General features: G+C 38.3%; 2 protein-coding genes across 4 annotated transcripts; both read left to right on the top strand.

The window, feature by feature from the left end:
* Positions 1-7,489: 7,489 nt before the first annotated feature.
* On the top strand, positions 7,490-53,427 carry LOC131694001 (1-acylglycerol-3-phosphate O-acyltransferase Pnpla3-like). 3 transcript variants are annotated; one of them, XM_058982331.1, is made up of 9 exons: positions 7,490-7,816; positions 8,529-9,071; positions 41,726-41,958; positions 43,881-44,530; positions 44,742-44,978; positions 45,605-45,710; positions 45,785-46,111; positions 46,208-46,328; positions 52,222-53,427. In XM_058982331.1, the coding sequence occupies exons 2-9, from the start codon at positions 8,900-8,902 to the stop codon at positions 52,635-52,637; spliced, it is 2,262 nt and encodes a 753-aa protein (XP_058838314.1). In that variant the 5' UTR covers positions 7,490-7,816; positions 8,529-8,899; the 3' UTR covers positions 52,638-53,427. The 3 variants fall into 3 exon arrangements, with proteins under 3 accessions (XP_058838314.1, XP_058838312.1, XP_058838313.1); XM_058982329.1 differs by lacking the exon at positions 44,742-44,978 and having other exon boundaries at positions 7,491-7,816; positions 45,605-45,722; XM_058982330.1 differs by lacking the exon at positions 44,742-44,978 and having other exon boundaries at positions 7,492-7,816.
* Positions 53,428-54,019: 592 nt separating this feature from the next.
* LOC131691907 (two pore potassium channel protein sup-9) lies at positions 54,020-55,964 on the top strand. The gene is made up of 5 exons (XM_058978652.1): positions 54,020-54,291; positions 54,348-54,537; positions 54,714-54,996; positions 55,061-55,439; positions 55,503-55,964. Exons 2-5 carry the CDS (start codon positions 54,411-54,413, stop codon positions 55,827-55,829), a joined length of 1,116 nt encoding a protein of 371 aa, XP_058834635.1. The 5' UTR covers positions 54,020-54,291; positions 54,348-54,410; the 3' UTR covers positions 55,830-55,964.
* Positions 55,965-65,150: the final 9,186 nt, after the last annotated feature.

Genomic DNA, 65,150 nt, shown 5'->3' with positions numbered 1-65,150 from the left:
GTTGGCGGTTGTTAAAGAGGTCTCGTTCATATCTCGAAAATAAAAATACCTTATTTTATGTTTCCACTGGGATGCGAATAAAGTTTTACAGAGAAAAATGCGCCTCTATTTTTAGTTAAGCGAAATTTGTGTTAGTAGTTTTATTGCTAGGCGTTTTTGTTATATTCCTAAAAAAGTAAATAACAAACAGCACCATTATTATCATCGAAATAATGCATCTCAGATATTTCTACAATTGTTTCTTTGACTTCATATGATTATCTCTTTTCGATTCGACGCAAAAAAAATTTTGTTACCTCGTAGCAAATGAGTTTGTGGTGAAGTAATGTTGTTTTTAATATTAAGATGCAGCAAAATAAACAGAGATAAGGATAAAGTGTCAAAGAACAAGTTGTATAAAATGTAGGAAGGCATCAAATGGACAATCGCAATGGTGAATTTTGATAATGAATGATTAGAAAAACCATAAAACTTCTCGAAAAACACTAATTTTAACTAACTTTTTTTTACTACTTTTTAACGTATATAATTGGGTAGCACATTTTTTGAGATTTTCAATGAAACCTTGGGAATACGGATAGAGGGTTAGTCTTTTAATCACTCACAAGTGAACTATTGAAGAAGTTTAATAATGAAGATACAAAGAAATAGGAAGAGATAGGAATCTGATGTTGAAGAACAAATTATGAATGGTTTGGAAGTCTACTTATGGATAGTGCATATTGCTATATTCCTAATTCATTATTTTGAGAAAATTAGCATGAACGTTATTTAAAATACAGGTCGGACTCGATTATCCGGGGATTTGAAAAAAATCTCACCCCGGATAATCGAATCAAACTTTTTTTTGCGTTATTTTATGAATTTAAGCTTCATTCGTAGAGAAATTGGAAATAAAATGACCAGGGCAAATTTTCCTATTATGGTAAATGTAAATTTTGGCCCTAGTCGATTTTTCAGACTTTCAGGGCGTGATTTGTATTTTCAGTTGGTTTTCATTTATTATTCATATTGGTAACGAGTTAACGATATGTATCAGTTGTTTATAGCTATTTGTACAAGAATTCTAAGATAATTTTGTGTCTTTTGCAATACAAGTCAAACTCGATTACCCAGGGATTAGATTTTCCGAGGTAACTGATTCGATTACTCGAATACCAGAAAAAATTAAGTTAGTAAGTAAACTGGGGGTCGTCTGTTTCATGGCTCCACTTTAATTTACGTGGAGTGTCACATATCACAGCTAACATGTCTAGTCATTCTAATTAGAAGAGTGCGTGTTGCGCACCCACAAAGAGATCCTTGTCCTTGTCCTTGTAGCATCATTTAGTTGACCAATACTGGATTGTCAGGTACTAACTACGCGTGTAGTCTTCGCAAACTGTCCCACTCATACTTGTCACTAGCGAAGGACTACCAGGTTCCCGGGCGCCTCAGCGAGAAGTACTGCTGGCGCCCTCTTTACATAGCCTATCATCCATCTTTGCTTGAGCTACCCTAGAATTGAAATCATCTCCAGTGATGGCCGGGTCTCTTTTCAGAATCTCGTTAACCATTTCTTGACCAACTTTTTTCTACCGCGTATAGGGTCCCAAAACTATTTTTCATTAAAACTGTTGGCGTCAAGAAACACGAAAAACCTGGTTTAAGAAAGATAGGTGCTTCTTTTGCAGCTGCTCAATATTTACCTTCCGATCTAGTCCAATTGCATAAAAAAGGTAATTGAGGGCAATCTAAATTAGAAAGTTTTAGCAGTTTTCAATATTAATATTCCCAGGCTAAGAAAATATTCCAAAATTTCATTTTCGCCATTAACAGAAACTATCCCTGGCAGCACTGCTTCAGCAGAACCCAATCAGATTAATTGTAATAACTTCTGTTCTAATGCTAATATTTATAACTTTTAGTGCTCAAATGAAGGATCTTATTCGCAGTTATTAGCCTTACTTGACGTTGTGTAAACCAAAAGTTATAGTCATATAGAAACATGGTTGTTCATCAACCAGAAGGGCACGAACGGGTTAAAGATGCTATTGGAATTCTGAGCAGGAATCACTTATTGAAGGGGATAATGGGAGAAAAGCAATATTGTTTGTGTCAAAGTCCACTGGAACTCAAAGCAGGATATTCATCAGAACATTACACCGGATTCCAATGATAATAGGACCATGATTCTATCAGTATCTGGAATAAAGCATAAACTTCAGCGGAATTCTATCTTGAGAAAGATTCCACTAGACATTTAAGAAGCTTTTCTCTAGAATCCTGCATCAATATTCAGAGAAAAAACCGTAGAAATACAGATAAATATTGATCCGAAGTTCTGAAATAGATTCCATTGGGATGTTAAGAAAACTTCGATCAGAATCTTTAAAAGTATCCAAACAGAATCCTGAGAAGCATGTCATCATTATCCCAAGAGATAGCCAGAAACCGACCGAGCAATGTAGGTAAAACGACATTTTATGTGGCCTACAGTAACCGATGTATTACGAGAAAAATGTACTTTTAGTGTAAAATTAAAAAGTTACATATTTGGCAATATTGGCATTAAAAACTTTTCTTTTTTTTTGGAATCCCAAACAAATCTTAAAAAAATATCTCGCTGATTGATTCTAGTGCAAACAGTACCAGAGATATAATCCGAAGAAAAACATTTTTTTAAACAATTTGTTGAAATTAACCGTTATGTGTCCAACAAAAAACACCTATAACAGGCCAAAGAGGGTACCAGGGTACCACAAATTAAAATGCTCATAACTATGGCTTCCTTTAACCGATTTTGACACTTTTAGATGTTTTAGATTCAGGAACTCGTCCACTTTTGGATTCTGTAACATTGAACCGGACCTGGTTCTTGGTAATCCGGATTTTCCGGAGTAATAATGCCCTAGCAAAATGAGTATCAAAACTCTTCAAATTGTCTCGGAAATCTGTTATTTATTGTTGCGGGACCCTATGGTAGTTTGAAAAATGGAATTGGAATGGAATGGCCATTCACGGCCCTACGGGAGCCTGCTTCGGAATGTCTGTTTCGGGGTGAAATCACCAAATGGTTCCAATACCACGAGATACAGCCTATTGATGCTATGCCAAGAATTTTGATACCCATATTGCTAGTATTCCATTGAAATTCACAAATAGTATCCAAGCACTGGAACATGCTTCCGGAAATCCGGATTCCCGGGAACCGGTTGGAATAACCCGATTCATTTTTACCAAGTCTAAAAGTGGATGAGTTCTTGAATCCAAAACACCCAAAAGCATCAAAATCGGTTGGAAATTACCTTAGTTATTGGCATTTCAGTTTTGGGGGTACCCGGGTATCCACGTCGGCCTGTGACATAGTAAAAAATTCAGGAGCCTCTCCTCACTCCCTTCTTACTATATCGAAAACATTATTATCCCAAAAGCTTGACTTAGTGAAGTTCTAAGATGTCACAAAGTTTCAATTTCCAGCTACGGATGAAACATCGGAATTTCATTATTTGTAACCCATGGATTACATTATGGTGTTCCCATGGAGGGACTGTTTAAACGACACAACAATTTAGGTTATTATACATTGTCTCTAAATGAACAATTTCTTCAAAACTGGTTCCAGTCCATGAAGGTCGATTCTAAGTTTTGTTTTTTAGGTTACTTTGCGCGGAATAACCCATATATAAGCTATTTTTGAGGTAGGTTAAAATTTGAGAGGAGGTTAACCCTAGACCCCCCAATTGCCCGAAAAAAATGTTCTATTGCCTGCCTGATCGAATTAGTACTATAATAAGACATTATAGTTGAAATTTGATTTTTTTCAAAACACCCGGATAATCGAATCATTTTCCCCGGCTAATCGAATCACGGATAATCGAATCCCCGGTTAATCGAATCCCCGGATAATCGAGTCCGACCTGTATGGTCATTTCATTTTGATTTTTTTCATTCAACATTCTTTTTATTCATTTTGTTTATTTGAGCTCATTTTATCTATTGTATTCATTTTTTTCTTGTATGCATTCCGATCAGTTTATTATCTCATGCGTCTTATTTTATTCACTTTTTTCATGTTATGTACTTTTACCTTTTCTTTTCGGTTCACATATTTCATTCATTGTAATAATCTGACTAATTTTGTTCAGTCATTAATTTTATTCATTTCATCCAGAACATTAATTGGACACAATTTAATTTGTTCTATTAATTCTATAACTTTTTAATATCGTTGATCTATATCGGTTTTAATCATTTCATTGTCTAAAATGATAAACTTTTTTATTCATTTTACCATTTTTTCTTTTTGTTTATTTTATTAATTCTATTCGTTTTATTGATTTTATTAACTCCCGGCTTGCCCTGCTTTTTGTGAACAACAACGTTTTCAAACAGTTATAACTTTTGGGTTAGACAAGATTTTCTGCCCCATTGAACTATTGAAAAATTTGCAGGAGATGTGTATTAAGGATCAGTATGTAAAAATTGAGTAGTTCCTAACACTGCCGTGCTAATTTACTCCAACACAAAGATTCCAGATAGATAGTCACAGATTTTGGTTCACGTGTTTCGGTGAATATCGTTTCAGACTATTTATTCTTCAGTTATCTCCAGAACTATTTATTTGCAACAAAAAAAAAACATTTAAAGATTTTACACAATTTTTCGAAGCGTTGTCTAATTGGAAAACTAAAATTGGGTCATGTTAGAAAGGCATTTAATAGTGAGGATGACGCAAATACATGGTGGAGCATGTAGAACTGTAAAGTTACCCACACCAATTCTATCTGATGCAGGTAGTTTATGATTTTCCAAGGGCTATGGCAAAAGATGAAACTTTAATAGAATTACTCCCTTTGTTCCATCCCCATAACCAACGTAAAATAAGATTATCCCAATAGAAACAAAAAAATTATGTTGATTTAGACAACGTACAGCAAAATCTGCAAGGTTTCTTGATCAGAAGATAATAACAATTCATTAAATCTATATCTACCATTGATGCTACCGAGCCCTATATATAACATTATTTGTTACAAAATTCCATTTTTTCATAATTTTATTTAATAAGCAACTCATTCAATTATGTACTAAGCAATATGAACTTTCAAAATTATGTTTTTATGAGAAGTGATCAACACTTTTCATTCAACTGGTAAATTTTACATCAATTGATGAGCGGAGAGAAGTTTATTAATGTTTTAAGGATAGCCATCAAATCATAGGAATCTAGACAAAAAAGATTCGTTACACAAGATGAAGTTGTCTATGCATAGAAAGTTACATGTCTATTAGAGTGGTTCATCATGTGCCATTTTCCAACACACAATTTTTCGAGTTTCTCCTGTTAGTTCGAGCAACCAGTCATTTAGGATCACAAAATGGACTTCAAATGCATTGTGCTCGCCATTGAGGATCATTTTTAATTTTTTCCATACAGCCACGAGCCATAGTTGTGCCCATGCATCTTGCTTTTCAATCATGCCTATCATTTTCCTTGTATGTGTCGAATGTAAAATCGAATACTCTATTGTAAATTACCGTCTTCCTATTAGGCAAAATGTAAAATTTGGGGAAGTTCCAGAATCCTCTGCAGAAGTTCCAAAACTACAGAATATATTCGAACTGCAGTTGTAATATTTTGTCTGTAAAAAGATAAAAAAAATCGCACCATTTGATAATCCGGATCATTTTGAAACATATTTGTAGGAGGAAAATTGGATTGAACCAAAATTATGCAAGAGAGCACTATATTTACCTCACTGATATTAATCGAATTTTTCCTTATTCCCAAACCTCAGAAGACAATTAACAAAAATAGATTTTATATCACTTTCTGGTGTCCTTTTACCGCCAAAACTGCATTTTCGGATCCTGGGAAACCAGCTTACAACGTTATTTAGACTGTTTCCACTAGTGGAAGAGTTTGCATTGTCCAGAGAGTAGGCTTTAGGCTTCCACTGATGTCGAAAATTCCGTACCGATTTCGGTACTTTTTCCAGACACACGCCTAAAAATCCGTACTGTCCTCCCAAATTCCGTACGAATAATTAGCTTGAGTATATGGCGTGATGACTCCTTCTGATATACCAAGATATCGGGTTCAATTTCTGATCAATCTAGGAATATCCCTTGATTGGTTAGTGGTAGGCCACTTTCAATAAAGGGGTCTGGTATGTCGATGATATAACTCAAGTGGACTCTGCACTACCACTAGGCTCAACACTTTCCACCTTAGTAGGACGTAGTGCCCGTTTTGGTCAGGCGGGAGGAGTCTTACAGAGTATTATCGGAAATAGAAGCTAATGGGTTCAATTTCCGATTCTATCAAGTACCTCCCGGAATGGAAATTTTCTTGGTTGTTTGCGGAATATATAAAATGTATCTGGTTGCGTTCATTTGATGGAAAACCATGTGTGAAAATTGAAGTCCGTTATTTTTGTGAATTGGTTTGGCCATAAGTCAAAATATTAATTACTTTTTAGATAAATCGTTCAGCTCAAATTATAAGGTGAGACCATTATCATCATAATTATCATCATCATCATCATCTTGAAAGAAATCAATGTTTTTAAAACTAAAAATCATAAAAAAAAATTATTTGTGAAATAAATATTAATGTATAAAACGGATATTGTTAAGATACTAGCAAAATTAATACGATATATTAGGGGAAGGGCATAGCATAGTTGGTAAAGCGATTGCCTTGTACACAGCTCATTTCGGTTCGATCCCCAACCCCGCACATAGGGTAGAGAAATTTTTCTGACCAGATAAAAGAGGCGAATGACCCAACAGGTTAAAACTTCTATAATGAAACAAAACAACACACAAATTACGAGATATTGAGCGAAAAAGGAACAGGATCGGTTCAATAGTTTTCCCACAATAGTGAAAAGTAATTGAATATTTTTCGTGTGAGTCCGCTTTGTCAGCCTGTATTTGCAGGGGGAAATAATCCAGGATTAATTCGCTGTAAAGAATAGAATACACTGATTAAAAATCTCGAAAACAGCGTGGAACAGTATTTAGTGATAAAGCGCAACTCGTGTCACCCGAGCGAAAATCTACGACGAGTGAGTCGCCTCATCGACTAACCTTTGACGAGCTGGACCACAACAACGATTGATTACAGTGTGGTACGATTATAATGTACAATTGTACACTAATGTGCCCACTGATATCATATTTGTATGTGGCCGACCAACCGCCCCGTTGATGGCAAAGGTGATATGTGTTATTTCCTTCGCGCCTTGTGTGTAGTTAGCAGCGTTCTCGACCGACGTCACACAGCTGATAGACTGTGTCGTTCGTCGCGCACTCTTTCTATCTCTCTCGCCTTGCTCGCCTACTTCCAGCTGGATGTCAACAAGCGGCGGTCGGTCGTCGGTCGACGGGCCGCGCACGCTTTAATCGATTGCCGCGCCTGACGATGGCCGCGATCTCGTTCACAAACAAACAGCACTTCGGCGTTGCGTTTGAAGGCAGTATAAAACGACAGCGCCTTGCAAACGCAAGCTTTCAGTTCAGTTCCAGCTGGTCAAGCGGTCACATTACACACAAGTCGTACATACGATTGATCTGGTAGTTTCTCGGGTCTCTGCTGTCGGAACAACAATAACGACTACAAAAACTGCAGCAACAAAGTTTCCTTTGGACGTACAGCCTTCTCGGTACAGGATTGTCGTTCCGCTCGTTTCCATCGTGATTGATTGGAAGAAGATTGTGCGGTTGTGTTGCTGTGAAGTACTTGACTTTCTTTGTTCATTTGACGGAAGAAATTGCGTTCAGATTATTCCTGGGTGGTGGTGTATTTTGGCGTGTTACATACTAAAAAGTGAGGATATATTTTAATTTTAGTGTGATCCAATCTGATAACTTTTAAAGTTTCAAAAGTGGCGACTTCTGTTTGATTTTTTTAGCATGGGCATAAAACTACTTAATATAAAGTCTAGGTTGTCAAACTGTTTACAGTTGTTATTAAATATAAAAAATATTACAACGCAACGTATTTCATGTCTGATGATAGAATAGAACATATGTTTTAGTGTGAAATAAAATATTATGTCTCAACTTAAAATCAACCTGAATGTTCCGATTGATTATAATCGACGTATATTTTACCTGCATTAAATTGAAATTTCAAGTAAACAGCGATACCTCAGTTATGTACCATTAGTGAGATGTTTAGTGCTGTACTATATAGTTGATCTTCAAATATCACGATCCATTAAATATTTATGCCGATCCCAGATCAGATCATACGCAGTTTTCTAATATAGTTGAAAGGAACCTACGAAAAGCTGTTTTCTAGAAGATTTTAAATAGATATAGGTTTTATGGTTCAAATGAGTGACTGGTACTAAAACGTTACCTGGTACCACATTATGCAACCAACAATATGGATTTGATCTAACGAAAAATATGTTTTTCTGGACCATTTTAGGCATTATATACCAGGATTTTAATTTTAACTCCTACGTAGTTGGTCAATTAAACAAATTCCTAATAAACTTTATCTCTCTTTCTCGTTTCGCGCCTCCCTACAGAATCATGTAAACACTTCTGGAATCCATCATCGACAGTGGGAAGAATCCGACAAACTGTTTACGGCCACTGCGGTCCGCCCGACGAAAAAAAGTGAACCAACATTGAAACAGTGTTTATTGTGCATCTAGAAACATACTGGAACTGGCATACGAAACAAAAAAACGAAAGAACCGATCTGTGTGAGTGGTGTAAGTGCAACGGAAAATTTAATCGCTATCCATTACTACCCTTTCGACCAGACAGGCAACCAGGTGGAAGGATCGAATTTGAATTACCGAGAAGTGCGCGGTTGCTCGTTTTATTGTCCTCGACAGAATCCGTGAATTGCCTAGAGTGGACTTTTCTAGCTTTTAATCATTAGTGTCCGTTTATGGCTGCTAAGATGAATCTTTCGTTCGCCGGATGCGGTTTTCTGGGAATCTATCACGTTGGAGTGGCGGTTTGCTTTAAGAAGTATGCTCCTCATTTATTGCTGCACCGGATCAGCGGGGCTTCCGCGGGAGCTTTGGCGGCATGCTGTTTGCTGTGCGATATGCCCTTAGGTAAGTGTTTTTGAATGTTTTTTCTCGCACGTATGATACTCCCAGATGTAATCATAATGCGCTCTTACGTTAGTAGGGAAAAGACGCCCTACTTTAAAATGCAGGTGTGTCCAAGGAGCATGACTTTGCATTTTTTTCACTCCTAAGACCTTCTTGTTTAGTTTTTTGCTGTGCATCTCCTGATTTCGACCTATCTTCTTGGTGATTTTCCATTCCTTTTTTTGGCATTTCCTTCGCGCCTCGTCTCCGGATATGCCAACCCGATTTTTTTTTCAAATAGCCGATATTCTACCTAGAACACGTTGCTGTCTTCTTGAACTTGTTACCTAATTACACACAACCACACGCACCTGTGCAAGCGGGTTTGAATGCGCTTTTATCTATATGCCTACCTTACCTATGCGTGAGCAGGTTCATTAGGCCGGGACGGGAGTTAATTTGCTTGTTATTACTATGTTCCTATTGGCTATTAGCGCCCTACTGCCTATAATCGCAAGTCAGTCCCATGTAGATAGGGAATCCCATAGAAAATTGAACTGACTTGCGATTACGGGCTTTTTGTTTGAATGTGAGATTTAAAGCTTGTTATTATATTGTTCTTTAGAGAAGAAATGAAAAGATAGAATCCGATTGTTGTCTAATTTATCGATTTTATGCCGAGAACTTAACGCACAATTCATGTTTTAAGTAGGCAAATAACAATATAGATTTAGGCTGCATGTATGCCGAAAATTGTTCAGCATGTTTTGGGGTGAACGAAACTGTCGTAGATTAACCGGTTCTATTTTTAAAAACATTGGCAAATATGAAGGTTATTAAACTTGGGCCTGGACAATAATCAATTTTTTTGTTGTGTTTTGCCCATCAACTGATACAAACTACGAAAGGTTACGAGTTCATTGAGCCTCCGAATTTGTGTTTACTCGGTAGATAACTATTATCTCGCCGACGAAAAAAGTGTTAGAAAAGGTTTATTGCAAATTTATTGTGTGGAAGGATTTTTTCACAAGTTTGGTTCTCGTACTTCTCAACTGATAACAACCCAACCAACAGTTTTAGCTGAGCTATAACTTAACTTGTCTGATTAGAAACTATGTAAGTTGAACAAAAAAAAATGCTATTGAAATATTTTACTGATAGAAAATTGGCTGCTGATCTGTAATTTTAGTCCATTTAAAAAATTGACTGAATTATACTACGAGCAAAACTAGTAGCAGTTGTATTTATGTTTTTATTCGTCTATTTTTATTGCACTATGTAATGACATGATACAGGGATGCTAGCTGGTACTAATAATATAACCTTTAACAATTAAGTTGCACTACAGATCTTAAGGGGAGGTTCTCACTCAAAATTTTCAAAAATTAGGTTTTTTCATGCAATTTTTGAAAGTGTTTTTGAAAAGTGTCTACTAAATTGTGTTAAATAGGTTTTTCGATCCGCGCATCAAAAAAGTTTCTACAGGCCATTCGGCTCGAGACGCGTGCCTCAGGGAGAAACCTTTTCATTGCATTACGAACCTTCCCAGAGTGCTTCGCGTTGCACTGTACATTAGAGTGGGACATGGTTATATGAAAAAAAAATAAAATTCGGCTCCGAGTAACTTTTTGGGTCCCATTTAGCTCCCAGAACAACTCTGCAAATTTTTAGCTCGATCGGTGAAACTATATTTTTGCGTCCACTGTTTAAAGTTTACATGATATTTCGCTTGGGCAAATTGCCCTTTGCAAATTAATTCTTCCAAGAGTCGCCCATTAGGAGGTTAAAAATAAATAGATGTCTGATTTTTATAGAAAATTTGCCAAGGAAACAAAGTCTAGAAGACTGCAAAACGATCTGATACTTGTGGAAAAAGTTTCTTAAGCAAAAACTGATTGATGCCCTGAAGATTGATGAAAATGTCACTTTTCATAGCATCACTGCTTTTGACGGTCTAATTATATAGATAGATAGTATAGATAAATGATTTAGACACATTAAGAGAGGATTAAAACAAAATTGCGTATAATTGGACAGCCAACAGCAGTGGTGCTAGAAAAAATAAATATTTTATCAATCGTCAATCGGTTTCTGCTTAATAACTTTTTTCTCAAACGTCAGATCGTTTCGTGGTTTTCGAGACTTTGTTTCTTTGTTAAATTTCCTATAAAAGCCACATAACGATTTATTTTTAGGAAGTAATGGGTGACTCCTGGAGGAATTATTTTGTAAAAGTTAATTTTCCCATACAAAATCCCATGTAAACTGTAAACAGTGGGCGCAAAAATATAGCTTCAGGGATCGAGCTAAGAATTTGCACAGTTGTTCTAGGATCTAAAAGTTGCTCGGAGCTGGAATTTAATTTTTGTCCCACCCAACTGTTCATGTGTACAGGTATCGAGAACGTATTTCACGGCTTGATCGGTAGAGGCATCGCAGACTTATCGTGAGTTGTGAAACAAGCACAGAAAACGGTGAAAATGAAAAAAAATGTCAAAATTGTTAAAATCAAATTTTAATTTGCCATTTTGGAATCGCCATTTTTTATTATTTTTTATTTTGATACATTTTAACTCAAATTCGTGTTTAAAAATCACAAATTTTTTTTTTCTCTCGATTTTGCCACTAATTTTGAATTTTGAAAGACTGACCTCAGATTCGTAATCAGCGATGTCCAAAACCCATAATTCCATGTAATTCTTCCAACATATTGACATTCTGTTTTGAGATAAACGCGAAAGTGTTCGCGTTTATCTCAAAACATGATTTTTCACAACTGCATGCATGAAAATAGTTCAATTTAAAGACCTGTTGACCTCTCGAACGGAAAACTTTTTCATTGGAGAAATGTCTAATAAAATCTATAAATTCTTTGTGTTTTTAGTGAAGCTTTCTAGTGGAAGAAAGTGCTAAAAATCGATCTCAAGGTTTGACATCGCACCATTAGGGACCATTCATAAATTACGTAACGCTTTTAGGGGGCGGGGGGGAGGGGGTACGACAAGTTGTGACAAGTTGTGACATAGGGGGGAGGGGGTGTTAACTAGATCGTTACGTAACATGTTTTCACCGAAGAAAAAAAAAATTCTTGGAATTTGTTACGTAACAGGGGAGGGGGGATGGAAAAATTTGTGACAATTTGTTACATAGGGGGAAGGGGGAGTCAATTTTGGGCAATTTTTGCGTTACGTAATTAATGAATGGTCCCTTACGTCAAATTTGACGTTTTCAACCCGTCCTTAGATCATTCTTTCAATAAACTTAGTTTTCATTATAGCCTTATTATCAGCTTTGTGTTTCAAATCGGTCATGAGGCAGTAGGAAGTGCGCACCTAACCTTAGAGAGAACGTCACCCCGGGCGCCATTTTGTTTTTACGTCTTGAAAATATAAGCCTTTTGGATCCTAAAACTTCTTTGTTTTTTTCGTTGGGGGGGGGGGGGGAAGAGGGGGCGTGTGACCCCGGAGGCACCAGGTGTCCAAAAGAGGGTAATCCACAATTCACACGCCCTTTCCTTATTTTTCGTTTAAGAGTTATAGTGTCTTTGGTAAAGTTGTTGCATAGCGTCTAGCGCTTTATTTGATCATTTCATATTTGTACGCAATTCAGTCGCTAGGGCGGCGCTGTTATCAGAGCATTTTGAGAATATAATCTGTGAGGTAAATTTTTACCCAAAACATGCTTTATAAACGTACAGGACCTACAAAGTTTACATTTTCAGAAGATATATTTATAATGATAGGAGCAACAACTTTCTCGAAGGCACAATTTTTCTATCTAACTTTATTAAAAAAGCATTACCTTAGCGACTGAATTTCGAACTAATATGATGTAATCAAATAAAGCGCTCGGTGCCATGCCATACAGCAACTTTTTCGAAAATACCATAACTATAACAGAAGACAATAATTGATACCACGTATGTTATGCCTAACGTCCATTATGGCTAACGTCTGTATGCCTAATGTCCATTATGCCTAGCGTACGTATGCCAAACGTCCGTATGCTCAACGTATTTGTACCTAATGGGACATTTTCAAATAAATGTTCAAAAACAGTCAATATCAAATAATTTCGAATTCTTCAACTTTGGAGGTTTATTACCATCTAAGAAAATTTGTAACATAATACAGTGCAAATCTAGTAAAAATAATTTTGTTGATTAATCCTCCTTTAGAGTATTAATGGAATCAATTCTTCAAAAAAATTTTTTTTGAGAATTCGTGTTCTTAGTAAAGTTCTTCCGAATAATATTAGAAATGATTTTTGTTGAAGACAAGCGTTTTGGGTGTCGAGATATATTATGTTATTCGCGAAAAAATATTTTAAAATCATGTTGTTGTAATACTATTGTTATCGATAACTCTTAGACTTTTTTACTTTCTGCAAAGTCGTGTAGACCAATGAACACATTTTAATCCATGGTATGCATCTGTAAAACTTACAATAAAAAGGTATATTGAAGAGTCTTAAGGGGTTACTCCACCGTAGAATTGAAAAAAATAGATTTTCTATTTATTAGTCTGAAATGTGCTTTTGGATGCTAAAAATGATATCCCAAAACGTGGAATACGAAAACAATACGTATATGTTCAAATTTTCAATTCTGCCGCAACGTCTCTTATGCACATCCCGTGTGTACTGAAAACTTTAACCGCGTTTTTCTCGGGACCACTTTTTTTGAGCTGGCCGAAAATGTAACTCGAACAAATGATTTTTGGTCGCTTTGAAATTTTCACTGTATATTCAAAATTGATTTCTTCAGCGCCGTACGCTTGATTTTAATTTTTATTGTTTAATTTTTTTTAATTAATGATTTTGTGTCGATTTTTATGACATTTCCGGCGTTTTTACACTAAAAAATGCGCCATTTCGTGTAAAATCAAAATATCGAAAAATCCTACGTACGATTGCCATTGATATAAGGAATAAGAAAAACTTTGGTTTTTGGCTCTAGGTCAAAAATTACCGGAGATAGATTTCCGGCCGTGGACCCCTTCGAAAAAACTTGCATAGGGGAAAATGCTGCACAGCCGCCATCTTAAATTTAATGAAATTTGGTATTTTTCAATATCTCGATATGCCGCATACATAGAGCTCTTATATCTTGAACAAAGTTCTTTATAATATTATTTTCAAGTACTTTGATGAAGACATCATATCTATATAATGTTTTGGAATAATTATTACGCCAATATTATTTCTAGGGTGATTAATCACCAACATTATTTTTTTCAATCGATGCAGTGTAGGATATTATAAAACTTCTTAGAAGATACTATACCCCCATGGTCGATGGTTTCGAAATTATATGATCTTGACCGTTAAACAGTTTTTGTGCATTTATTTTAGTAATCTTGACTTTACAAATGCATACGTTTAGAACGCTACCTTGTATCCAAAATCTAATTACGCCATTCAACTCACCACTCAAATGTTCACATAAAATATTTGGGGTTAATTTTGACTATAAGCGTAGAAGTATTATGGGTTTTTCGTGTGATCGGGTAACTTTGTGTTTTCTGTCATATTTATCAATTATGTATTGGGCAAAAGAAAAAAACTCGATTCTCTTCTCGAGGCCCGACATTGAATTGTTTTTCGGGAATTGCAAAGTATCTACTGAATAGATTTTGAACTAGGGTTAACGTGCCCTTATTCATCTTATTGGTCACGATGTCACACTATTTCGCTGAAAACTCGGCTTACAATTCTTGGATTGCGCTTAAATAGGTGTCAACATCTATGCTTCGGTCTTAAGAAGCGGATCAATAAAAAATCTGCCTTGAAAAAAGTGAAATACTCGCGTTAGAGCGAAGCGAAAAGTCGAGTACAACGCACCCTTATTCATCCTACCATTTGAAGTAATGCGTTGAATAGAGATAGCAGACACTGCTCTAACTAATGTGTTCAAATGGGTGGGATGAATAGGGGTGCTAAGATGAATTAGGGTGCAGTAACCCTATTATTTTTTTTATTTTGCAGCTACATATTTTGACTTTGAAATTTTAATTCAAAGGCCACAAAAAAACATTGGCGACCTTGAAACGTCATTGATTACATCTAAGTGGATTTTTAGATCGTTACGCACCTAATTTAATCAACGCGGTCCAAACTTTGTTATATTTAACTTATCAGTTTATCTGAACCTAATTACGTTTAATCATTTCGCAAAGTAGGATCTCCTACAGTAAATCAACGTGATAAAGGTCGATATCTGACTGGTCGAGATTGACTGCTTAATCGGCAGACGATAATGAATTGCACCTCCGTCGCTTTTTTGCTTCTTCGTCTGCATGACACATGAGCTTTGTTGCGCTCTACAACTTTTCAGATTACGACCTGTTTCGAATGTGTTTGGGATTTCACAATCTCGCGAGACGGGTCAACAGCTGCTTTTCTTTGTCGGTTCAGCGGCAGCGGTTTGCTGTGTAGGGAAAACAATACATTTTAAACATTCCGAACGATAAGAAGCGAGATCTGTCGTAGCAAAAAATTGTTCTGGCGATGAACTTTACTGTAAATGTGTATACAACATACTATATACCTACTATTACGAACATTCTGGCAGACATTTTGCTAGCATTAAAATGGTCTCTCCTACCATGGACAATACAATTTTTTGTACCATTTCATTACTTTTCGCGCATGATTACCAACAAATTAAAATAGCAAAAAATCCCCTATCTCCGCTGGGGCAAATTCGGATTTGACTTCACCGCTCAAGCTGATGGACGCTTATCTGGCGGAACACTCATTAATCGCACCACCTGTTGAAATGACGGCAGAGGGCAAGGTCCAGATCAAAATGAAAACACTCGTGTATCACTGTCGGCAATTAAGCTTCTGCGCGTTTTCAGCACAAAGAAAGTACTCACAGTGAACTTTGGACGGTATTCCGTGCTCCAGATAGAGGTAAATGTTTGAATCCAGACGAGTTTGGGAACATGCTCCCAATTTTTGCTGTGATTCAAATTTAATGACCGATTATTTTTTTCCTAACCCCGCCTTAAACAAGGTCATTTTAGGCCGTGCTGTGGCAATGTCAGCTGTCTGTACAGGCCTCGTCGATTCCCGTCGGTTGTTTGTCAAACAGTAGCGTTATTGACTTTCATTATCAATCCTTTTGGTTATTCTACCAGAAAGAGTGACGGTGGGTGAACGCAGGCATAGTGTCGCCGCTACCAACTTTTATGGTTTCCACCTTCAGCTGGTAGAGGACCATGACGGAATTCGAACGATAGTCTAGGACACGTGCTCGACCTTGCTTGGACTTTCTGCCGTGGACGAGGAGTGTACCTAGGGTAGAAGAGTTCTTATTCATCCTATTTGTTTGAATCAATTACAGCAGCATTTGCTCAAAAGGATGGTCTATTAAAATTGTTGCTCCACTCAAACACAATTATCCCGTATTTTTCACATCAGGTTTTGTTACCATGCTACTACTTAGTAATCAACATTGGATTTAAACGCAACCCATATTAATTATCGACCTAGTAATCAGTAGGATAGAGTGGACCCTTTTTTAACGAATTGAATGAAGGATCATCTACCCTCTATAGCAAAATTCAAATATTTAGTGATTGACCGATCGACAAAGTAAACCAATTTACATTTCGTCCCAAAGTGATCAGTTTCAGATGGCCTGAACTAGATGGGTGGGACAAAAGGACACAGTACAGCGCTACTGAAAGGTTTCTTTGTTTGTCTAATCGGCTGCCGCTTGGTCGTTTTAGATTAGTTCGGTGAGATTTCTGATAAGAATCCGTACATGGAGTGAAGTGTCATGTCAAACAACGAGTTTAACCAAGATGGGATGATTCATTCGGTTAGTTGAAGCGAGGAAATTATACACGAACCGAGTGTAAGTGAGAAATTTTCAATCAAGAAAATGTTTGACCTTACAGAATTATTCATTGACTCACAATCTGAATTTCATCATTGATTAGTCATTCGATTTTTGTGTCTGTATCTGTATGTCTGCTGATATTGAATTGGATCTGTCGAACATTGACTTTTTGAGAACACTGCCCAACAGAAAGGTTCCTCAAGTCAATGGCTCTATGAGCTCGTATCGATACTTCTGTCATGCTGTATCTGTTGAATTCTTCATTTATGGAAATATCTAAGAAAATTTCAGTAATGGAATTTATAGCATAGGATATTTTGAGAATTTGGCTTCTTCATACATCGTTCGCTTATTCTGCATTATGACGGATCGCCTTTTAGAACGAATGTGATTTGCATTCTCAAATTACATTCGTTAATACAACAATTACGACGTTTTGTCGAAAACATTTTGAGTCGTAATACTTCAAAATAACTCTAAAAGTTCGGATTATTTTCAAGTAACAAGACACGATTTGTTTAGCCAAGGTTAGTTTCCTAGAATATTCAAATAAAAGTCATTGCACGTTTTGAGGGTGTATAGGCAATGTTTATTTGGTCGAAAACCGCTCAAAATTTCGCTTGGATTGTTAACGTTTATATCGTGTGTATTTCTACACAGTACATTGGACATTTTATTAGGTAAGTTAAAAGAAGAGAGCTCGAAAAATTAATGATAACTCAAACGAACAATTGTAAAAATTGCTTCCAAATTATGTCCATATTGTGTGGGTCAAAAAGTATTTTAGTGATAGTAGCATAGTAGCAATGTTCGCCCATCTGTCAACGAAATTTGGCATCTACACTCAACAAATTCTTAAATAAATAAAAAAAAAACGTAAAATGCACGAGTTCATTTGTAGTTTTCTGTAAGGAAGTATTTTCGAGTATTGTTAATAGTTGGTTTCGTTCATTTTACGAACTGAAAAAATGGCCAATTGATTGACGAAAGTTTTCGTAATTTTACAAATTTAGTGTACATTGCATGAAAGTTATCGTGAATGGTTCTTTATTTTAATAAATGTTTGTAAACAGTACGGACGATTTCGTTGTTCGCACGAAGTCATTTTCATTCATCGAACAAAAGTTTTCGTGTTTATTTATATATTATTTTTTTCATCCGATTTTTTTATGATCGATGTTTGACAACATCATTTTTTTTATTTAAAGTGCTGAATCTGGCAAAATTGATTTTATTTCGAACTGCATGCCACTATTGAATACTAGAATGATTGTTTTTTGTGATAACTATTTTTTGTGAATAAATATTGTTGGATTGCTTTTCTTAAAAAATCGTGGAGAGCGCAGAATTCGATTGATATTACGAATCTACTTTGCTAATAGCAAGAATTTTTTGATAAAATGCGCTGAAAATTTCGTAATATTTGCGATCATTTTTAGCAGCCTTTACACGCACATTAAAATTGTCATAACTAAGTAATGACATGACGAGAATTGTATACAAATTCTCTCATTACTACCCATAGAATTTTATTACAAGTGACATAATTGTTCAGTAATGACATTGCTTATGCGTTGCAATCATTTTGTAGTGATGGACATATTAAAAAAAAAATCGATTGTGCTTTATCGATACTTTAATCCGCAAATAAGAAAATCGATTTTTCGAGAAAATAGGTAAACACATAAAATTAATTCTGTGATTGACTCGATTCAATTCAACAGACATGATTCCTCTGGTTAGATGGCGACTGGTTTGTTTTGTAAGCAGAAGTGAATGGAAGTGTGCATTTAGTGCAATCGAAATTCCTACTATACTGCTTTCTGAGTGACTTAGGTTCGAGGTAATGACACCTATCTGTAATATTGACATTGCTCCGGAAGAATATGAAACGAGTTCGGAACTTTGTGAATTGGCCCGGCAGAGAGAAAAACTTACTTATTCGTATCAAAACCAACAGCTCGTGATGGTTCTACTGAACCCAATTGAGCCAGTACTGCAGCGAATTTTGATCGCTGAGATCATGAGATCTTTCTGAAACCAGTGAAGACGGCCGAAGTTACTGAGTACATAACCGTCGTAATGATCAACAATTACCTGATGCACCACAACAAGCAAACCATTTTTTGCGCTTCATTTACGAAACAATCTTATGCGTTCAACCCGTCCTATTCCATCATCCTTCATACTTGACCAAGGTACTCAAAACACAGTATGTAACTACGACTGCAGATTACAACGCGTTAATTCTGTAATAGCAGTAAGCTTAAACGCGTACTAACTATATTTAAACCGGACTAACTTTTAAACCGGCCTAAACTATTTGGTAAGCTTGAACCAAACGATGATGTCATTTATATGGCTGCGTTCTGATCTGCGATACACGACAATGTTAAAAAACAACAAATTCATGTTAAAAAAAATGAGTGAATTAGACAACATGGAAAATTGTTTTTCATTCCGATATTTTCTTGCAGTAAAATAGCTTTTCTTTGTCATATGTCTCTTTCCATAGCGTGTGAGAACAATTTTGTCATCATGTAACCGATATGTTTCTGAACTTAGAACTTTAACTTGGTGGATAGTTTATAGTTGGCCGATGATGTACAGCTTTTTGTAGTGACATAATATTTAATGCACAAAAGAAAATAAGTTTGAAGTGGATGAACAAAAGAGATTATAACTACTAAAGGGAGCAAAGCGCTACTGTCTCCATGTATTCACGGACTGAAACATGGGGTCTCGCTCTAGCATATTACTTTGCAGGTTTAAACCCGGGCAATATGTGTCAAACTAATGGGCCTAGCATATGTAAGAGCGAGATGATAAATTTTCAGTGTTAATAGCGACATGCGACCTCTAGTAGTTATAATCTCTTTTGGTTGAACCATCGTTTGTAACTGGTGCCATGATTGTTATTTTAAACTTTTATTAAAAAATGGGTTGAAATATTTCAATTTGAATTCAAAATGAACTGTGAATATCATTCTAATTGAACACGATACCTGTCGACACGGGGGGAGAATATTTATATTCGTTTCAAGCTAATTTTCACAAGTTTGGAATAAATATCAATTATAAATAAAGGTTAGATCACACTCTGCGAAATAAAATTGTACACGTTTTTTTCAGCGAAGCTTAAATAAAAAGTAAACAAAGGTCAAACAAAAAAATACACTTTGACAGACTGATCACAAGTGTTATATTTCATATTGTTGATTGCATATTTCTGTAATGCATCAATGCAGATTGGAACGATTTTATTTGCTAACAAAATTTCTGCGATTTTATAAATAAACAGAAATGAAAGTTTTGAGCATCCTAGTAATATATTTTTGCGAACAAATATAAATCGCCGGTGCGTTCGCAATCAATCATAAAATATTTTTATTTGGATGTTTTATGTGAGTTTATTCATATAGGAAAAATGCGTATATTTAAAATCTTTTATTAAATATTTGCGTAGGGTATTTATAGAGTTACTTTGTAAGCAGTTAACATTCCGATTCAATTTGTGAACTGATAGTGAAAATAAAATCTATAAAATAGTGCATTTTACGATCTACATCCGATTGTTATTTATTTGGATCTATCCAATAAAAAAAACTATTTTTTTTCGTTATTCACTTTCTTTGATGTGAGATACGACAGATATATGGGCAATAATTCGTGATACCATGCTATTGATTTATATTAAGGAATGAAATGATCCCACTTTTTCTCACAGCGATTTGTAAAAGAAAAGAATCAAAACAATTCTTATTGCAGTTTTGATTCGAATTCGCAAAAACAACTTTGATCTGAATATGAGATAATCGATTCGATTTATCCAAATGCTCTTCGGTAACTCTTCGATGAGCAATTGGAATCAAGCGTGTAGAGAGAAGGAAAGAACAGAGAAATCAAAATACAGGTAAATATAGTTCGACGGTGCTTGTCTTTCGTACCTGTTAAAACTGGCTTATTTATTGCCATCTATATTGCGAGCAAGAAGAGCCATATTGACCCAGAAGAAAGCCGAAGAGAGGATTGAAAATGACGAAGTATGCGCAAGAGAAGCATGTCATATTTTTGTCTTTTTCCGGTAACATGATTAGGGTTCGCAGTACCGACCCTTTTTGGCGAGAACCGGTACTACGGTACTGAAGCCCTCAGTACCGGTAGTACCGGTAAAGTACCGGTACACGAATATTTAAAAAAAAAAATCGAAAAAAGCTTCAAACTGAAATTGAATGCTCAAACTGATGATCTTATTCTCAGATGATTGATTTGTGCTGATCAAAAAACATGTTTATTGTTTTTAATTGATTCGGAATGGCAAGACTCATTTCACAGAAGATAATTTTCGTATAGGGCACCTTCTTGTATTTCGAAATCTAGGCCATTTTGAAATCAATAGCTGCTAAGTGGTGCGACTTTCGTCGACTTGAACAGATGGTAAATATATGAAACCCTATTAACAACAGTAAATCAAAGCGAGAATGGCAGTAAATCCGAGCAGGTTAATTGCATTTTCTCTCTTGCTTTTCTGAAAATTGGTTTCGACCTTTATGTCGTTTGCCTACTACATCTCTAATGCATATCAAGGCTCCTTGCTTTTCTGTAAACTATGGAGTTTTGCTGAATTTTCCGATCACCAATAATTACAAATCGCCCTATTTGAAGCAGTTCACAAGTCTAAAATTGTTAGCTATTAAATCGCTGTTCGTTCTTTTATAGATAAAGGTTTAAGAGCAAACCAAATACAGACATAACTTAGATCATAGTCTTATTACGCGCCACCCAGTGAATAATGGTAACCAATCAGAATGTCGCTAATAAAACTAAACAACTTCTAGAATTATTATGATGATGGCCCCACCTCATTCCCACACAAAGGTGTTTTTTCAACGATTTATCTAGAAGGCAAATTAATATAATTAAACGTTATCTTGCAGACCTATATTTTGGATCAGATTCCCCGGCAGAATTAACATGTTTGTCATAAAAAATAGTATAGTACCGAAAATACCGGTACTGGCTTTTGTTCAGTACCGGTATTACGGTACCAAAAATGAGACGGTATTCCCGGGATTTTCGGTACCGGTATTACCGGTACCACAACCCTAAACATGATGCTGCTATTTGCATTACTGCGCTCTGATCGGTAGTACACGGTAATGTTAAAAACCGTACAATGAGGTTAATTGAAAATTCAGTGTTTATGCCATTTAATAGTCTGACGTATTTATATTTTGTTAAAATAATTTTCAACGAATTAAATCTGTCAAATGGGTTAAATCCAAATTGCTGAGATTTCAAAATCTTGGATTGCTAAAACGGTCAATTCAACGAAATTTTGCGACGTCGTGCGAAAATTGAGAAAGCTTCAAATCCCGGTTACTAAATAATAAATTTGAATTTATTACTTCCTATAGTGTGCAATCTGTCTGATAATCAATTGACAGATATAACTTAACAAATTGAATCGTACCATTGAACACTTGATGCAGACAGTGAATCTTCAGGAGGCACCTCGACAAAATGCGGTGTAAACCGTAACTCAAAATTTCCTGGACCAATCGTACTGAATTTTGCACAGTTTTTCTTCTTCACATCATTGCCCAGGTAACTACAAAAGCTTTTTGCAAAATGCTTGATATTTTTATTTTTTCAATAGCATTTCCATCGTTTTTTAGCAATAATCGGACTTTGGCTTCAAAGTGCTACGAAAAGTTCGAAAATCGACCAAGAAATAAAAGCTCCATTAGTTACGTGTGGAGTGATGTTATAAACAACTATGCAAATGTATCAACGATTGGCCCAGAAGATTTTGAGTTAAGGTGTACACCGCAAAACCAGTTTTCGACGTGACACCTAACTGAATAAACAATCTTTGCATCGAAAAAAAAATTAAGGAATCCAATTTTTTTTGCCGATAATACTTTACACAACCCCCTTAAGTTCCGACACGATTTAGGCGATTCTTCCGCATTCAACTTTTTGTGTCAATTTTCCAAGTCATTTGTCCAGTCTCAACTTTCACAACTTCTTTTAAACCCTGTGCATTTCTGTTCTATTACTAAGAATTAAACGACAATTTGTTCTACAGTGGAAATGCTCATCGTCCAAGATCTGATGGAAAATTATAAATACTGAAACAATATAAGCAAGCTTCAATATTATTTAAATAACGATCAAAATGAGAATATTTGTAGCAGATTGTTTGCCGTCATAGTGTTACTTAGGTTGTATGGCATGGCTTTATTTACAATCTTTTATTTAATCTTAGGTTGGATTCTTTCGAAAGCAGTAAAAATATAAGAAAACATCCACTTGTTTATTGTATTCTTTGTGAGAAGAGTAGAAGAAGTAGAAAAGGGTACACATTGTGATTATATATTCTTTTCTTTTCCTCTAGTTAAACTAACTAAAAAATTGTGGGTAAATTAAACAGCTTCACTCATTTTGATAGCCATAAGTAAACCAACAAACGAAAACAATTTTTATTTAATGCAGCTCTGCATCCAATTATAAAATTTCGTTCTATGGTTAGTTTCAAAATGATTCGACTTCTGCTAACCTGCAATATAACTCATCGACATGGCATTTTCAAATGAGCGTGCAGCACCTTATGGATAGGACGATAAAGAATATCAAAAAAATGACATTTAAAACTCGATTATACCTGTTTTTCGTACGGGATAAAACTTGCTTACTTGTCCTCATATGGTTTGTGTGCAACATGGGCCATAATATTGCACATAAAGGTCGAAAAGTTGATTCAAATTATTGAGATGTATGCAAAAGGAATATGGCGCCCCTTTACACTGTTTTCAGTTGGCTTCAGGATGCAGCCATTTCTGCTATTTCAGGTACTAACGTGTTAGACCGGACTAAACTCAGGCCTAAAATCAAAGATAGTACCGTGCGGCGGTACCAACTAGCTTCAAGCTTACTACTATAAGTGTACTGCTAACAGTGGATATAAATATCTCAAAGATATTGCAATATGTCTTACTTTAGAACGCATACATGGTATTGTGAAATAGATCATCTCTGTGGTGTAATGCTCTTTCACTATCATCGAGTGTAGCTCTACATCTGTGTACACTCGGGACCCCGAGTTGTCTTAACACGGCCCTAGTAAGATGTTACAGGTAAATTTAAGCAAAATGTCGAACAAATAAGGTGGGTTATTACTTTGCATACATCGAAAGAAGTATGTGTCCTGTCTCGGTAAATGAGACAAACAAATGATCGACAGATGCGTTAATTGATTCGAATTATCCTTAAGTATTTGGGAAAGCTCTGAAGCTCTATGAAAACTATCTTTGAAGAACTTGTATTTGAAGAATCATCATTTAATATTCTCAAATAAAAGCCAGGTCAATATTTTTCAGCTTTTCACTGTTCTGTTGTTATTACGCATAAATATACAAGAACATTCTTAATCAGCATTCTAGTTGTCTGTTTCTGATAGCGCCTATTGTTTTTTTTTGCCAATGCCTTTAATGACCTATGATTGCCACTTAAACAAAACATGAATAAAATACCCGATGCTACATGCACGGTTTCATGCTATGTAATTGATATACATACTTCAACCGACACTTGGTGAATTGAGTAACTCATAACACAAAATAAAACATAGCTATCAAGCGTCAGCAAAGCGTCAAAACTGATCGCAGAAATGGACACGTTTTAAAACATCCCCACAGCAACAAGAAAACGATGTTATTTGCCACCTTGGCATTTTGTCCGCTCCATCCTTGCTTCGCATTACTCGACCCGTCGCGTCGTCGGTAGGTACTAAAATCTCATTGCGGTGCGGTGCGTTACTAGAACGACTCGGCATAATATGCTTGTTGTAATAAGTAATTAAAAAATTAAAAACCCCTTGTCCCTTTCGCTGCTAACCAGTTGGGCAACGGTGGCGGCAATGTTATTCGATCAAGCACAAATGTCCACCAACAAACAGACCAAAGTTCCATGGGCATACCTGAACTGCGAATTTGGAGCTAGGTTAGTGCATGTAATTAGGTGAGACTACCGAGTTGGTTAGGGACTAATGAATAAAAATGCTCATGTTTTAGCCTACTGCGTTATCAAACGATGTAAATCAAGCGAATAAATTCAAAAAAGGCATTAGTTGTTTGTCTGTGATATACCTTCTGCTATGACCTAAAGTTAAGTGTGCCTGTTTGCATTAGCTTGCATAATGCAACAGGTTGCCGGAGAACTGCACTTTCAGCAGCTCTCTTCGTGAGCTAGTTTTTGCAAGCTTCTGCGCAGGTTGGAGTAAATATTTCTCTCAACGCAAAAACCGTCGATACATACCTATATGATATGAAAAAGGGAAAGTTGATTTTTTGTTGTTGCAAGTTACCTTGAAAAAGGGTTGGAATCACGTGTCTGTTGTACTGCAACGGGTAGCGGTGTAAAATGCCAATAGAAGTATTTCCATTCGCTTATCCGCATGACACAGACGCGAAATGCAATCGCGTAAATATGCCAGAGGAGCTTCCGCTCATTACGCCCGGATTTAACAGCGAACAACAAGCGTCATATTGGCTATTGTTGAAGACATTTTACGCCTCCTGATATATGGATGCACTCGGAGTCACGCGCATTGACACAGGGATTGGAGTAAATATAGCGATAACTGGTGGCAGTCAGTAGCAAATAGCAAGGTCAAAATCCGGCGTGCATATACGCTTACACGCAAACGGAGAAACACAACAACACATATGCGTTCCGCAAACGGGAAAAAGTGCAATCAATGCAAAATGTAAACAAAAACAAGTTAGAGATTGTGGATGCCATCGGCGAGGGGGGCTTTACCGTGAATTACAAATGGGTGAAGGAATGTGGCGTATTTTAGGAGGAAGTAAACAACAGTCTGGTTGTTTTTTTAGAGCTCATTGATTCAGTTGGCGAAGGGTCCGTTGTTTGTCTGGTTTAGAAGAGAAGTTATGACGAGTTTGAATTGGGGACCATTCATAAATTACGTAACGCAAAAATTGCCCAAAATTGACTCCCCCCTCCCCCTATGTAACAAATTGTCACAAATTTTTCCATCCCCCCCCTCCCCTGTTACGTAACAAATTCCAAGAAAATTTTTTTTTTCTTCGATGAAAACATGTTACGTAATGATCTAGTTAGCACCCCCTCCCCCCTATGTCACAACTTGTCACAACTTGTCGTACCCCCCCCCCCCCCTAAAAGCGTTACGTAATTTATGAATGGTCCCTTGTTGGGTATTTCAAGCTGCGTTTTACTGATAACCTTTTTGGTATGAATCGAGCGAAAATCTGGTTGTTATTTTGGTTAATTCTAGAATGTAAATAACGTTTCCTTTTCGCCATTGTACGAAGGCAATGTGCATGGAGTATGACACCTACTTTGTTGATTTGAGAATTGCTAGCTTCATTGAACTAAAAAAAAACTGAAGGTTAAGAGAAGCCGTGCGGAAATAACATCTTGTTTAATTGGCGATCCCATGTTTTAACTGAAACGAAAATAAACGCTGAAACAGAACATGCCTCGTAAAATCCGCTTTAAATATAGTAGAATCTAAGGAACGGATATTAACTTTAATCGTAAAAATCGGACTGAGCGCTCTTGGATGTTAGAGTCATTTACGAAAACTTTCAGTATGAAAACTGGAACAAAATATTTGGTTCTTACAAAGTAGTTTTCTTTAGCCGACTTTGAATTTTGAATTTTGAATGGAACGATATACGGAATACACCTGCGAACGAATCGTTTTTTAACCTGTTTTTATACTGGAGGTTCATCATTGCCGTCTTTTTCAGGGGAGAACTTTTCAGGTGACTGCTGTGCTGAAAGATTTTAGTCAGATTTTTGCGCTTGAAGTTTGTTTCGGATTTTTACAGAGCCATGTCCAAAATGAGGTTGATATCACTATTATCTTGCTCCAGATAAAACCCAGCTGTCTGGCATCCGGTAGCGGAAGCCACCGGATTCCTGTTCCCATATCGTAAAGAGCGACTAAAACATGACTCTTCTTAAATTTCTGCATCGTGTCAACTTTCTATGTTTCTGTACTAATTCATTAATCTAATCCTTGTCCCCTTGCCTAGGCTGATTGAATTGGTAATTCAACCAATATTACTTGTAGCAGTTGAAATAAATTTAGTGCAATTAATTTTTACTAATATAGTGCAATTTATTTATACGCGAAATATCGAAATATCAAGCTTGGTAATATTCGCGACACACAAATGCCCATGCGATGAAAAGCACGCGAACAGTAACATACAAACGCTCGAGCTTTACGCGATAATACAAATCCGCTCGTAAACGCGATCAATAGCGCATAGCTATGCGAATGATCTTGCAATTATGAAATCCATCTGACGATTGAGTCAATGTGTTGGAGCTTCCGAATTTATAAAAACGAGTTTTTAAGCGTCAACAAACAAACGCCCTTTCACCAGGACTTATAAATTCTAGGTACAGAAATATGTAACTTATATACACTAGATAGCAAGTTTCAGGGCACCATAACTGGAAACTCCAGTGGGAATGTAGAGCTCACTTTCTCATAGTGACGACCCATGAGAACATTCAAAAGCGGACGCAAATATTCAGCAACTCCACGTTTATGTAAGCGAAATACAAACGCGAAGTTTTATAGATGCTTGCATCCGCGGCATAAAAATTTCCACACTATCAAATATGTTAACCCAAAATCGCTCGGGCCCTTCACGATAATACAATACATACACCTACGCCCGCGATTTCACATACATAAAACGCTCCGGTGATCAATTTAATATGTTTGCATTAATTATCGGCTCAAGTGCGATTATTTCTATGCCGATCACGAACCGTTCACGTCCGAGAGCATCTAGTCTCGTATAAAAAAACAAAATCATATGCAGTAGAAATCTCAAGGCGGGGACGGACATAGCTTAGTCGGTAACTCAATTGCGTTGTACGCAGTTCACCCGGGCTCGATTCCAAACTTCGTACATAGGGTTGGAGATTTTTCCAAAGGAGATTTCTCTAACCCGAAAAGAGGCGGATGACCCGAAGGTTAAAACCTCTATAAAAAAGAAAATCTCAGGGCGCCATGATCGAATACACTAATGATATGGGGAAACCCACTTCCTTCCATATCTGAACAATACACACAAAATCGTGGATTGCGCTAAGATTCAAAAGCCCACGCGAATATGCAAGCACACGGTTTTACAAACGAATTTCTACAAGCAAAATTACATACATGCTACAGACACACACGCCCTCACGTTCAAACTGCTTAACATACAAACGCTCGAGCTCTGCGCGATAATACAACATTGGCCACAAACGCGAACGTGTTATTGCGATCATCCACACCAACCAACACCCGTGATCTCGCAAACATGAAATAACCCCCGTGATTAGGTGAACTTATTAATACCTAAAATTTTATAAACGTGTACTGTTATACAAAGGCGCATTCTAATCCAAATATGAATCCGTCATATCCAGAAGAGCGTCGGAGTTAGTAGCCTAGGTCCATACTTTGGGTACATGACCAGAAACTCTAGTGATATCAGTAAACTGACTCTCAGCTAGTATTTGAACTATAGATTCAAATTATGCGATTAACGGTGCTCGCACACGAAAAAAATCAAAATATTTCAACATGGTGGCTATTAATGGTGTATATTTGAGTGTTTAATTGAATGGTGTAATACGTTTTTGTGAACGAGGACTCGTTCTAAAGTTGTGAGCTTTAATAGTGAAGAAAAGTAAAATGTATGCTCGAAAACATTTTTTGCGATCACGGTCACATTATTTCGAAACTGTCAACTTTGAAGAATATTACAACGTAAAGCAGCACCTCACCTAATAAAATAATTTTAAAAAAATGCTCTTCAAGCAAATTTAGTTTGAGTCTTCAGTAAAGTTTTCGAAAATGATATTTTAAACAACTTTATTGAATGAAGCGGGCAGGCGTAATTGGTCAGTCGATTGCTTTGTACGCACCTGGGTTCGATTTCCAACCCCCGTAATTTTCTTTCTAACCTGATAAAAAACCCTAAACCTCTATAATCAAAATGAAAAAAAAAACTTTGTTGAAGACATTCTATAACTAATTTTGTTGAAGACCTGAATACTCCGTGTATTTAGAATATATTTGACTATATGTGAAAGAAAACTTTTAAAACAAGTTATCCTGATATTACTGTAATTGTTAAATCTCATCTGCTGTGTATAAACAATATAGTTCACATTGTATTCAAGGCAGCCTCTGAAGCTAACAAAATAATATAGAAATATTGAAAATTTCTTAAACATCGTTTTATACCTCGATATACTGCATTCATATAGCTTTCATATTTTCAACAAAGTTGGTTAAAATAACAATATCAACAGCTTTGTTGAAGATACTAAGTCTCTTACTAATTTTTTGAAGTTAAGTCTCCATAATTACTTCTAGGAGATTTAATCGCCAAAATTATTACATCAAAAGATGCGCTTTTTATGTTGGAAAGCTTCTTCGAGGTCGGCTTCCACAAGGGGGATAGAAATTACTACTTTTCAATACTTTTTTTCTGTATTGCAAATTAATCACAACTAGGCGAATGAGGCTCTGGGTTTTAGTCAATATATAAACAACAACAACGCACCCCTCAACCCCCTCTTGCAGGTTGATGGGATTGACGGTATTGTAAACATCATCAAGCCACAATAGAGTTATCTAAATATAAGAACCTTCGCTCTGTTTAGTTTCTATCTGCACCAAGTTCTACTACTAGAGGTTAACTAGTTCTCATGTTAATAATCCACCAATCACTATGACTACTCAGGATTTGATTTATATAAGAAGCCCGCTTCAAAATGTTGATTACAATACGCCTCGATAGTGGTGTATCGAGGAGGCCGGGAGGGTTGATATGAGCCATTTTTCTGTTCTATACCTTTCCTCTATTTACCCGCTCATAAACAATAATCAACCAACAACAAATAGATTATTGAGAAAGGATGTGCTATGTGAAGAGTTTGAAATACTAATGTATATCTTTGATGTGATGATCATAACTTCAGTTGTATCTTGTACCTGTCTAATCTATTACGTCTCTCATATATTGTCTTTTATTTCTTCCTTTCGAGTCCTATACTGCCATTCTACACCCGCCTTCAGCTAGGTCAGCAAAGATGGTGATAGTGAACGTCTTAATACTCACACATTCTCAAACGGGTCTCAAGCGGGAACCTACAAAAATGCCCTCGCGCACGCGATTACGAATCGGTCACATCCGGAAGTCTATCCTTGATCCTAGGAGCCTAGGTCCATGCCTTCAGCTGGACCAATTAAGAAAATACTGGGAACGCTATCGATATAAGGGATCCCACTCTCTGTCAGAATTCCAACCGCGCGCCAAAAATTTAATATCAGACTCACGGTTCGCTCGACCATTCAAGAACACACGCAAATATGTTACAAAATCACGTCAACGTACAAGCGTTAGAGCCCCTCGCGATTTTCCAAGCAACCTAGGCCCACAAACTCGCAAACATGAATCGGGATCGTCCGGAAGTCTCTATCCTCGGTACCAACAGTCTAGGTCCATGTTAATTAATAAAAAAAATTGAAAAATTAATAAAAAATAACTCCCATATCCACTAGACAAAACGTTCCATGGCGACATGACCGGGAACTCTATTGATATGGGGTAACTCACTCCCTGTCAGAATGTGATCCGTGCACCGAAAACTAAATATCAGAATGACGGTCCGCGAATATATGAATGGCCGCAGGGTTTCAAAATCGAATTTATACCCGCAAGTTTCAAAATCGAATTTATACACGCATAGTCACATACACGCGAGCATACGCGACAAACACGTCAACATACGAACGCTTAAGCCCTTCGCGATCATCTACGCACATTTATGCCCGCGATCGAACAAACTTGATTCAGATTCGCGTTCCGCGCGATCATTCTAGAATACACGCGCATGTGCGAAAGGCACACGGTTATAAAATAGAATTTATGCACGCGAAGTTACGAAGTTTCAAAATCGAATTTATACACGCATAGTCACATACACGCGAGCATACGCGACAAACACGTCAACATACGAACGCTTAAGCCCTTCGCGATCATCTACGCACATTTATGCCTGCGATCGCACAAACTTGATAACACTCCGGTAATTATGTGAACGTTTTAGTACTTACGAAGTTACAAACGCGGTCTCAATCGCGAATCCGCAAACGCGCTCGATCATGAATCGGTCACGTCCGGAAATCTTTAGCCTTCATTCTAGCAACTTAGATCCATACATTCAGTTGGACCAATTAAAAAATAAAGCTCATATCCACTAGACCACACGTTCTACGGCGACATGACTGGGAACTCTAGTGATATGGAAGAATCCACTTTCTTCTGAAATCTGAACCGTACACGAAAAATTAAGTTTCAGATTCACGATCCGCGCGATCATTCTAGAGTACACGCGCATGTGCGAAAGGCACACGGTTATAAAATAGAATTTATACACGCGAAGTTACATACACGTTAGCACACGCGACATACAAATCCACACGTGATCGAGCACGTTAACGTACAAATGTTCGAGTCCTTCGCGATGATACACGCGATCGCGAGTCCCTACGCCCGCGCATACCCGCACAAAGCAGTGTTTTAGTGGGCGCCACCTGCCTGTCTCGTCTGCAAAGTGTAGTATGTGATTCTGACGGGGAGCCCTACCGAGAACCTAGCTCTACAGAGTTGTCCTACTGGAAACTCTCGAAAAAAAAACAACAATGGCTGGCTATGCCACTACACCAACATTCTCACCGCAAAAAAACACCATTTGAACTACCGAGAAGTAGTTCCTACATGTGTTCTTTGTAATGGATTCCACTTCTTCTTCCTTTGATTGTTTTAATGACCACTCTGGCTGCACAGTCTTGTAGCCTTACCTCGATTTAGTCATTGTCCGTATATGTGGGGATCATGATTATAGCGTTGTCACTCATAACCACGTGTTTTAAGTTATCATGCAAAATTAATTATTTCGCTTAGGTCAACTTGTTGAACATTATCAGTAACTGAGTAAAACTCTCTAAAGATGACTTCCGAAATTTTAAGCTCCATTTTAAATTAAGCATGTTACGAATTATCGGTCCTTTGCGAAAAGAGTGGAAGCCACGGTATTTGACCGGAGTACCATTTCTTGCTTCTGGATTCACTCATATCGACAAATCACTACGGCAAGAATCTAAAGTAAGATTTTCTTTTGTTCTTCAGACAAGCCACACAATAAAACAAGTAATTGTTTTTGTCGTTCGCTTCGCGATGGCTTGTGTTTGGTGGTGAAAAATATTCTTCTTCAACATTTTCTCATCCATTTGTTCACACTAAATGGGATAAAAATTCACCAAATTACAAGTTTTTTAAAATTTATTTTTGAAAAGTTTCGCTGAGAGAGGTTTTGGGCCCCAAGCACCCTCTTCCGGCTATGTGTTTGGTATAGCGTATAGAAGTATAGAAGTCTTCTCAAATAAATCATTTATCTTTCTTTTTGTTAATAAAAATCGTTCATAAATATAATTGTTACTGTTACTGAAAATCAATGTATATAAAAGTCAATTTTTGTACGTATGTGATTTATTGACTCCCAAACGGCTTAAACGATTGCCGTAATTTATACGTAGTAGACATTTGTTATGGAGCGTGTTTGTGTGATATTGGTTGGGGATTATCTGCCCGTCAGATGGCGCTTCGGAACAAATTGTGTTTTACTCCTATTTCGTTGAAAGTCGCAGCAACGCGCGACTGTTATTAGCTAGTCTTATATAAATATAACGATGCTTTTTAGAATGTATGCGTTTTTAATTTGAGGCCGCTAAAATTAACTTAAACGCTTATCCAAAAGAAGCACGATTGTAAGACTACCTCTAGATTTGTAAATCACTACAGAATACATTTCTATCATTGTAGGTACTTACAAATTTATTCAATGTAACATTTTCGCCCCTTTGGGATTTTCGAATCGCAAATTGATTAATTTTCGATCAATCCAGTCTTATCAGAAAATGAAATCTCCATTCCATAAACTCGCTACTATCGGCACTAATTATACTTCGCTGATGCTAAAGCTCCCGGACATGTCGTACCATGATCCCTACCGTTCGCCAACATCGTACTGCAGTGTTGTTACGTTCGTGTGGAACCTTGGCTCACCGAAACAAACACTTGGTCGAGCCCATTCGTCGTTTCGTTATCAGCACCTCCATACGCATTCTAGAGATAAACTGTGATAATGAGCGCGTCAAACAGTTTGAAGGCCATCAGGAATTAACTCAAAATACCCCCTATCGTTTTATGGATGCGTGTAGAAAACCAAAGTGTGAATGAACACACCACTCCTGACGCAATAACGACGCCTCGTGCCGATGATTCTTATCAAAGTGGTCCGTCCGATTGACCGGACAAATTAAAAATAAAGAAGAAACGGGAGCGGTTTTGCCCGATTTGACCAATTCAGCAAATTGTCGTCTGCTGACGTATGATCGTACGATCCGCCACCGTTCGTCACTCACTTAGGCTAAATTTAACCGATTTTAAGCAAGTACCACAAAATCGGACGCGATAAGGCAACCAGTCAGAAGTGAGTGTCATTTGTTGGATTGAAGCAGCTCTACTTTTCATTGCTGGAAAAAGGGTTTCTAACACTCGTTGATCATTGATAACCCCGGAACCCCCACCAGAGCTCGAAAGGTCGCGTAAACATCAGCGTACATATTACAAGGAGGAACGCTACGCCGCATCGTTCAGAGATGGTGTCATTTCTAGCGCTCTCTTGCACTCGCCTGTCATTCTTTTTTGCCGTTGATTAACCGACGCTCTTGGAGGGATTCGTTCCGTTTGGGGTTGTTCCTATAAGTAGGCAACGGATTTACGCACGACATCTGAGAGAAAAAAATAATTAGCGTGCAACCACCCTCCTCGGGCTAGCACTGACTTTGGGGGAGAGAGGAAATGCTGGAATTGTAAACATCTCGTTGTTTAGAAAAAAAAACTGTTTTCATTTACGTCAAAGAAATCTCTGCGGCGAGATGTTTTACTTGCACTTATCAGTGGAGCGGTTCTTCGTCGGACCAATTATTACACATAACAGACGGAAATGTGTGACCGCATTTCAATGACATTCTCGTCAATCGTCAGACACAAATGTAGATTTTGGTGACCTTCTGTGGTTTTTGTGCGCAATTGGTGAAATGGCAAGACATGACGACCTATTTAATTTTGCAAGCCTTTAATTAGATGAGCATTTCCTTCGATCGAACTTGCGTCATTCCCAGGGAAGAATCTAGAATTATACTCACATTAGGGGTCAAGTACGTGATCCGTTCCTTGCGGATTAGTCGGAACTGTTTAATTGAGTCAAGATTGTTGCGGATGGATTAGCCGGTTCCCTATTTTTCTCAGTTAAAACCGATAACAATTAGGGTTAGTTGTTTTCTCTAAATATAATAGATTATCGGCCTGAAGCTTGCTGATTCACGGAGACGTCACCACTATCGCAATCAAAGTGCAGTTTTCACATGTGAAACGTGGTTCTCATAGGTTATCATACAACGAAAAAAAATCTTATTTTCATTAACTTATGATCACTATATTAAGACGAGGGACTTAGATAAAGGAACAACACCTATATTTTCCTAAAACCAATTTTATCTAAATTAGGTTTAGTGTCCCTACGCACAAATCGGTTTAACCCAATTTTACCCTTTTTGGGAGTACATTTTGCAGGAGTTTTGTTCCTACACAAATACACCGAGTTATTTTTTTTGCTTTCTGATCAGACAACAAGAGCGCAACTGCGCTTATTTCCCACTCGGGACCAGGCAGTTGCTTTTAGCGTACACGCAAGTTGTGTGACCGTTTATATTTGCTGATTTGGGGCTAGTTCAATGTTCCTGTTTAACCGGCCCTAAGTTGGTGCTAGTTACTGATGAGATGGATTCGGAGCACAAAATCGCAACGTAAAGATGTTTCACGTTCGCAAACTTGGGAACTTTTTTGTCCATGAAGATGTACTAGCGATGAAAAGATAGCAGTGGAAGTGATTGTCGAAATGATATCTACGGGCTTCGACAGACCTTTGAATACGATGATAGAAATTTTAACGATCTTAGAAAACTGCGGCACTGCGCGGACTCGTTTGAATGGTTTTTAGTGCAATTCAATTGAACCTGTATTTATCACACATAGAAAGCAAATAATTGGATTGTTAATTTTAAAGTAAGTTAGCCGTAACGGTAAATACTTTTTTTTTTGATTCCGGAGGAAAATTCCTATCACGAAGCCATTGTACACTTCCTACTTCACTGATTGAGAGTTCATCACCCACCCAACATCGATCAATCATGGCCACCGCAATCTTGGCAAAAATAATAAAACCGCTGGCTGGTAGAGAGGCAAAGGCACAGGTGGTGCAGCGAAGGCTGCCTCTGAAACGTTTGTGTATTTACATCGGCGGTTATCAAATTACTCGGAACATATTAATTTTTGAATAATATCACGTTTCTAGTTGCTGGTAGTTTACCGATGCACAAAATTTATGCGGCAACTTTATACACGTCACCACACATCACGCCACATTTCGTGATGAAGGATTGATTGGTTGGTGACTAGTTTGTATTAAACTGATAACCTGACTGCCAGCGACCAGTTGCGTGCTTCAACGGAAAGACACGTGGTTTTGGAGGGGTAATGCTAGTTCGAATGATTCTGTTGTAAATCTTTTCGCTAGTTTATCCGATAACTATTGAAGGTTAAACCTTTTTTCGATGGAATTAATAAAGAACAGGAATCAGGATATCACGCCCATTATTTCTCTTTCGCTGTCATTTATTATGGTAGCATACTTTTTTTACTACATCGTTAAAACACATCCATCGGAGACACTTTGGTGGAAAGATTGAATTCTGCATTGGTTCTATCGATCCTTATAAACCTATAAACGCATATTGGACACCAATACACATATATCGCTAATAACGCTGTTTCAAACGTGTTACTAAAATATGACTACTTCCAGTGATTCAGATTTGGTAAACAAATAGTTAACGTTAGCAACACTGAACAGAGAAAACTAATTTAAGTACCTAAATACTGTGTTCTTAAATTGTAAAATGGCGGCATAATTCCTGGTGCAGCGAATCACCTTACTTCAAAAGCTTCCAATCTCTTATTAGACAAATGAATACAGGGTATTTTTTATCATATTTTACGAAATTAAGTTGACGGCACCGCTGGTTGAGTAGTAAGCGTGACCACTTCGCCCCTCAGTGGGTTTGGGTTTAATCCCAGCCGAGGTCGTTGAAGTAAAAAATCTGCCGTAATGTCTTTCTTCGGAAGGGAAGAAATGCCGTTAATCGCGGTCCATGTGTTGATGGGCCGATATCTAGTGTTTAGATGGAGGAGTCACCTTTCTGGTGTTGGTGATAGGCACTCCCCATGTAACCATAAGCATTAAGCCATTGCCCTATATTGCCTATACAATTGCACTAATATTGCATTGAAACTCCATTACAGCGTTAACAATCCAATAAAGCTGTATATTAGAATCAATAATGCATAAATGCACAGCCGAAATATAGCATTATCGTTTGCTCTACATGCGCATATAAAGCTGATATAACGCGTACATGCTTCAAGGATCTCCAAAGCATGTAAGCTTTACATGTGCATTTAGTGCCATTATAGAGCAAATAAAAAGCCGATATAATGCTATTGTAATGCTGTGGATTTGTTATACAGCTCTTCTTGGAGATTATATTCGACATATTTCATTTCAATATAGTCCAGGCAGCAAACGCAGCGCACTTACCGTGAAGGTCGAGGTAAGGTACCCCAGTTCGAGACTTACTAAAGGTAATTTTCGTAAAACTTTCATATCATGTGAAAAAGAAAACCCATTCGGGATATTCAGTACAATACATTAGAAGAGAGTCAATTGCGGTTTTAAACAGAACATTTTATTTTAAAAATTTTCCTTTTTGCTCATCATACCGCAAGGAAATATAAGAAATGGTTTTAAAACCATGGCGGACAATGACAGCCAACTGAAGCTTTCTAATAGCATTAGTAGTGCCAATATTAGGCTTTCAAATTTGACATTTGTGCTCTGGTGCTATATAATAGCATTAGTGCTGCAGAAACGAGCTGTCAATCTCTGCACAGTAATAGCACTATATTTCTGGCATAATACCTACATTATATCAGTATTTAGGGCTTCACGGCTCTATAAGACTGCTTTATATGTGGATTTAAAGCAAATATTAGGTTATGTTATAATGCTTATTGGTTACTTGGGACTAAGCGTAGACAGAGCCCGACGGAAAAATAAAACAATCTAAATTAAGATTTGCACATATTTTTTCTCAAATCATATAAAAAATGAAGTTTCATTTACACAAATCGTTGGTTCTTTTTTGTACGATATTGAACTTGAACATAGTGAAGATCAGATCAGATTAAGGAGGGGGCGTAGGGGTTTCAGCGTGAAAAAAACACTAGTATAGCATTTCAATAACATGCTGTAACTTTTCTTTGCAAAAATATCGAAAAACGACTCGGTGACAAAGCTTTTTGTAGCACGTCTCTGGAAAAACATGATTTGCGGTGTTACCTGCCATTCCAAAACTACTGAACCGATTTCTTTCAAACTTTACATACACATTCTATGTACAAAATACCTAACCCCTACGTTGAGTTTTTGAGATAAATTTTCAATTAAGGGGGTTTTTACTCATTTTAAATAAAAATTACTATTTTTCACGAAAAAATCCGCCTTTTTATGAGAAAACACCCCCTTAAATGAAAAATTATTCCAAAAACTCAACGTAGGGGTTAGGTATTTTTACGAATTATCCCTTATCAGCGCTATCATACCACTCATTAGAATTAAATTTTAAAATCTTTCGCTTCGCCAACTATTTTATTTTATTTCCAATGGTTGGACAGAGGTATATATCTGGAAAAAATCGATTTTAAAACACCCGACCGAAGTTCTTTCGTGATTCGTTCCTGTTAATTTCATACACCGAGCTGCAAATCTTGAACAGAAAGAATTGTGATTTCAGTTGGTTTCAGTGATTCAATCAATCTTGTCAGATGTCGGGAGACAGTATGTCAACACCGGGAGAAAAGGTGATTATTAAGATTCATATCTGTGGATTAGTTTGTGCAGCTCCATGCCAGAGTCAATTGGAACAAAAATTTCCACGTGGAAGAATATTTTCTTTGGCAAACAAATTAGCTCTTATCAGTGCTATCAAACCACTCAAAAGAATTAAATATGAAAATCCTTCATCGACTTTTATTGTTTTGATTCGCGTTAGACTTAATGAACAAATTAGATGTTTGCGCTATCTGATTGCAAAAACAATTTTGTAATTAATTTCGTAGTATGTACACTTATCGAAAATAACGAAAATAATAGATTTTGCGAAAGCAGTTTTATTCGAAGATCCACCTCTTTGATGATGGAAGTAAACTGTTTTGGTTCGACATCCGGCCCCTTTGCCTTTGAATGTAAAACGTCCGACCGTAGCTCGTTCATGATTGGTTTCCGTTAATTTCATACACCAAGCCGCAAATCCTGAGCAGAAAGCATTGTGATGTTGGCCAGTTTCTACTAGCTAACCTTGTAAGATGGCAGAAGACTTCATTTCAACATCGGGAGAGGTGATTATTAGGGTTCGGCCGTCTCCATGGACTTACTGTAATAATTAGTTTGTGCAGCTCCGTGCTAGTAACGAGGGCCAATAGGAACAAGAATTTCCCACCCAGAGAACATTTTCTTTGGAAAACACGTTAGCCCTTATCAGAGCTCTCATACCATCAATTAAGAATTAAATTTGAAAATCTTTTCTATCATCAACTATTATTTTTATATCCGACGAGTCGAAATTAGCATACACACAAACACACACACGCATGAAAATCCGATTTTAAATCATCTGACTGAAGCTCATTCCTGATTGATTCCCGCTAATTACATGCAACGAACCGCAAATCAGGAACAAAAATTTGTTCGAAGCTAACGAAACTGATTTCACTCGATGACCAGCCCATTTGGCTTCGAACGAAAATTGAACCGAGTACAAAATCGAGGGTCGTATGCGATTGCGGCATTATTCGTGCCGGCTAAACCACTCATACGCGCGCAATTTCTGGATTAGGTAACGGAGGATAGATGAAGGGACAACCAAAAACCCGGTCGTTTTGTGGCGCTGTTCAGTTTCCTGTCGGCCGAATCCGCCGTTTGCTGCGAAAGGGCTACTACGTCGGAGCGTCCGTCTAGCTTGCAGCCGTTATGGAATATTTCGCCGCCGAAATATTGGAGCTGACAGAAAACGCAGATTTGGACTATCGACCGTCTGTTGCAGCTGGACGTTCGAAATGACGAAGAGCTGAACAAATTGCTCTTCGGCGTAACTATTGCCCAGGATGGTGTGTTGCCTAACATCTTTCAAAAGCAGGAACGTATTGCTTGCCATACCAGCACATTTCAAACAATTTTTTGCATTTGAATCGACCTGTTCGCATCACCCACATCCTCACCTACAACAGCAGTATAATATTGCAGATCTGGAAAAGCTTTTAAATTCTCTTTCACACAGGTCTCATCGTCCATCAAAATGCATGCATCCTGGGCTGCAACACTCGTGAATGCAATTTCCGGGCCCTTGTTGAAGAACGTTGTTTCTGTTCTAACTTTGTTTGGCGAACTTTGTTTTCTGCTTTTTATTGGTCTTCGGGTTGTTCCGTTTCTTGATACGCTGCATCATTCCACCGCTCGATGCCGCTTTGTCGGCCAAATCACGTATCGACTTTGTTTTATTCACTTTCTGGTCCAGTTTCGAGTTGGATAATCGGGATTTTTATCCTCTATTCGTTCAAACAATAGTGTTCTTCAAACTTGTTCATAATGGATTCTATACACTCGCGTGATGAATTTCAAAACAATGGACCGTACGAAAAAGTAAATAAAAAATGACGTCCAAATGCACAACTTGCTGTGATGAACACATAAAATTCCATTAGGATTTCTGACAGGTTATTTACAACCATAGATGCAAAGTCAAACCAAATACAAATTTGTATTTGGTCAAACCAAAGGATTTTTTCCTCGTGAAATACCTAACCTCAAACGGTTTTTGTAGTGCTTTTTTTGTTTTCCTTACGAAAGGTTAACTTTTCAGTGGAATAATAAGCGAAATAGGTTTGTTGACAGCAATCTCCTAAGCTCTTTTTAAAAATTCATGTTGAATTGCTCATTGATATTTCGAAAATAATCAATCATGACGTCACCGTCCCCGTATTTTTCCACACACTTGACATATCGTTATGCTATCGCCAGAGCCTGCCTTCAGCGCCCAGATAAACAACCATCTGTACCAAATCTGTATCCATACATGTATTGCTGCATAAAGGGGCTTGTTTCGCATCGGATTGTTTTTAAATTCCCGTTGACCTCGTAACGCGGTCCTACTACGACTCAATTACCATACCAATTCTGCACTAGTTGCGTGTTTGTATGTGTTAGCATAAACGGTTCGCTTCTCTGCCGTCTCGAACTCGATTCCATACGCACTTCTGAGCATACTATGACATAAGCTAACAAACAACATTTCGCCCACATTTTTTCGGCATTCAAACGCCCTCAAGCAGACTTGTTTTCGTCTCCGACCCAGCATTAGCCGAAAATTGCCGAAGTCGGTGACGTGCCTCCAAAAACTTTCAGTAATTCTCTCTGTTTCTGGAAGTTTCTCTACCCTTCGTCTCTTTTCTGTGCTTACTGGGCCCTACCAACCAGAGAGTGGCGGCATAAACTTCAGCAGACCATACGCATGCATGTTTCTATGTTGGTGGTTTATGTTGCGATGCCGCTCGACAGATTGTCCTCGCATCACGTGATGCGGTGTGTCTTATGTACCAGTGCGTTCGGCGTGTTTTTCACCCTACCAACACCAGCACGACCGACATCGTATGATTTCGATGCTGAAATAGATTTTGTGCGTTATTGGGAAATCGGTGGCGGTAGACCCTTAGCTTATTTATGTTGCGCCTTTGTCTGCCGTTTCTGGAGGCTCGTTTGCTTTGGAAAAAAAGGTGTGTCTGTGACGTCAGTCTCCTTTCCCTTGTCCGGCCGGGGTGGATGGTTGCAACGGTCGTTTTGCGAGTTGGTTGATGGTCGAAATAAAATATGGTTTATATTGTACAAATGCAAGTGCGCTCAACCCATTACTTGTGGGTGTGAAGTCAAATATCATTTCAACATTTTTTGTGGTATATAAATGAAAATTACATTTAACGTAAAAAACGCTATCCGGCTTATAACCGGATTGTACATGATTTGACATGTAAGAAAATTTCTTCCATTTAAATATAAAAAGCGACTTAAAAAACTGAAGCATAGCGTACGACATACATTATCCTAATAACGGATTGAGGCTTTAAGGTATCATTCAAGCATCACCCAAAACTTAATTGTTCTTGTGGTATGATACGAAATTATTAAATCAAAACCAGTTATTCCGTTTTTGATGAATATAGTGAAATTGAATTGAAATAAACTATTTCCCATCAAATGTTCGACCTTAAAATGTATTTTTTAAAAGGAATTCTAATGAAGTGTTTTTCTCATGTACAGAATTTGTAGGAATTAAATGTCTGAGCCAATATAGACGCCACATGCAAATAATTGTTTAGCTTGAGCTTGTTTTAAAATAATATTTCGAATTCCTATTTTTAACATAACCTTAATGAGTTATTTTTTCTTCATTATAAATTTTCAGGCGAAATGACATCGGATTTCTTCCGGGTAGTGAACGAAGCCCGCAGTCATTCGCTGGGTCCATTCAGTCCGCGCTTCAACATCCAGACTTGTCTGCTGGAGGGTCTGCAGAAGTTTCTGCCTCCGGATGCACACGAACGCGTCAACGGTAAACTGCACATCTCCCTGACCCGGGTTTATGACGGCAAAAATGTAATTGTTTCGCAGTTCAACAGTCGCGAGGATTTGCTACAGGTAGGTTGGTGCGTGTTTAAGGCTCAAGTTACCTCAAGGCTTGGTAGTGTGCGTAAGAAAAATTGTGTTCAGCTTTGCCACCAGATTATCCATTTAAACCTTTCCAAAACTCTAAAAGAAGAATATCAGTCGATTAATTAGACCATTACGATTCAATTCATGCAAAATACCTGCTGGAAAAACTATCGGCTTAGCTGAATGGTGCGTTTGAAAAAGTGGCTGTGGTTTTTTCATTGCGCAGTTGTGTTGCGTACCCCAGTACGATGTGGTAGTGTGACAAAAAATCACAGCCACTTTTTCCAAAGCACCATTTAGCGAAACCGATAGTTTTTCCAGCAGCTATTTTGTATGATTTGAATCGTTGTGATCTAATAAATCGGCTGATATTCTTCTTTTAGAGTTTTGAAAAGGTTTAAATGGATAATCCGGTGGCAAAACTGAACACAATTTTTCCTACCCATACTACCCAGCGTTCAAATCTAACACATGCTCAAAAAAGGTAACTTGAACCTTAACTGCGCTCGGCAGCTGGTGGTGATAGAGAGAGACATAAAATGTATGATAAAATACCAGATTCAAACCATGCGGTTCTAGTACTACAGTTGACGCGGTGAAGTTTTGTTACAGCAGTACCGACGATTTGGTGCTAGTGTGACACACAGAAAAGTATTTTTGGTTTTCGCTTCAAGCAAAAACGACAAAAGAAGTCTCTATGGTTACTCTATTACGATAGGTACCGTAAACCGGGGTGACTTTGATCATCGGGGTGACTGATCACTTGAAACTTTTTTCGTAGATCGCTTATTAAACCAGAATAGTCTACCGAATCATTTTAATTTGAAATGATTTTTGCTCTAAACTTATAAAGTACTGATTTGTTATACTTTTTGAGTATATTGTTCGCTTTTTGGGTACAAAAACTACAAAAAACCGAAATTTAACTTTACCTTATTTTTACGAAGCTTCGTAAAGTGGCTATTTACAACAAATAAATCTCAGATTTGAGCAAGAGTAACAAATTACAAGCGAGTTTGTATTTTCCTTTAGAGTGGGATGTGCCTAATTTATACTTTTAAGAGTTTATTTATTTTAAATACATTTTTTTTGTGAAACTAGTTGGCAATTATTTCAAGTTATTTTAAGCTAAAATTCGCAACATTTTTTATTGTTCAATATTCCAACATGTTAAAATGGATGAAACTTTTTGTACATTGATAAAGTACTGAAATAAAACAATTTTAACAGTTTTAAAGGTTTTCAGAATCTTTTATTCTAGTTGGACACAAATTTTACGAATTTTGGTTACTCAAATTTTACAGTACATTGAAATAATTTGTACAATACGTGTTAACATCTATTTAACAATGAGTATCTTTCTAGAATTAGTTTAAGCAAACATTTGAATGAAAAACATTGACATCAATGACTTAATGTGGGTGAATATGCAGGTTATCAAAGTCACCCCGGAATACGAAAACGGACTTCAACTTGAAATCATTTTTTGAAAAATAGCCGTAGGTGAACAATTTTAGATAAAACCATCCACTCTTGTTCTCCATACATCAGTACATGGTTTAAAAATATTAAATTTGAAAAAAAAATGTGTTGCGTCTAAAATATGTAATGATTACTTCGAAAAGTGATCAATGTCCCCCCAGGTTACGGTACCAGATCACAGACTAACGGACACTCTTTTTCCTTACAAAAAATTGAAATTCGATAATGAGCGTTATCGCCGTGATTGCACTCACTTTGTGGTAAGAAAATGATGTGATGTACTGTCGTCGTACCTAGTGAAATTCAGTTTTGCATATTTTTATGTCCGTCTCGTTTATTCTACTTCTCCTCATTCTATTATCCAACACAACAAGAGAAGCTGCCAGAATCCAAACATCTAACGAATCCCATCTATCCACTTTCAGGCCCTGCTATGCGCTTGCTTTATTCCGGTGTTCTCCGGAATCCTACCTCCTCGCTTCCACGGCGTTCGCTACATGGACGGAGCTTTTTCCGACAATTTGCCCACGCTGGACGAAAACACGGTCACGGTGAGTCCGTTCTGCGGCGAATCGGACATATGCCCGCGAGATAACAGTTCGCAGATGTTTCACGTCAACTGGGCCAACACTAGCATCGAGCTGTCCAAGCAGAACATCAATCGCTTTAGACGTATTCTATTCCCCCCGCGACCAGAAATTCTGTCATCGTTCTGTCAGCAAGGTTTCGACGATGCGTTGAATTTCCTGCATCGGAATAATCTGATCAGTTGCACCAGGTGCCTATCAGTTCAATCGACCTTCTGCGTTTCGGACCAACCGAAGCAGTTGGAAGAGCAATTGCTCGAGGAGTATGACCCGGAGTGCAGCGAATGTAAAGAATGCACCCAGCATAGACAGAATGCCATTGGAGGAAGTATGCCGGATACGGTTTTGACCGTATTTCAGACCTACATGGACCAGGCGAATAAAGGACTGATGAATTGGGTGTTCAGGCATCGAGGGGCGAAACTGTTAAAGGCGTTGTCTCTTCCAGCCACATTGCCAGCGGATATCGTGTGCGCCACCTTAGCTAAGTAAGTATTCCGAACAGTTTGAAACTGACTTTTTTTTTCTGTGTGAGGTTCATATGTCTCTGTTCCCCTCAACGCAATATGTTTCCCGGGTTGTCCAGTTTTCCGAACTACGTGTCTTTCATCTCAAATGTGTGCGTGTTTTTTTCTGGTAAATAGACCTACACAAAAGTAGTTGCTTCTTAATACTAACCTTGCAACCGACTAACCTCAGCGCCGTTGGTTCGGATGTTGAGCGAAGTCAGTTTCGCTACAAGGTTCTAGGGAACATAGTCTGTCCACCCACTGGCAGTCAGCTGGCAAGTCAACCGGCCAATCCGGCCTGTCGCCGGTGTCTTGCACGAAAGCAGCAAGCACTGAACAATGATAGAAGCACCGTGCACATTCGTGTCGTCAATCAAGCGGTTGCGAAGGAACCGTTGGTTCGGAAGCTAGAATTGAGAATGAAACGGTAAGGATGATTTTGTTCTGCGGTTGCGTTTAGTTGATGTGTTTGGGAGGCTGTTTGTACGAGATATTTTTCTTTTGGAATCGTCCGATTGTGTTTCTGTTGGGACCGTGTGTTATTGTCTCTTTGGGTGGTGGTGTCGGTGACGGTTTCAACTGTTCTATATATTAATTTCTGTCACCGTCATTCTTTGTTGATACATACTTTAATATCATACCTATCATAAATTTCATTCTAAATGCTACAATAATTATTCGTGAGCCCGATCATTTTGGTCATATGCGGCTTGGAAAGTGTCTCGGAGCTTCAATGCAATGTTAAGTCGAGTCGAGAAATTTAGAATAATTAATTTGGTTTGCAATTTATTTGCATTAAATAATGGTAAAATAATTATAAAATGGTCCTTTTTCAATGGTTTAGTTATTAGTTATTCATCCAAAAGTTGAAGTGAGTATTTAACAACATTTTAAAATCGTTTGGTAACTTATTTTTTTGATTCATTGATACCTACATTATTATAAACCATTTTGTCACTGTGAATATCACATCTCCGGAACTATCATAACAGCCAAATTCCAAGCTGCAATCGTATGAAATTCTCAACCGAAAACTCCCTTCTCCGCTTTCAGACTGATGGTAGCAACTCCCGCAATCGGCAGCCAGCTGTGGTCCGTGAGTCAGTTTGCCCTCAAAACCCTTAACTCGATCCTGATCAGAATGCCATGGGGACACCAGGTACTTATTCAGGTTGTTATTTTGGATTATTACACGTGAAATACCAATATTGTTTTCCATTTTTTTCTCCACAGCTTAGTGCCAACCTTCAGTGTCAGATCGCATACACCCAATATTCCGGCCCGCAGTGGTTGACTTCCAAAGGCAAGCGCGTTAGTCACCGAGGCAGCTCGCTGTTGGATATCCGCGTGGACAATGGTACTGAGCTGATATCGGTGATCACTGGTGAGAACAATAATGAATTGATAGAGCCACACCATCATCACCGCCAGCACACGAAAGGACACGATGAGACCCACGATGAGGATCACCCGGATTACGATACGTTTAATCACATTCTGCAGGCGATATCGCACCACGATGCGATGTATGCGTACTACTATATGGACGACAACAATGAGGTAAGCGACTGGGGAAGAGCGATGCTCGAAAAGCGGCGTAAATAACCCCTTGGGTGGTGTTTTTCTAATACGGTCATTCCATCGAAATCATCGCAGGTAAAGGTGACGGAAATTTTCGACATGACGGAAGACGCCAGCCCGGCCATCCAGACAGTTCAGGAGCGAGAACTGAACCAGCAGCTAGAGTTTGACAGCGATTGGGAAACGACACAGCCAGGTACGGATCTGGAGTATGGTCACAAAAAGCACAGCTGGGCCTCGGCGATGATTCAGTGTGTATGTCTCATTCCATTTTTGTGTATTCGCCTAATATGGGTTTAGCTGTCGCTCACAAGAGAGTTTGATATTTGGGGAATACACGGTTATTTGGATCGTTTAACGAGTTTTTCGGTAATGACAACGAAGACAAATTTCGTGTTGTACTTTTGGGAGCGACAGTCGAACTTTCATTTCGTTACTAATTTTTACTGTTTTATGTAACTTCATCTCACAAAACATAGCTATAGTTCAAAGGAGATTAGTCGGAAATATCGCCAGCCCTAATTTATTCCTTTTTAGAAAACTGTACATAAAATTTCTGGGAAAGAAATCTCAAGATTATAGAAATCTTAGAACTTAGGAAATGTGGAATTTATTGCGACATGTCTTGTGATTCAGATTTTAACAAAAATAATGAGTTATTTTTATCTTCGGTGTAATAAATGAAATGACGCCTTAGTACCTTCGTAGCACCGTTCTGTACGGAAGAGATGTGCAACAGTATGAAACCAAACAAACCAGTAATATGAAATTGTTGACCACCAAGACATCTTGTATGCAGAACTTCTAATTCTATAAAGGTTACAAATTGTTCAACAAATTACCGGATTCGCCACGTGAACCAATAAACTACACAGACCTGCAATATATTTGTGAATCAGATGCCTTTGGATTTATAAGAGAGAAGAATGGGCATACGTGGAAGTGAAATAAGGTTAAAAGTATCGATCGTGATTGAAAACCATTATCGAAAGAAATCTGCTCGTAAGCCCTCTGCTTCACAAAACATGTGTATGGGTGTGTGGTGAGCCCAAGAAGCTGGGTTAGAATGTTCTAGGTTATACGTCTGGTCTCTGCCAGAACCATGAGTACAGCAGTGCTAGAATAACTCTGCAAATATAATGATCCCCGCGAACTGTTACCGATATTGTTTCAGAAAAGGGTATCCAACCTGGTGCGGTTACAGCGGTGTTGAACTAAGCACCTGTAAATGTCATAACAACAGCCCGTGGTCGCGAGCAAATAGCTATCCGTTAATGAACTTAAGCCACCAACATTCTGGTAGTATACATCGATGTTGTTGGAGGACGGATCAGGTTCAGCAGAGAGCCACATTGACGTTTTGAGCGCGTTGGAAGGTCCTTTCGTTAACCTCACGAGCAGTATTGGAATGGCTGACGGTCGCTTGGTCGACTGTGGTGGGGGATTCAAGGCATCCCAAATCAATTGCTTCGCACCTCAAAATGCGACGATCGTCGTAGGTGAAAGAAATAGTTGACATTTGGTCACGGGATGTCGGAGCATAAGGCAAACCAATAGTACCAATTGCGTTACCTTCCGGTGTACGATCAGCACCGTCAATTCTTCACAATAGTTGGCTAGCTTGGTATAGTGGCATTGGCAATCGTTGCAGAGTCTTCGACAGGGTCGTAAATGAGCCGGGTTGAACCAGCGGATTGTATGATTATTCTGAAAGCAGAGGAAAATATGTCGGCGGGCACCATGCGGCCATGTATCTGGATTAAGTGCTGTTGTGCAGTCGGACAACTCTAACTTGGAACGAAATGAAGTTCAACGTACTGACGTCAATTTATTTTTTCATCAGCGGGATAACTTTAATATCATCGTTGCAGTTTCGTGCTTCTTTGGTCATTTTTTCAACCGTCTCCTTGCTAACGCTAGTATGAAAGCGGGAAAGATACACAAAAAGCAATAAAATTGGAGTTGCTTCCGACCGACAACTACAGCATAGCTTGGATCAGCGCTGTCCTCGCGACGACGTTTCTGCGCTGATCGAGTAGTGCCGGAATTTGGTCGGACTGTGAAAGAAACAGTTAGCCTTCTAGTGAGGCATGATATATGTTAATTGTGTTTGGATAACTCGGCCAAATACAAATTTGTATTTAATTCGGCCTTTAGCTGAGTACAGCCATCATCCGTTTTTCAGCTATTGCTGTGATAGCACACCCAAGTGAAGAGACTGTGTCGCGAAAAAGACAAAAAAAAATCCGGAGTAATCAAAACATCAAATTTTTCGCCAGAATGCACTGAGTCAACCAAAAAACTTATACTATTTACGTAGATCTGTCTGCGACAAAATCAACCATGATATTGCAATATCTAAGCTAAACAAAGCCCGGCATTCAAGGAAAACTTTGCTGTTGTGCTGGTTCCATTTCTACCTCGATGGAAGGCAATTCGAAATTAGCATAAAGGACTATCTGCGCCGTTCCTTCCTACATCTGGCATTCTGCAATCGGCCCAGTAATATTCGTCCTCTACTTTAATGATGTCATAATCAAATTACAAGGACTCCGTCTGTCTTTCGCCGACGGCATGAAGATGTTTATACGAGTGCGGGATACAATCGATGCCAAATTTCTTCTTGTGATCTAAAAATAATGGTTTTGAAACCGAGGAAATGGTCAATCGTATCGTCTTTCGATTCAGTTTAATTAGGGCAAACGAGCCCCTATTCATCTCATTAGTTGGTTGGCGCGTTGGTTTGCTAAACACTAGAATACTATTCTATTGCGGAGAATTCGTACTACCAGAACGGGGCTAACAGAATTGAGGCTGTCCAACCACGGTTCATACGCTTTACACTTCGTTATATCCAATGGCGTAACAGATTTCAGCGGCCGAGCTACGAATCCCGTAGTCAATTAATACAGCTCGAGACTCAGCAACCGGATTTACTGTCTGTCAGAGTAAATTGCTTTACGATCCTTTAACATTTAGATCTTCTAACCTGCATTCGAGCTCATTACTCTCTCATGCGTTTACCTTCCAGTAGAATCAGATATGGTCACTAGGGCGCTGTTATCGGACTTCCGTGTCTTTTGAACGGTGTTGCGATCGTATACGACTTCCACTTGACGAAGAATACGATTAAAGCTAAGTTTTCATCTCTCCTTAAATGTACCTCGTCTAAGTAACCACCATTGGGGTAATCGATGCCGGAGAAAGATAAACGGACGCTCCAAGACAACACTGTTCAACGCATTTGCTGCATTACTCCGGAAAGCCTTCTAGAATTTGGGATTTAATACTTTCCGAAAGGTATCGAAACGTATAAAGTATCGGAATACTGTATCGGAACAGCGGGCCACACTGAATAGTGAAGAGATTTGCAACGACTAACTAACACTTTTTGATAAAATTTACCTAGAGCATCAGTCTATTTTAGATTAAAAAGTACCAACAGCCAGAGTATTTTACCCTACATATATAGATATCCGGACAACACTCGGCGACTTCGTAGGGACAAAAGAGAAGATCGATCGACATACGATTCGCATGATGAAAATGTTTCTGCAAAACGGAGAGTACAAGATGCAACCTAAAACGGACAAGCATGTGGAGTAGAAGTTCTCAGTCGCACGGGTTGCTGAAGGCTCAGTATACAACTTCGAATCGAAATATGCATTATGAAGGCGGAAATATATACAAGTATATGCTAGTGACAATGTTCTCACCGAGGAAAAGGGCTGGCTTCGCCTATAAGCAAACACCGCGGGCAACATAATCAGCAGGTAGCGAAAACTCACATACTACGAACAGATCTTACAATCAGTCAACGCATCTGTTTAAAACAAAGTCCAGCACTACCAATGAAGAAGCCAAAGGCCGATGGAGATTTACAACAGCGACTCGTAACAGTCTGAAACAAACACGAGGAACCGTTTGTGAACAGCAATATAGTATTTTCGACGACGTCAGGAACGTGGATGATAGCGCAAGAGAAGGTAGACAGATTTACCCCCAGTTCGCAGTAGACAGTGCAGCGAATGTTTTACCACCAGGAAAAATACGTCTTAAAACGCGCACCAACAAACTGTGTCATAAGGTCCTTGAAGACTAGCAGTACTTGATGTTATTTTCAATTTGAATTTATTGTAAAAACATAAAAGAATCACGGCTCAACTATGCTAACGTCTCGTGTCTTATCATAAAAAAAGCTCAACGTCTACTAGCGTCTCCACACTGTCACAATACTGGATGCTGTCCACCTTTACGGAAGTTTTATGCGCAATCTACATGAATTACACCATCCGAAGGAATTGCTTGTAAAGAAAGTTACAAACAAAATGGCATGTCAGAATGCTTTCGCCGACGCATAAAGCAAATTTGTTGCGATCCCAAGCTGTTTTCCGATGACGAAACGAAGGCTGTCCGACACCCTTCAAGGACATTTCGAAGCGCAGCTGTGGACAATCTGAAAAGGGGTTTAGTCTATGCAGTAACGAAATTCCCCAATGAAGTCCTTGTATGCCATTTTAACTGCTTACCGATCACAGATTATTGTCTATCTATGGATCAATATGAGGTATGACGCCACGCATTACAAACAGGCTGCAATGCTGGTCGCTGGCATGCTGTATTACAACTTCCGAGTTTCAATAGCCATCCACTAACAGATTTTTTATCCCGTATGATCAACCCAACCAACAGGTAGGTTCAAGCATATGTGATCACAGCATTCACTCTAGAAGGGGATTTATCAAATCTTCCATTCAGCGAAGTCAACAGGTTCGTTTGTAAACGTTTGAATTCGGCATTGAGCAATGGCATTGCGTTGACAGGAACTGTTCGCTTGGGATACGAAACAGACTTAGAATTTGATTGTAGACATAGTTTTCCCCTTGGAATTCACAAACTTGCTGGTTGACTGACTTCACTTGTTAATAAATCGAATCGTAGAGGACTGACCACAGCTCGAATAGTTCGATCCAGTCGATGCCTAGTAGGTCGAGGCTGGTTGCTGTTGTGACTCAACGTCTAACTTATAAGCAATTTTATTGTTGGTTTGTCCAAATAGATCCAGATTTGAAGAGGCGAATGACCATAAGGTTAAAATAACTATGATCAAAATAAAAAAAAAAGTTCCAGGTCTGCTTCGCAAGCACTGTGATGTTACTTGCTGTATCTAATTGCAGCTTGGTTGACACGCAAATGATGAATGTAGACACGGATTTCCGCTTACTGGAATTTCGAGCGCTATGATTGCCGTCGTTTACACTTCTAAATTTAACCTTCCAAGATTTACTTTTTTGCTCGGTGGCTTCTACCCTCGTCTTTGAACTGATTTTGATTTGGAAAAGCAGCCACTTTGGCCTTTCTTTTGGCCAAAACAGTTAAACTGCTTACATTGATGATTCGAGAATAGAGAATCCTGAGTATTCCACATTACCAACAAGGTGTATGATGCAATTTGCCGTCCGACTTCGAACTGTTGTTGACTCGATCATGGTTGTGCCCGCCGGGAGATTGGCAAGTCAATTATTGGTGTTGATCAAATTTTGAAAAGTAGCCGGAGCTTCTGCTGATTCGCTTTAGATCTGGGAGAGTAATCTAGCTCGAATATCCCCGTAGCATCCGATTAGAAAATGTTCTCAGTGCCGACAGCGTTGAGTCGGCAAAACTGACATTTTAGGGAAGCTTCGGCAGGATATAGTTGGCTTACGAGTTTGTGACGGTGTATTCCTCAGCAACAGTCGTATCATTGCAGCATCTTCCAGATTCTATCCATCCTAAAGGAAGTGATCCGTATGCCGATTGTTCCATTGTATCCGGGATACTTCCAAAATAAAAATATTCATGATTAACCGAACTATTTGACTCTTAGACACTTAGATCTTAGACTCTTGGATCCTTGAATTCTTAAACTGTATTACTCGTCATATTTTGTATTGGTTTGATTTTTTTGATCGCATTGTTTTTTTTTAAATCTTCGTGACATGTATTGAAAATAGAAATAATTTTAGTAGCTGTGTGTGACTTTTGTTTAAATGTTTCGCTAAACCCCTAATTCATACACGATTTGTAACGTTCTTATTTTCCCATTCCAGATTTCCTCTTTTCAGACCCATACAGCGGAAACAATATGATCGACCTGGACGAGCTGTTCGATCCGTGCCTGTACAACAACCACCAGCAGCACCATCAGCATCAGCATCAGCAGCAACAGCAGTACCACAGCCATACCCAGTCACAGTCTTATCCTCATACGCACCACCACCAGCAGCACCGTCGCTCCGTCGGCAGCCATTATCAGCCATTCCAGCCACAGAACATAGTCGAGGGAAGCACGGAACTGTCCTGCGTCCAGTGGCAGTGCTCTCAGATCGAGATCGGAGAGTTGTCCAGCGATGACAACTATCTGCAGCCGGAAGCCGACCAGCAGCAGGCCTTGATTTCTGAAGCGGCAGCACTGCTGCTAAGTAAGCCCCAATCGTCCTCGGCTTACTCGCTCATAGAGATGTGAGTTTGAACACACACTTACACACACAGGAATTGTACAGTTACCATAGACAGTGAGGCGTTTAGTAGTATTTCCAGTGTACGACGAGTGCACACTATGTTGAGACTAAAAGCATTGATAGCGCGAGAAAATTGTTTTCTCGTATACTACGAACGACAAGTGTGTTTCGTTTTTATCAAAGTCAAAACCAAAAAGAAAAGGGATAGGCAGGAACCTATACTCACTGAACTTATATCGCTATTGTTGATTTTATATTGTTCAGGACAAGTTCCAAGCTAAGCAAAGCGCAGACGTGACGATTTTAGGAATTTGATTTATACATGTTCTAATCAAAACTATCAGTTTTCGAACCGTATTTGTTTTAGTGAACTGATTGTGATGTTTTAATTCTAAATTAGATAGTTAGAAAAATAGTGGCAAGTAATAGTACGTAGCTAGCAACGAAATGAAAGCTTTTCATGGCTGTGCAATAATAAAATGATTTGTAATCGGGGCCAAGAAATCCGAATCGTTTACCAATCCACTGTACCTTTACCAGTAGAGTGATGCCAAGCACGATTCTTGTTTTATGTTCGATAGAAAGCGAATAGCAGTTGCGTTTTATATGTTGTCATAGTGTTTAGGTCGCTCTGAAATTATCTCTCTAGTGTTACACTTTGCGGAGTCTCTGCGAGGTGTAAACTGTACATTTATCATTCAAATATTTTATTTATCGTCAAGAGTAGTAAGTGAAACAGAAGCTCCTATATTTATACATGATATTTTACAGAACAATAAATGGCTATAATGACAATTCAATAGTAATTCTTCAAAAGGGCGAATGAGACTTTTGTAAACAAACTTATTTCGCTCATTATTCCGCCACCGAGTTGAATTTCATGAAAAATACACATGAATCAACATCTTTACCCTTGGTAGAATCATTTTCAAATGTTTTCTGTCTTGAAATGATAACAAATTAGGAGAAATCAGCAAAACAAAAGTTTGTTTACAAATCTTATTAGCCCTATTCAAATGTTGATATGGAATTTGAAAGTAAGCTTCGGTCTAAAATTATCCGAATTTACACTGTCCATTTCGCTCCTACAGATGTCAAACACCATGCGCCTCCCTAAGATTTGAACTGATGGTGCACCCCGACTTGTAAATTTTCCCCCCATGTCTTTCGCCTATCGTTCGTTTCGTTAGCAACCGCAAAAGCTTTATCGTTTTCCATATGATTTTGACATGTGCTCGCCTCGTGGTTGTATCCTGCGAGTACGGCGCATGCGCTTTTTCTGGTACCGAAAACCGCGGGAAATCAAATACATCCTATACATCCTTCCGCGAAACAGAGGATGAACGAATAAACCAACAAAGAAGGTTTCTGCACAAACGTCAGCAGTCCGTCGCTGTCAGATGTGCAAAATCGATCGATAAACTATATCTGCAACAGAATTTTCAGCCACACGCAGAGACAGTGAGGTGGTTGAAGCTCTGTAGTGCCAAAATTAGTGTCCTTTTTGTGCCAATTGAGCTGAACGGAACACGAAATCAGCACCATGCTAAGCTAGAGTAAGATTTTACAAGTATCCAGGGCGGCCAAGGATATTGAATGCGAGGAATTAGCTTGCATTCTGTGCGAGCAGGAATACCTTTCTTCCATCATTTGCATCACGTAAGTGTTAAAGTGAAAAAACTTTTCTAATCCTAACCATGACGGCTTGTTTCCAGGTCATCCACATCCATTTACACCCGCTGTCGTGTCATTATAGTGTTTAGTTAGCGAAAGAAGCAATGAAAAAGCAAAATGTCCGGACCATTTCACTAATCGTGTGTACTTTTACCTATCTACTGATCGGAGCTGCCGTATTCGACGCACTCGAATCGGAAACGGAGAAAAAACGCTGGAAGGCTCTTAGTGGTAAACTAATTACGGTCCTTTGCCTTTTGGTTTTGGTTCCGCTTCATTTCGCAATGTTTCTGCATGAAATTTTTGAGTTCCAATCTTTTAGTTCCTATTCTAATAAGTAAGTTTTGGAAAAGATTTATTAATCAAGCTAGTTGTGCTTCTAATTAAAACTGTGTTTCGAATTTCAGCGGTTGAAAATGTACTCATCACGCGGTACAACATATCGGCGGAAGATTTCAAGGTAATCGAAACGGTTATCATGAAGTCGGAACCCCACAAAGCAGGCCAACAGTGGAAGTTTTCCGGAGCCTTTTACTACGCCACGACGGTGCTGACCACGATTGGGTACGGCCATTCGACGCCTTCTACTGTCAGCGGGAAGATCTTCACCATGTGCTACGCGGCCATCGGCATTCCGCTTGGGCTGGTTATGTTTCAGAGCATTGGTGAACGAGTGAATCGGTTGAGCAGGTAAGCTGAATGATTCCATTGTTTAAAGAACATAATAGTTACCATAGTTCCTTCCCTATTGCAGCGTGATCGTGCATGCAGTGAAAACGTCCTTCAACTGCAAAAAAGCTATCGCATCCGAAGTGGACCTTATTCTGGTAGTCACAACACTGAGCTCCCTAACGATAGCAGGGGGAGCGGCTGCGTTCAGCAAATTCGAAAACTGGTCCTATTTTGATTCAGTTTATTACTGCTTCATTACACTGACCACCATCGGGTTCGGAGATATGGTCGCCCTGCAGAAAGACAATGCCCTGAACCAGAAACCGGAGTACGTAGCCTTCGCATTAATTTTTATCCTTTTCGGTCTGGCGGTAGTTGCAGCCTCGTTGAATCTTCTGGTACTTCGATTCGTTACAATGAATACCGAGGATGAGAAGCGGGATGAGGCGCAAGCGATTCAGGTATGGTTTTCCCATGGAATGACATCCGTCGTGAATTAACGTAGACGTATTGTCAAACTTTAGGCCTTGCAAATAGCTGTGAAACTGGACGGAGACATCATTACCGGGAACTCCAGTGACTCAGACCGCAAGTGCTACGAACGAATGTCAATTTCCGGCCCTACCCGTAACTGTACCGGCTGTCCCCGGAAATACGATGCCCAGGATACGAGCGTCGGTTACATCATGGATGCCAGCTACCGTTATCCGCTGGTGGACTGTGAAATGGCCGAACTACGATCGCCTGGCTTGAGGTACAACACCTTCGAGCTGGAAACGGAGGAAGACGAAGGGTTGATAAGTCCGTTGCGGTACGACCTTCAACCCGGCCGGGGAAGAGCGTCGGTTTAGGATAGAGTGAGATGTCGTTTGAGGGAGTAGTCTTAGATCATAAGCAAATAGATTTTCTGGGTCTAAATTTTTAAAAAAGAAATATTAATTTCGAGTTTTTTAGTGATAGATAGCGATTGAAAGCGATCGGATGAAACAATAAAAACAATTCGAGCGAACTAGCCTAGAGTATGATTGTATGATTTGAGTATTTCTGCATGTAGAGGGGTAGTAAGTTCGTCCTACCGAAATTTTTGTAGGAGAACTTCAGTTAACACTTCATCAAAGGTTACCCCAATATCGTAGGCTTTGGCCAGTCGCATTACTGATAGAATGATCACAGTGTTTCTATGAGGAATCCGAATTGAGAATCTGGCAAATCTCAATCGTCGAAATCACGTTGGAATATTATTTCAATAAATTTACGAATATAGGAATATTTTACTGGAATCAGGAATCAGTAGCGACTGGCTCAAATGGCACATACCCGATGTTGATCGGAGATTTGTGACTTGCCGTGATTTGTTTTCATAACTTCCTGTTCGGAAGGATGAAGCAATTCTAAGGTTAGAGATAAGGAAAATAACGACACAGAGAACATAGTATGGAAGTATTCTTCACTCCAAAGGAATAAAAGACACTTCTCGATGAGCGGATATATCAACACCTTCGAGGGGATATTGAGATAATGCAATTACAACACCCCCAAAGAGATATTGTCTTTCAAATACGGTTTAAACTATAGCTCTTTACCACACTGGGTTTAAAACAATAGCATATCTTTGAGTTCCAGATTTTTGGTTCTTCTTTCATAGATGAACCTATGTGCAGATAGGTTCATCTATGAAAGACGAACCAAAAATCTGGATACGCAATGGTATTACTGCAGGGCAGTTAGATAGCAAATGATATGAGGCTTCGCAATCGGATTCACAAAGATCACACGAATAATACTCAGCAGCAGCACACTGAATAGTAGCCGTGATAATTGAGTTTGCAATGTTCAGTCAGTGCCCTGATTAGAATACTGCAATTGTGCTTGTAAAATGCAGCAAATTCTTTGATATTTTCGGACTTTGATATTTGCGGAAAACAAGTTGTTGTTTGAACGCAAGTTTGTTAGCTACGCCAATGGCTGGCATGTTTGAGTTCAGCCCAAGAGCAAAACCCGAGCCGATGGCCATGTAAACTATCTTGAATTTGAAATCGATGTGAGCTGCCCAATTAAGTTTTAAGCCAAGTATTAACCCAACGTACTTAACTCGATCTGCGACAACAAATTCAGAATCAAAGAACTGCAACGGACGAATTCCGTCTGAAATCTTTCGTGGCGTGAACAGCACCACTGAGGTTTTATTTGGATTAACTGATAGTCCAACATGAAGACACCATTGCTCAATAACACATAAGGCTTGTTGCATCATATCAAAATGTGTGTTAATGCAAATGCCGGTGATCTTTAGATGATAATCATCGGCGAAACCATATGTCGGAAACCCAAGCTTATTAAGTTTCCTCAATAAACCAAACCACCACAAACCAGCTTGAGGACATCCGCAGACACTCAATTTCCTTATCTCTATTTTTCTTAAGGATGAGCGCAGATTTCGGTTGCTAAGCATTGCGTGTATCCAGTTCGTGGTACTCCATGACCTCGTGCTGCTTCCAAAATGAATTCGAAAGATACGTTGTCAAAAGCACCTTCAATATCAAAAAAAAAAAAAACTTTTAACTTTGCTCTTGCGAAAAAGCTTTTTCAATGTTGTAGAGAGTATTGTGTAACAGGGTGGTAGTAAACTTCTCACGCTGATATGCATATTGCATTGCATGCAGTGGATGTTCGCCAAGCTAACATCCCGAATGTAGTGATCGATTATACGTTCCATTGATTTGAGAAGGAAGGTCAGATTGATCGGTTTAAATCTTCTTTCCGCCTACAAGTAAGAGCATTTTTTGAACAATTTGCTTGAAAGGTTCATATCTCTCTTTGGAGTAGAACTGGAATGATTCCATCTTTCCCCGGAAACATATACATAGCAGAACTTTCAATCGCCCATTTCATCGATTCGGTTGTCACAATTCTACGAGCAAATGCCGAAGAATCAGAACTATCTAAAAAGAACTCAGGGGCCGTCGTCAGTGATGGCTTTGTACTGCCTGGAAAATGCGTGTCAAAAAAAAAATCAGGTGAGTACTACATCTTTGTAAGACGAATATTTACTATTTAGCGGTTCTAATCGAACTAACATAATAGTTTTCCAATTTCGAAAATAACCTATTTAATCCACTAGTGTCGTTGAGACTTGAGACATTTGTGTAGGGGCTTTTCCAAGAAGGGCATTTCTGTATACTTTGCGAGCCAACTTAAATGCCTTCGATCTGTCCCTGAGGCTGCGATTCTAGGCTCTTCTATTTTTTGAATCGAACAAATTCGGTGTTGCACCAAAAGGTTTCTCTAGAAGCACGCATAACTCGAAGCTGACATGCCTCTTGATATACTGATGCTGCGACTTCGTTCTACCCACGGCCTCATCCAAATCACTTGCAAATTCAATCGTCGGAAGATACCTATGAAACTTAGTCACGAAGTCGTCTTCGTAGCGGTCCCAGTAGATTTGGAATTACGATATGTGACGATATCTAACGAGACGTTTAAATGATTAAAGACGATGTACTTATGATCAGGCAATGGCGGTTCGAACTCGTTTGGTACGAACCAGTTGGCGTACTACCGTCAGAGCAGAGAGTTACATCTGACACCACTTCTCGTTCAGCTCGTGCAAATGTTGGGATATTTGCTACAAGTAAGTATGTGCGGAATTGTACTACATCACATCACATCACATCAATTCGGTGCCTCCCAAATTAATATCTGAGATCTATGATACAACCCTTTTGAAATCATCAGAAAGGTATGGTTCATTATGCGGCGAACATGTTGAACAATAGACGGATTTTTCGTTTATGTTTATCAACAGTCATATTGACCGTGACACCACAAATATCGCGAGTTTTGAAGTAGGATATAAGACATGCGTCAATAGCACTATTTGAAAGTATACATGCATGAGGCATTTCACGAGGATTTGGAATTTTTGTTGAAAGCTACGAAGACGAGGTTAAGTTGTTTTCCAACATAGAACTTTCCTTTATGGAAATACTGTTCTTGAACCAAAGCTATGGAAGTTTTTCTTCCTGCACAAGGCGGGATAGATTCATAGTTTCTATACGTTTATGCTGGAGAGTAATTTATGCTACTCTAACCATACTCGATAACATTTCATTATCATCACTTTTAGTACAGCAACTAGAAGATACGAAGCACGTTGGCTTATAATGGCCTATAGCGAACCCCGAAATGGGTATTAGGATATAACCATCATTTGAATCGCACAATTTGTGAAGAAACAGACGTCCACTGTGACAGAGATTCGCGATTCGCACAGCTAGGGCAAGACCTACGACACTCCGTGCGCGACTGGCATATTTTAGTCCTGCCAGTCATTCAGTCCTCGGCACGGAGACGTAAGGTATTTGACTTGAGGACTCTTGTTTCAGTTGCCTCTTACGGCTTGGAAGCAGGAACTCATTGGAACAATTCTTGGCAGAGATACTTTAACCCTCTGGCAGGGTTACCATATTCACAGATTTTTCTGTAATGTCACAGATTTTATTCATAATTTTTGATCACAGATTCTTTTTCACAGATGACAGATTTTTGGCATTTTGATGAAAATTTCACAGATTTTTGGAAATATTGTGATTTTTCACAGATTTTTTCGAAATTTATCACAGATTTCCATAGATTTTTTTCCTTTTTTAGTCATCACAGATGGTAAAAAGATTTTTTTGACTGAATTGTTATCATCCTTTTTTATTTCGTTTATAGAGGATTTAACCTTAGAGTCACTCGCCTCTTTTTCGGGTTAGAAAAATATGTAACCCCATGTGCGAGGTTGGGAATCGAACCCAGATGAGCTGCGTGCAAGGCAATCGATATACCAACATGGAGGCAGAAACCCCGTGGGTCAATTGTTTGTTGAAATGCGTCGAGAGAATTCAGCCACCGGATACCAGGGACTCGAAACAGTGGCGAAAGGTTTATAGATGAAGGAAACACCCAGACTTGATGAAATCCCCAATTTCGGTTTGAGAATAATTCCGGACATGTTCAGCAATGTTCTCCGAAAATTCTAAAGTGATAGCCACTTCTCTCACAAATAATGAAACAAAAGTTCTTGCTACTGGCAGCCTCCTGGGTATCATTCGCCGTATAGAACAATATGCTTTCTGGGTACACTCTGGAAACTCTAGGAGAGAATCCTCAACAAACTGACAAAATTTTGCAGAGAACGATTGTCGTAGAACCAATTCGGACTCTGGAAAGGCAAGTCTACGGTGAACGCTCAAGCAGAGAAGAAGCAGTAACTGGATAACGATAGATACCAAGAACGTTTTCAATAGCGCGAGATTGAAAGCCATTGCCGAATCAATGCTTAAAATGAGAATTCTTAGCTACCCACTAGAGATGGTCGGGTTCGGGTTTTTGGACCCGAAACCCGGACCCGACGGGTTTCGGGTCGGGTTCGGGTTCTGTAAATTTAAGCTTCTCGGGTTCGGGTCGGGTTCCGGGTTTTCAAATTTGAAATTCTCGGGTTCGGGTGTCGGGTCCGGGTTTATGAAATCTTGGACTTTCGGGCTCGGGTCGGGTTCGGGTTTTTCAAATTAGAAATTATCGGGGTCGGGTCGGGTTCGGGTTTTGAACAAAACAACCCATCCATTTAATGACACTGTTTGCGTCTATACACAAAACGCAGTCTTTTTTGTAGTAGTGAATTCGTAATACGAATGGATGACACATATAACCGTACCAAATGTTAGCACCTCTGAATCGCTAGAATTCGTCGTATTTTCTGGTGCTCAAATATTGTATTTCTTCATTATTGCATAAAATTCCGTCTCTTCAGATTCGCAAACTACCTGAATTATTTAATTTTTTAAACAAACATTCATGAAAGATCATTAAACAATACGTGTTTCACATCTAAAATCTCTTTGCGTATTATTTTTCATGATAATTAGTAATAAACAAAGTCAACAGGAATTTATCGGAAAATATCGGTTCAACTTTCTATAATGGAATATAAATTTCGACAGGTACTTTAAAACCGATACTTAGGCCGCGGCGACTTTTTCTCTACGTAAAAGGTTTTGTGGGGTACATTCGTACCCCAGAACTAAAATCGCTCTACTAGGTCTAATTTTTATTAAATTTATAATAAAATTGGATAGTTTTATTCTAAAATCATTCGTAAAGTAACCTGCTTAAAAATATTCGTGTTTTAACTATTTAAGTATGTAATATTTCATTTAGTATAGAACGTCAAAATTCCCTTGTTTCTTCATATTGCTATAACTCCGGTAGTTTCAAATCGATTTTGATCTTTTATACGACGTTGTAAAGCTTATTAAATTTCCTTTTGAACAATTTTTTTTCAAAAACCGGTCAAAAAGTATATTTATTCCGATACGTTTTTGAAAACCAAACGCCAACACAAACGTTAAAAATACAGCAATATGCAGTAACAGAGATGAAACAGGAAGGCGTCGAAGGAATAGGTAGAGCCGGTGCATTGTACGTGTATAGATTTAGACTTAGATCATATTCACGAATGTGTTTTGACTCTTACGATCCCGATCCAAAACGCATTTTCTAGTTACTTCGCTATAGTGCTTTGTTATACCAAATAACAGACACTATTATTCAGCAGAGTTGGAACTTATACAATTTTACACAAGTTTCTCGCTTACTATGTATCGATATTTTACTTTAAAAAAAATATATTATTTTTTTTGAATTATGTACATATGACAAAACACTAACGCTAACGGTTTTGTGGGGTACATTTGTACCCCAAACAAACTTTAATCAAGCACTGTTAAATTGGTCAAATGAAACAAATAGGTTGTACCTGCCTTCACGGAAGTTTAATAATCAAATTGGTTTATGATAAAGATTTCTTGCAATTAAAATAAACTGTAACGGAAAAATAAGGATTTGGACTCATAAATTTTGTGGTACTTTGGTGTCATTATGGCGGCTCAAATCTAAAAAGGGCACATTATTTTTTTAAAAGCAGATAGTTCAGGCCAAATTTATTTTCTAGAGACTGTCTTTGTTCCATCAGACCTAAACCTAGCTTCACTTCCGCCAGGTTTCGTTGTTCATGACACTCATATGGTGATGGGATAATAGCACCATTATCAAATCAGTGGTACATATATGATACAAGCACTTTCTGTCAGATTGTTCCCGGGCTGAGCTGTTGCATGATCTGGCTTCCTTCATGAAAATACATGTATTTCCACGAACTTAACGAAATGATCGCAAAAATTTTGTGTGTTCTGTTGAAGCCATTAACGGATTTTTAAATGTTTGGAGTCGTTCCGAGAGCTCCATTGGAGATGTCGAAGCATCTCTATTGGCGCGCATACCGTATAATCTGAAGCATAAAATAACTTAGATACCCAATCATAGATCGTCCTATCGCTAATGATGGGACATCAAGAACACGTCAGAAAATGATTGATACCCTTCGATACAGGTTTGACCGTTCCAACCAGTAACGTGGGTGACGTCATGTAAACTGTCGAATACGAATTGCCAATTGTCATAGCTTAATTTAATACATATAATAAATTATACGAAACTGCCTTGCAGGAATGGTTTCTGATAAAAAAAATCAGAAATTTTGGTTAATTACGACGGGCAAGGTTGTTAGAAACTGTGGCTTTCTGTTTCCCCATGAGTTGGCCGCCGATTTAACTTAACTTCCGGTTAAGATATCAACGATTTATCAAGTTTCTCAGCACGTTACGAATTTGACGTTCAATAATAGTAAATATAAATGCGGATTCTACTCGGCAGTGATTTGTTTTTCCATATGCAAATATAACTCAATGCGTATGGTGCTACTTCAGATTCGAGTGATTCTACTATTCTTAGATGAGTCAAGGGTCCAGGTCGGGTGCCTAGAATTAAAAATCTTCGAGATCTTTGGTTGGTTCTCCGTATTAGCAAGTTGGATCGGATCGGGCTTCTCAAATTATAAATTTTCGGATTCGGGTCGGGTTCGGGTTTTCAAATTTTAAAATTCTCGGGTCGGGTCGGGTTCGGGTTTTACAAAATTTTCATTTTCGGGTACGGGTCGGGTTCGGGTTTTTAAGTTTTAAAATGTTCGGGCTCAGGTCGGGTTCGGGTTTTTCAAATTTTATAATTTCGGGCTCGGGTCGGGTTCGGGTTTTTAAATTTTCATGCGCTCGGGTTCGGGTCGGGTTCGGGTTTGAAAAAATTGAAACCCGACCATCTCTACTACCCACAAGGCTCTATCATTTTAACGTTTTAACCTTCTGGAACATGATGTAGCGTAGTTGGTAAATAGATTGACTTGTACGCAGCTCACCTTAGTTTGATTCCCAAATCGCACAAAAGGCAAGAGGTTTTTCTAACTCAGAAAAAGTCGAATGGCCCTAAGGTTAAAACCTCTTTAATCAAAATAAACTGCCTAGAGGCCTATAGATCGTCGAATAAGCGACGAGAACGCCGGAAAAGGTGGAAATGGAAGTGAATGAATCATCTGGATGCAAAGAGCGAAGTTGAATGTAGACCACAAAGACCACATAACGGAGACGCTAGCTTAGTTTCAAAGGAAAGTGTAACGTTCCCATAAGCCGCTATTGAATTTTTAGTTGATCGTAGTTTTGGTTTCGGAGTGATTATGGTGCGAGTTTTTACTATAAATGTAAATGAAAGTATTGTTGACAAAATTTGTATGGCGTGGCATAATCGTGCATGGAAAATTTTCCATAGAAAAAAAATCATCAATTATTAACTTTTATTCATATCTTTGGCTTCATTTGGTCTATAAATAATCGGTAAGATGCATTTTGAAGGAAATGAGTCAGGGAAACTAGAAAAAAATAGTTATTTTTATTACAGTGTTGCCAAAGGTTAAAATGCAATTTAAATTTTGCTCACAAATCCTGCATTTTTGATTTGAAATTGATTATGCCATTGTGTTTTTCAGATAGTTTTACATATAAAAACATCTTAGACATTAAGATAATTTGAGCCAATCTCCAGACACAGTCATTTGAAGCAAAAAATTAAGAATTTCTCAGCACGTTTCTCGCTATATCTCAGTAACCAAGCAAAATGTTAAAATTCTGTAAACGCCACTTTGTAGAGATTTTTTAGACAAGTAATGTGGCATATCTAACTCAGTTTACCCGAAAATGGCGTTTGTCATAAGATAGCACAATAGCGACGATTTATCAATTAAAGCAGTGATTCTCAACCTGGGGTTCGCGGACCTCTAGGAGGCCGTGAAGTCGTTGCAGGAGGTCCACGAAGAAAAATACATTTTCTGAGTGCATATTGAAATTTCTAGTCTTGTTTACTAACAAACTGAAAATAACATATTGATAGCATACAAAATCGATGTTTATCTGTGGGGGTCTGCAGCCAAACTAGGGTGTATTCTAAGGGATACGTGGTATGAAAAAGGTTGAGAGCCGCTGAATTAAGGGGGGGAAGGGGGGGGGGGGGGTATTGGTAAATGTTTCAGCATGAAAAAACTCTATTTTGCGATTTTTTTAAAACTGCGTGAAGCGAATTGATCAGAAAATTTTTACATTATAGTGTATCCTTTCGATAACATGCTGTAATCTTTCCATGCAAAAATATCGACAAATGACTCTGTCACAAAGCTTTTTGTAGAACGTGTCTGGAAAACATTATTTGCGGTGTTACCTGCCATTAAAAAACTAGTTAACCGATTTCTTTCAAACTTTGCATGCATATTCTATGTAAAAAATACCCAACTCCTACTTTAAGTTTTCGAGATAAATTGTTACGTTTCATTGAACCATACACTGGATTGGAATTCACGATAAGATGACGAGCTCGCGAGTTATATTTTTAGGAAATTTATTCAGGATTTGTCATAGAGTAAACATCAGGCCAAGTGTACATCAGAAGCTCGTTTTGGTATTCCTCAAAGAAGGATTCAGCTATCTGTGAAGCCAGACAATTTATATGCGATAGTTCTTACACTCGAGTAGCTATGGAAAATTAAACGATGCATGAGGTTGGAAAGGATTGATTTATACCACTCAATTATGGGAATGATGTATTTCAGGATAAGTGGAGTTGCTTGGGCTTATTTTAATAGGTCGTTTTGAAATGTGTTCACTGGTTCATGGACTTTGCGGTGCATAGGCATATCATTAACTACCATACCATACGGATACAGTTGAGAGAAAAAGACGTTCATCACATGG

This window comes from Topomyia yanbarensis, chromosome 3 (genome assembly GCF_030247195.1).
Source record: "Topomyia yanbarensis strain Yona2022 chromosome 3, ASM3024719v1, whole genome shotgun sequence".
In the NCBI taxonomy this organism is placed as follows: Eukaryota; Metazoa; Arthropoda; class Insecta; order Diptera; family Culicidae; genus Topomyia; species Topomyia yanbarensis.
Note: the sequence above shows the minus strand (reverse complement) of the source record. Positions and strands in the feature narration are given on the sequence as shown.

Coding starts and splice junctions, on each gene's coding strand:
- LOC131694001 (XM_058982331.1), top strand. CDS start 8,900: ATGGCTGCTAAGATGAATCTTTCGTTCGCCGGATGCGGTTTTCTGGGA. Junction 41,959..43,880: donor GTCGCGAGGATTTGCTACAG/GTAGGTTGGTGC, acceptor ATCCACTTTCAG/GCCCTGCTATGCGCTTGCTT. Junction 44,531..44,741: donor GTGTGCGCCACCTTAGCTAA/GTAAGTATTCCG, acceptor GACTAACCTCAG/CGCCGTTGGTTCGGATGTTG.
- LOC131691907 (XM_058978652.1), top strand. CDS start 54,411: ATGAAAAAGCAAAATGTCCGGACCATTTCACTAATCGTGTGTACTTTT. Junction 54,538..54,713: donor ACGCTGGAAGGCTCTTAGTG/GTAAACTAATTA, acceptor TTCGAATTTCAG/CGGTTGAAAATGTACTCATC. Junction 55,440..55,502: donor ATGAGGCGCAAGCGATTCAG/GTATGGTTTTCC, acceptor GTCAAACTTTAG/GCCTTGCAAATAGCTGTGAA.